Source organism: Melopsittacus undulatus, chromosome 8, assembly GCF_012275295.1.
Source record: "Melopsittacus undulatus isolate bMelUnd1 chromosome 8, bMelUnd1.mat.Z, whole genome shotgun sequence".
NCBI classification, from domain to species: domain Eukaryota; kingdom Metazoa; phylum Chordata; class Aves; order Psittaciformes; family Psittaculidae; genus Melopsittacus; species Melopsittacus undulatus.
Window position 1 is genome coordinate 14919731 of NC_047534.1, and position 71357 is coordinate 14991087.

Here is a 71357-nt window from a genome sequence, read left to right on the forward strand (position 1 = left end):
GGGAGATGTACATGTTAGCCACTTAAACTGCCATAGAAATATTTGCATTTCTTTGCATGTCCAAATTTACATAGTGCTGTTTTGATTACTTAACCATGGAATTTACATAAATGTGCATGAAGGACAGTGCAGCTCCCTCCTCCTGCTGGGTCTTACATGCTTTAGATTTCTGTAACAGGAGAAGGATATGCGCTTTGTAATTCCAGTTAAGGAAAGGATATGCCTGGTTTTCCATGGCTTACAGTATGGAGGCAGGATTTATAAGCTGCTCTTCATCTGTGTTTATTTGGGTTACTGATTGATAACCAACTCTCTGTGGAGTACACTGTACTGATTGATGATTTTGGTGTGCCAGTACTATAATCTCATCATCAAAATTTAATAGTATGAAAACACTTTTTTTCAGAAAAGCCAAAAACTGAAATTAAATGTGGTCATCTGGGGGGCTGGAACTTGTTATACTCTGTATTAGGGAAGAGTCCTATTTTCTGGTATTACAAGATATGCCAGGAATCTGTTGAACTAGGGACTGTGCTCTGTGCTAATGGTTATGCCAGGTATAGTAAGGGGTCAATTTGCAGATGTATAATTTCACCAGCTAAAGGTTTGGGTCCATCTCTGGTCTTGCACCTCTGTCTCACTGACAGCAACAGCAGAAACCTCTGCTTTGACTAGAGTATCTTCAAGGCAGGAATGGCACCTGACCTTCTGAGGCTGCTGAGACTGTACTGTGATTTCATATACTGTGGTTTCAATGGCCATTACAAGTGCTACCATAAGTAAGTTTTCAGCTACATAAACTTCAGTTTTGACTGATGATAGGGAAAAGGGGGAGAACAAGGCTGTGGTTTAATCTCATATGGGATGAATCATGTCCTCGAGGACTTGCATGTGCCTCCCAACCTGCCAGTTCAGTGTCTAGATACAGTGTCTATATTTATGTAGTTTTAATAGAAAAATACGACATTTCATGCTTCTGAAGAGATATCCTGCTTTTGATATTCCCACTTTAGTCTGTGTGAAGATGGATGTGTGGACTCGTTACTTTATATGCTGCTTCCTTGAAAAATCATTGACTACTTTCTATAGTTTGTTTTTCCTTAGGAAAACTATAGAATGATCTTAGTGGATCAAGGGAGAGCCTAGCAAATATGTGCAGAAATAGTATGAACCCATTTCTGCTCCTTTTCTCTAGGTTGAGCTGCAGTTCAGCCCCTTGCATATCTCAAAGACCTGGGAAGTGTGGTGCAAAGTAAAGAATAAGGCAGTAAAATGAGGTTGAGCCAATGGGTATAATTGATCCAGCATAACCAAATAATGAGCACTAAGTCCAGCTGGACTCTAGTAGGTTCCATATGTTGGTGTCTTCTTGCTGTGCTGCTTTGTGGGAGGATGGTCTTGAAAGGTTTATTAGCTTGGGTTTCACGCAGCCTACCAGGGAAGGTGGGTTTTTTTTTTGTGAGCATGGCCAATATTCTGCTGTACGTTTACGTCTTCAAAATGCAGTCATATAAAGGGAATGTACGATTAGTCCATGGAGTGTGTATGCTATCCACTTTCCTTTTTAAGCCTGTGAGGACAGATAAAAGGCTATTCTAAACTATCAATGGATTTGTTTGCCAGATGCTTTCCAGATGAGTACAGTAAGGGTGGAGAAAGAAGGTCTTTTGGCTCAACACAACTCCTTTGATTCCTTTTATATTTTTTTCAAAACAAGTTTTTGTTTGTTTTTTAAGGAACAGGAAAAAAAATCTTGGCAAGTAGAAGGCTTTGTAGAGGACAGATTAGTTTGAGTAGTATTGTATAGAAACATCTTTAGTCCTAGAGAGCTGGGGGAAATTCCTCTGGCTTTTTTAGATTCTCAGAAGGATTTTTTTTTTAATAAATAGGTGTTAGTTTTGCTAATGCTGAGAAATATTCTGTGTGTGAGAAATCTGAAATAATAATATCGGTGGTTCCATTATTTGCACCACTCTTTTTCTCCTGTCCAGTATATGAGAGGCCACTTGTTCAGTGTACTCCAGGAAGCAAAAATGGAAACAAGCTGCTACTTTGTTTTGTGTTTACACCCTGACATTTCTAAACAAGAAAAGAATGCCGTGCATTTGAAGAGAGTATTTTCTCCCAGTTTTTCCAAGAAGTAACAAATGAGAAGTTTGACTCTGGTTTTGATTTGGTAATTATATGGTTTGAGAACTATTGAGAAAGAAACAGTCTGGGATTTATATTGGGTAGAGAGGTTTACAATGTCTGACTCTCTAGGCATTTCCCATTATTCTGAAGAAAGGAATGTCACATTTTCTGTGTGTGACAAACTACTTGAGCGTTTGGGCTACTGATGAAGATAAACCGTAAAGATTACGCATAAATCATATAGATTGAAGGGCCCAGTGGGTAAAGGAGCAATTAAAGAAAGCAATTGACTGTTCATTACTGTCATTACTGAAAGTGGAGCACACTTCAACCAACCAACCAAAACCCCACTTCTTCCTATATAAGCCTGATCAGAGCTTGTTCACAGGTTTGGTGCTGAAGTCTTTTAATAATAGAGTAGGACTTTCCATCACAAAAATGTGCACCCAGAGCTGTGGTACCAGAGCCTGCTGCATCCAAAATCAATATTCAGCACTCAGGAAGACAGACTTCTGTAAGCAATGGCTGGTTGGTTGATAACTAACATCAACAGAACTTGTTTGTGAGTGATTCTCTGTGATGAGCTGTCAGTGTCATTTCCTTCCACTCACAAGGGAAGTGTACATGTTTCTTTTTATCGGTTGTACTTTGTATTATTGGCTGAGTGTAATATCCAGAGCTTCATCTTCAACATGCCTATGGAAGTGTTTTAAAGTTAGCGTTCAGCTGGAATTGCAAACTTGTAAGTTTGATGTAGCCTGATTGCTATTTTTGCAGGCAAAAAGAATTGAAATTTTGGTTCCCCTTCAACATACTTGCTATGAGTCTTTCCAAAGGACAGACTAGATCTTCTACAGTGGCCTGGCCAAGAACTGTAAAGCACCTCAACACAGAGAATCATGAGCTGAAACCATAGTCTGCTTTTCACTGTATGGAAGAAGGCAAGTGAGGGAACAGGGTGGACATAGTAAAGCACAAACGGTTTTGCAATGGGAATGTTTAGTATAGCTCTATACCACAGAATGAACTGCAGGTCTGGGATGTCTCATTGTCAGTGCCTAAGACTGAAAAGTACATATATTTAGCAAATCCTGTTTGCTGCAGTTCTTTCACTTCATTACTGAAACAAGCTGAAAAGCAAAGGTCACAGTTTTCTTAAAACTGTCATTGCTGAATACATCAGGCTGGAAGGAAATGCCTTCTGCAAGAAAGAATTTGGATGGTAACTATTAACCTATCACATTTTCTACTTCACTCATGTATATGATAAAATTATGCTGATTCCTGTAACTCCTACTCTGAACATCTCCCCCTGTCCCTGTATTGCCAGTATGTTTCTCCCCTCCCCTTTTACCACTTGTTCCAAATTACTCTTTCCACTTGGTGAGATCTGATCTTTTCTACCACTTGTCCATCAAAGGCAGCAGTGTACCCCTTTCCTTCTCTCTTAAAAGCCTTCTCACAGTTCAAACTTTGAGTCCACTTCAATGTCAGTAAGAAATCTGTAATTACTGTTCTTTGGAACAGGTGAGTAATTGGAGGCTATGTGGAAAAAAAAATCATGGCATTTCATGTGTCTTCTCTTGTAAGTCATTTGCTGAGCCAAATCGTGTTACCGTTGATTATTTTTCCCAGTCAAGTCAATCTTCCTTCAGGAAAAGTCAAGGTAATGTGGTACCAAACACCTTTTGGATATTTAAGGTCCATACCTAGGTCAGTGGTCATTCTTCGTGTCATTTGAAGCTTTTGGTCATCTGTTTTGAAAGAAAACAGCGTTTCTCTTCAAGCCTGTATTTGATAAGTACTACTTTTGAGTGGAAAAAGGTACTGATTCCAGTGACAGGGATCTTAGAGGAGGAGGGCTGTGTAGTTAAAGTAGGAGCTGTCTTTGGCCAACACTATCAGTCTCCACTGATGTTTGATTAGTACACATCTAATGGTGAACTGTAACAAGAGAGAACTTGACAGTTTAGAGGTATCCAAAGCAAGAAAACGATCAGCAAACAAGGGAGACTGGAGACTTGACCTCTTGTAGAAGCAACATAGCTTGGATCCTGAGCTTCTTGGGAAATACAGTTTCACCTATTTTGGGGTAGGCTTCAGTCCTGCTATAAGCAGTCGTTCTTGTCTTGGGCAGAAATCAATGTCTGGTCTGTTGAAAATGGTTTGTGGCTTAGTGACTCTGCTTTCAGTACAGTCCACAGCTACTTCATCTAGCTCTATGTGAATGTGTCTATTTCATTTAGCTCTGTGTAAATGTGTTCCTGACACTTCCAGCATGTTCGTGTTTTTCAAATGAAATACTAAGATTTCAGTTCTAAGATTAGCATTGAAAAATTGAAGTAATCTGAATTTGGAGAGGAGAAAAGGCAAGCAAAAAAACTTGTTGCAGAGCTCTAACTTCTGACTCATTCTTGGAAAAAAATTTTGTATAAACACAGTGCTGCTGATGCAGGATTTCATTTGTTTCACTTTACTGCATATTTTACATGTTGGGTTGGATTTTCTTCATTATAAATTATTTCAGAGGGTCTTTTTGTGGTTACTTACAAAGCTGAGAGTGTTGTAAAGGAGTTTTCCCAAACACACCCCAAGAGGAATTGTGAGAATAGGTGCTCTTCCTGAAGCCTGATAGGATCATGGCATGCTTGTTAGCTCATGATGGAATTGTAGTCTCTTAGCTTCGCTAGAGTATCTGCAGCTGAGTCAGGGATCACCCTATGGGATAAAGCCTTCTCCTTCACAGGAACAGCTAGCAGTCTTCCTTTGGTGAGCAGATGTACCAAACCAAGAACTAGCTGATGTAAAAGGAGAAACTCTGAAAACCATCACAATCTCCATTTGGGTTTTGTAATGCCTACAATATGGAACTGGAATGCAGAAAAGCAAAAAGTCTAACTCCTCAGAACTGATAAAAACAGACACAAAGGCAAGCTTGGACCTCTCTTGGGCTACTCCAACGCCCATGTTTCTCAGTTGATGAAAAATTGCTGGGAAAACAACTGGTCGTTGCAGTCCTTCCGGATTTTACATTTGCTGGAGTTCTAAATCAACCAGTCTTTGCTCATGCAAAACAAAGCTGTAAGGATGAAATGTAGAGCAGTTCCAACACAGTTCCTGCAGGTCCTGGGGAGGGTGCTGGTGCTGTGAGGAACAAGGCACATAGAATTATTCTGACCAAGTGACTTCTAGGCAGGTACCAAAACCTGAAGGAAATCCTTCATTCCAGAGGATGCACTCAGGTACTTACCCAGATGTTACCACTGTGCGATGAATGGCTGATCACACCCGTTTTTTGTGGATGGGGGAGAAGCCAGATTGGTCCTTGCCTAGCACTTAAGTAGGAACTAGCAGGAGCAGAAAATCAGTGGAGATGAGGGAGGAAGAGTGGCATCAAACTGTAAAACTCTTCATGTTAGTCAGCAACTTAACTTAGTTTTTGTATTATTCAGTATTGCCTTCAACTGAGTTAATTCCTCATGAATTACGAAGTGTTATACCAGAAAATGCAGATATACATGTGCTGCATTTCCCTAATTAAAAAGAAAGAAAGAAACTAAAAAAAAACATTCTTGAGGGAAGAGATCAGATTACTGGATGCTTTCTGCCTGTGGTAAATGTGTATAATTTTTTCCTCTTTTCAGCTGCACTTATCTCTCTAGCTGTCCTTTTCTCTGGAAGCTTGTTCTAAAGCCCTGCATATTGTTCAAATCAGAAAAAATTAGCCTGTCAGTTGTTCCCGTCAGTTGTTCCCCCTTCCCCTTATCTGTGCTTTGAGTACCTCAGAGCCCTGCCTCTGCTCTGCTGAAGGTATTAAACATCATTGCCACTAGGCTTAATGCCATGTGCCAGGGGACTCTGTGAGACTATGACAGGTATAAACACAAACGGATGGCCTTAAGTAAAGCTGGGTGCATAAACTCAGTTATAAATGTTGTCATACCAAGAATAGTTCTGCTGCTGCTCTTGGAAAATGAAAGATAAATGACATTAACATGCTGGATCTATCTTCTAGTAATAAATCACAGTGCTTCAATGTTTATGTATAGAGCTTGTGGAGCTCTCCAGTGCATAGTTATAATTTAACTGCCCCTGAGGAGATCCAGGTAGCAGTTCTTCTGGGTAGCTGCTTTCAGCTGGGGTGCAAAAACTAATGTATCATTTAGGACTGCCTGCTTGGCAGGTCTGTCAGCTTTCCCGTGCAAACTACACATGAGGAAAAACTAATTTTTTTTCAGCCACCCTTGGATGACCTTAGCAGTAAAGCCTTGTAAATCACTAACAGGTTAACAAACAAGCCAAACCTGCCCAGCAGTCCCACCCCGACACTTCTCCTCTAGGCCATATTATTCCCAAGTTTTCCCTTTGTGTAGAGCTGTAACTTCAGTGAAGCACCATTGCTTACTCAGGCACTTGTCTGTTCAGCATTAAGGACACAGGGAACCTCAGCTATGCCAAAACCCTTTAATGAAGTATTCTGAGAACATTTTTAAAAGGCACTCCTCCATCCAGCTGTAAGCCTGTACTCACACTGCTCAAACTAACAAACATGAGGAAAAATGTGTGAACTGATATTTTTATTGGGCAAATCAATCCATTTGTGCTCAATCCAACATACAAAACTGAATCTGCAGTAACTCGTACAGATGAAATGTCCCTTTTTTCTTTTCCAGTAGACTTAAGGAATAATCTCCGCTCGGAGACTCTGGAAGAGGGAGGAATCCTGTGTCATGTGTGGTACAGGGCACCTGTTAATAGTTAGTCATAAATCTCTCTCAGTTTTGAACATCAGTTGTATGTAATTTAATTTCAGTCGCAGCTCTGGGCCCACATAGCTTGGGGTGGCACCTTCTAGTTAAAAACCTCAGCTGGGCAGCCAAGTGTTCTATGAGACTTGCCCTCTTCATAGGACTGAAGGAGTGTTCTTTGCAGACACTGAGGAGGCTGCATTGTGCAGCCAGCGTTTGTGACACTGGCTTCTAACAGCTTTTTCCCTGGCTCTAGTTAGTACATATTTTCTTGCATGGTGGTGCTGTTTCTTTTGTGTCTGGAGGGAGTGGCCTGGCATGGGGTGTACTCTCCTGTATATGAGAAGGGTGAAGTGGGGGCATAGCATCAGCAAGCAGAGAGGAGTTACAATGGGAGGAGAGTGTTCATGTTGTAACACCCAAGGAGAGGGGGCAGGGTAGAGCGCGTGGATAGTGTGCCACAGACTAGAGCTTGCTAGAGGCACATTAGAAGCAACTGCCATTTCAGCAGCTGGTTCAACCAAACTAGAGTGAATGAGCAAGAGCACAATCCCAGTTCTGCAATGACTACATACGTAACTGAAGTTTTTCAGCGTCTTCTCACTGTTCAGGCACTGTTCAGTGAAACTCCAGTGAGACAGTGTGCACAGGGATGTCCATGCCCCCCAAACCCTGCAGAGAAAGTGGTTTCTTGTTCCTCCAAAGGGTCAGAGGTAAGACATCTAGCTGTCATCACCAGTTCTATTCTCATTTGAAAAGCCATTCCCTCAGAGGTGGGTGTTTCAGGTACATTGCTGGTGCTGACAGTTCAGAGGTAAACAACATTCGTAACAAGTCTCAATCACAGGTAGAACTGTTGACCTGCAGGCACTGGCAGGCAGTTGTCATGGTCTCCAAGCAGCTAACCAAGATAGGTGGCTTCCTGATAACAAAAGTTATCCCTTTCAATACTGCCACGGTTCACTCAAGTATGTACTCTGCTACAGGAGGATGGCAAAGTTTCTTGTTGAAGTCAGTGCAGATCTGATACTGAAGTTCATGAGCACACATCCCTAGACACCAGTGATATCAGTTCCTGCTCAGAGCCATCAGCAGTAGTGAAGCAGGAATCCTGTGTTCTTACCAATGAGGTTTTTCTGGTGTCTCTTGTACCTTTGCACAATTCTGTAACAGTGGCTACAGCAGACCTTAACATAGGTGAATGCTAAAAGCTTTTTGACAACCAAAGGGGAACTGTAAACCACTGCAAACCCCTGTTGTATTCTGCAAAATGCTGTGCAATGCTCTGACATGTTAGTGTTGATGGCTACTGAAAACTAGAGGCCTGTAGGTCAGCTTAATATGTGCTTGTAAGACAGACAAGCTTCAAAAGCAGCAAAAACCGTATGCCAAGAAAATTGTGTATGTAAATATGTATTTAGCCAGTTAGCCGGTGTATCTTGCAGTCTGGTGAAATGTGTGTAATGCATAAAAAGGTGGTTATGGGTAGTTCAGTTTGAAATCCACCTGCTGGGTTTGGCCAACCAGCTATTGTTCACCCATTTATAGACCAGCCTTGGAGTTGCTGTCTCTTGTGCTCTCTTGATAAGGGATGTCTAGCTGAGCTCTGCAACTGGTCCTTCCTGTTCCTCAAAGGGGTGAGATTGGGAATGGACCCTGGAATAAGGAACAGCAGGACTGGTAGTGCCACTTATGGGTTTGGATCTTTGCAGTCTAGAAATGCTGATGCTGGAGGAATAGGACAGATAGACTACAACAAATGCATCCAGCACTACTGCAACTGATGGAGGTAATGCACTGATGGAGGTAATGCAGCAACCATAGTAGCATGGAGCTCAGTTTTAGAATCATAGAATAGTTTGCATTGGAAGGGACCTTAAAGCTCATCCAGTTCCAACCCCCTGCCATGGGCAGAGACACCTTCCAGTAGAACAGGTTGCTCCAAGCCCCATCCAACCTGGCCTTGAACACTGCCAGGGATGGAGCAGCCACAGCTTCTCTGGGCAACCTGTGCCAGCGCCTCAGCACCCTCACAGGGAAGAACTTCTGCCTAAGAGCTCATCTCAATCTCCCCTCTGCCAAGTTAAAGCCATTCCCCCTTCTCCTGTCCCCACAGGCTCTTGTCCAAAGCCCCTCCCCAAATTTCTTGTAGGAACCCTTCAGGCACTGGAGCTGCTCTAAGGTCTCCCCTTAAGGAGCCTTCTCCAGGCTGAACAAACCCAGTTCTCTCAGCTTGCCTCCATAGCAGAGGTGCTCCAGCCCTGTATAACATATACAGCATCATGGATGACATTTAATCAGCTCAGTCCAGGGGCTGAAGTCCTAGCAGCATCTGCAGTGTGGAAGTTCACAAACTGATGGTACATGAGGTTGGACTTGAGCTCCCTCAGGCCTGAGCAGCAGCAGTTCTTCCCTGAAAGCTTGTCAGTGTGTTTAGATCACTGTGCTTATCTGTAGTACACGAAGATGAGCACAATAGCTGCAAATACTACTCCTGAGTCCATTTTCATGTTTACCTTGGTTTCCTGTATGGTGTATTTGTAAGTGCTTGCCTGCTAAACACAGCCATCAGGAGGAACATCAAGGGATCACGTCCACAATTCTGGCATGGTGTCAGGTAGAGAGAAAGAGCCAGAGCTGATACAGATATAGGTGGAGCTGTCTGAGATAGCTGCAAGTACAAGTTTCACAGACTTCTCTCAGAACATTGCCTGCAGGGCACAGATGTGATATGAGGGCATGAATACACTCCTCTCTTTGTTGCATGTTTGTAATAACATGACTGTTTTTGTTTTTGAAGCTGAGCTTTTAAAACAATGTTGTTCTTCCTCCTGCAGTGCGTTAACTACACCATAACATCGGAAGAGCCTAGCTGCTTAGCATGAGCCCTATGATATCAAGTGCCTGTTCAATAAAGGCTTTTCCTTCTTTCATGCAAACCAGGTCGCATGGGCCACAAGGAGCATTGTGCAGGGGTAGTTGTAGGATGCCAGTGATCTAGTCAGTGGGCAGCATGTGAGATGGCTCTTGGGACATAACTGAAACATGGTTCAGTGCCTCAGTCTGTGCTCCTCAGTACCCCATGGTATCACTGTCACTCTCTCTTCTTGCTGTGCCAGCTCCACTTGACTGTGAAATAACTGAGATGGGTTTTTAGGCTGTGGAGAGTAGGGACCCACTGACACTCACTGTTCCACCACCTTCCTGATCATGCTTTGTTTGTTGCCCCCTGACCTGGAGATGATTTTCTCTGCTGCCTGATGTTTGTTTAAAGCCTGGGTTTGTGCTGAATTTTCTAACGAACACTTCTTTCACAACATTAAGGAATTTCCCACCCGAAGACAACCTCTGCCTTGTTTATTTAGACATACTTCCCTTCAATTTGTATCACTTTAAAAAATCCATTCAATATTATAAGCTTTGATAGTCATACAACAGTAAGTGCCTTTAGAAACATTAAAATAATAAACCCACCCCCCGCTCAAGCTGACTGGGATTCTTATTTGTATGGGTCTGCTTTACATTAAATACACCAAATCAGCATGGGTATTTCATATAAGCTTGACTTTCTTTGCACTGGCAACCAGTGAAGGACTGCCTTGGTGTTTATGAATACTGAGAGAAAATCCAAACAGAATTTCAAACCCGTGTTGTCTCCTCTATTTATTTGTCTAATATGGATACAGGAATGTTATCTGTGCTTTCAAAATAAAAATGTAGGAGATCAAAGGACATCATAGGAAGACTGAATAAACATTTATGGATTCCAATTGAAAAATAACTAGAGCTATGAAGTCCAAATAATTAGGAGGGTCTTTCCTTCATCAAATAATACTTAGACCAGTCTGACCTGTATCTTCCTTCTCCTCACTAAGTTTTAATAGAAGGTTTGTTTTATTGTATGTCTTTCAGCAGGCCCGAGGGCAGAGAACAGATCTGAACTGGTAGTGCACATATTAAAGAGACAGCGGTTATTTTATGACTTGAGGAAAGCAGGCATGTTCTTACATGATGTGGGATCATCATTCAGTGATACTGAAATTTCTACCATTCTTTAATGCTTCTAAGCAGTTTGCATTGGAAGACAAATTTGCTAGTTTACATCCTCTGTAAATTCAAATTCTTTATTGCACAGTAGAACACTATTTATTTTTTGTTACTGGATACTTATTTTTTTGTTGTTGGAACTTGTTGTACCTTTACTGTAAGAATGTAATCCCTTGGTTTAAAAATAAGTCTGTAGCTTATTTGGGATGGTTTCCTTCTTAAAAGAATTTTTTGGGAAGAAGTGCATCAGTAAGCTGAAACTTTCATGGTAGTTTGTAAACCACTTCTTTGGTTTTGGAATCCAGGTCCAGAGCCATCTGCTTTTTGCTTTTGTTTGTCACTGCTGTATCTACTTCTGTAATGCTGCAGTTCTCCTTGTGAACCTCTTCTACAGAATGTGTTGCCCTGTAATGTTTATGTTACAGTGATGAAAGAAAATGAGACAAAACTGCTTGGTGTATAGGGAACTGGCTGGATGATCATACTCAGAGTTGCAGTCACCAGCTTGATGTCCAGGTGGAGAGCAGCGACGAGTGGCATTACTCAGGGGTTGGTACTGGGACCAGTGCTGTTTGACATCTTTGTGCACCCTCAGGAAGTCTGCTGACAACACCAAGCTGTGCTGTACAGTCAACATGCTGGAGGGAGGGTGGCTTCCTTAGGGAGAAGAGTGGGTGCGCCACGTCAGTATCAACCTACGGTTTTTCTTCTTATCTCCTGATGAACAACAGATGTGTAGTTTTGAAAACAGCAAGTGAAGCAAAACAGACTTGAAAGTCATTGATGCTGAATTGCTGTCTCAAAGGTACAGGGTATTCTCTGAAGAAGAACATGGGGAAGTATTCTGAGGAGCCAGCTCCAGTCACACTGCCCTATCAAATAAAAAGGGAAAAGCTGATCTGAAAAGGATAGTGTGAAAGGGGAGGGTTCCCCAAGTTCTTCTAACTTAGTGATACTTCTGTTCTTGTGGGGGAAAAGGGAGAATTGGTATCTAAGGAATAAACTTTAACAGTATCTGGGTTTTCTCTGTGCTGCCATCAGGAGAGGGTTATGTCTGATTTCAGAAGCTTCACATGAGACAGCCAGGTTGTGGATTTTTTTTTATTACCTTCTTTCCAGGAACATAGTTCTGGAGGTGAGGCTCTGAAAGAAAACAAGACATATGGATCACAACCCTGGGGTTCAGCAGAGCAGACTTTGGCCTGTTTGGGGCTCGTGTGGAATACCATCCTGGAGAGTAGAGGGGTCACAGGTGAGACTGATGTTTTCAAGGATGACCTCCTCTGAACTTGAGAATGGCTTGCTGACATGGGCAGGAAATAAACCAAAACTAGCAGGAGGCCTGCACCAATAAACAAAGAGCTGCTGACAGAGCTTGGGCATGAAAAAGATGCATGCAGGAGGTGGAAGCTGTGTTGGGTCACCCAGGAGATTACAGAGACACTGTCCAAGCATGAGGGGATGGTTAGGAAAGCCAAAATCCCACAAGGGACATGAAGATGTACAAGAAGGGCATCTTATATGTGTATCTGTGTGGAAGATGAAAGAAAATGTGGGCCCACTGGGTGAGTGGGGCAGGGGACTTGGTATGGCAAAGGCTAAGATACTCAATGCCTTCTTCACCCTTGGTCTTTGCTGGTAAGATGCATCCTCAGAAATTCCAGCTCCTTGAGACCAACCTGGAGCAAGGAAGACTAATGCTTGGTAGAGGAGAATCAAGTAAAAATACAGGAAATTCTATTCATACTTGAGAATAAACATTGTTCTCCCATGAGTGTTATCAAACACTGGAACATGCTACTCAGAGGGGTTGTGGAGTCTTTATCCTTAGTAACAAGCAAAACCTGACTAGGCATGGCACTGAGCAATGTGCTCTGATTGACTCCTCCCTGAGCAAGAGGTGTGTGGGCTAGATGATCTCCAGAGGTCCCTTCCAACATCAACTGTTCCATGATTCTGTGAAATCAGTGCTGCTGAAGCAGCTGCAGAGTGAAGACCTGAAGGTTTGACTCTATATCTTCAGACAGAATATTGCAAAGACCTAAATTGGTGCATACTGTTACCAAGAAAGTAGCTACTTACCAAGCTGTTGGCATGTGGATTTGGGATTTCTTGCTATATCAGTAGGCCTGCATGTGCTGTAAACAAATACAGAACTGACTTGTAAAAACGGAAATACTAAAATGCACCACTGGGAAGGTGTTGAGAGGCATCTCCCATGCTATCCACTTTCTAAATTTAAAACAGACATGTTATGAAATCTAAATACAGGTTCCCAGACTCAGCACTCTTGTCTCCATAGTTAATATTCCTTGTCTCCTGTTATTCACACCATAATATCCTGTGCTGAAAGCATATGCCAGGTCTTACCCAGGTGAGTAGCTATTGTGAAAAGACTTGTCATATGAGCACCATCCCATATATTAACTGGGGATTCCATCTGTAAATTCTGTGTGGCAAGGCATCAAATCTGTACATGACCAATCCTGCTTCCTTGTCATGAGTTTAATTTAAAAATAAAAAGGATTAATAAACTACCAATAGATTTGGGGAAAATAAGATACCTTCATTATAATCAGTGCCCTTGTGGCACTGGACTGGGATTATCATTGATGAAGATACTTAGATCCATTGTTTTCTTACTCTCTTTGGAGGTTGAGTCCATAAACTTTTATGAGCTATACTTTAGATAATGTTAGGAAATAGCTTGTCTGGAACTAAAATTATCTCATTGTTTGAAACAGGCAGGGACAGGTTTTGGTCTTTTTTGCATTAGTCTATTTGCTATGAAACAGATCTTATCTTTCAAGTATTGTGAAGCTGCACGTTAAATTTCTGGGTTTATACATGGAAATACAATAGATCTGGCTTCTTGATGTCTGTGGCTGTGTGCGAGTACTGTAATTAATGATCTAGTTTATATGAAGAGAGATCTATGGAAAAAAGCTGGAAGAACGTCTGCATTCTGTTGGCCTGGGTTTTTTTAAGAGATCCTCAGATTTGTCTGGGTGAGTATCTTTGCAATTGTTAAAAACATCTTTCCTTTGACATATTCCCATCACAACTGGGATTGACTGCATTCTGGAGGCTGAGTCTAAATACATTTATACAGTAAATCAGTGGCAAAGCAAGACTAGGATCCAAGTTTTCTGCATTATTCACCTACCTTGACTTCTAAGAAGCAAATGGTGCCCTATTTCTAGCATTTTTGATCTATATAGATTTATAGACTAAGTCTGTGGAAGTTTCCTCCTTTTTGATAGCCTAAAGAAAACTATGCTTTTTAAAAGAAATGTAAACCTTCAGCAAACTGAAGTGTGGAAATGTACGGATACAACTAATGAAACATAAGAGCACTTTCTTCACTGAGGTTTTTTCCACTAGGACAATCTACTTGGCATCTTCTGGTCAGTTATAATTAGGGAAGATGGTTTTTGTAGGTATTGTTATTTTTGTAGTACTCAGTAAAAATTTATTCTTGCTGATGGTAGCTGAATATTAGGGAATTACTGTTCTCATGGAAAATGGTGCTCTCAAAGAACAGTACTGTCACAGATCCATGATTTTAGGCAGTCATTCTCAGTAGGAGTTCACACGGTGTTCAAACAAATTCAGTGTTGTTTGCACTGACAATGTACCAAGTGAGCACTCCACCCAAAAGCAGAGCTGAGGTCTTGGAGAGAGCATTGCTGAACAAAGGCGCAGTCAGGAAGGGGCTGGAAATTGTGATGTTCAGAACTATTGTTCAGTGCCACCATCTCCATCCCAAATCCCCCAAATTTTCACATTCAGGGCTTTGATTTAGGCTGACTTCTCATTGATGTTGATTGTTTTCAGACATTTTTTTTCCTTTTCTTCTGTCAAGATCTGTCAAAAGAATCCAGCTCTCTCAGAAGTGCCTTCCTTCTGCTCTGTATTTCTTTAATTGAGCTCTTGGCACAAAGGAAGAAACTATTTCTAGCTATTAGAGTAGCTGTGTGAACTGGGAAAGCCTCCAACTTCTAGAAAGATATTTAAAGGCTTCAAGAAGATTCAATTTTCCAAATAATTTTTACTCCTTTGCTTGGTTGGCTGTCAGTATTTGATAAACAGGGTGGACTATTGTCAATATTTAACAGCTCAACACAAATATTATTCATACATTGTAAAAATAGCATATGAAATGCAAATCAAGTGCTTTAGATTCAGTAGTAACAGAAGCAAATGATAAAATCTCCCTTGCTTCCATACAAAGGCATAGAGAGAGAAGAAAGTGTTACCAGTGGTAACAGTCTTCCCTGCTGGGAAACAAAACCCTGAGACTCCCCACTCCTCCCACCTTATGTCATGTCCAAAGGCAGGGTTTCATGGTAGAAATTTGCTTTGAAGTGTTTCTGAATAAGAAACAGCAAGGTACGACTATTAGTCCGAACCAGATTACCAGAAGTCTGCAGTAACAGAGCTCTGTCTCCAGCAGCACACCACCAGGACCCCTTGAACTGCTCTGCAGTCCTACATTGCCATACAAAACCAAATTACTTCTCTACCTTTCCCTATATTTGGAAAAATCCTCCCCAAAAGCCACTATTTGGCATTATTATGATTATTATGATTCTATGATTAGCTTGCGGCATGGAGCAGCCTGCCCTCTCCATAGTCATGTGCAACATGACATGGTTTATCCTCATTTAGAAAATCAAGGTGCAGTGTAGTTGGTGTGAGGTGGGTTTAATGAGTGTCAGAAGTAGGCGTAGGTGTCACTTCCCAATCCTGTGTTCCAAAATGTTTTCCCATGATTTTAAATCTTTAGAAGGATGTAATGTGTGGTTCAATAGTATCTGAAGGAAAGAACCTGAGTGTCATGTGGCTCAGATACAGTCAGTCTCAGCACAAACTGAGGTTAGCTCACAGGGCAGTATGGGTGCTGCTCTGCCCAGCCTCCCTCAGCAACATTACTTTTGATGGTAGCTAGATTAAGCCACCACCCACACAAAACAAAGGGCAAGGACCAGAGCCAGTTTATGCAGGAGACTTTCAAACCTAGCATTGTTTCAGATTTGGCTTTGGTCCAGTGTAAAATGCATTTGGCGTGTTCCTAGAGCTGCCCTGTAGAGAGGAGCCTGAGGTAGCAGGAAACAGTTATTAGCGTTGTAGTTTGCTGGTTACTCTGTAAATGAGTATGAGCAACTTCGGGAAGGAACAGAAGTACCAGTGAAACATTTCTTCTCCATTTTGTCCAAAGCAGTCAGACTGCTTTACCATTAGCTAAAACTAGTTCTGTCCCAAATTCTTTGCTAGGATTACTGCACTGTTAATGTTTTTCAACTGTCAGCCACAAAGTCAGATTTTCAAAGCCCATTCCATCCTTTTCTCCACCACACAGAGTAGTGCTCCATTAAGAACTAGAAAGCTGAGCAATCTTGACTTACAGGCTGAAGGACTTTAAGCACATCATGTTGCTGTGTTGTTCCATTCCTGTTTTGTCTTAGGTTTCTCCTTAGCCACAATAGAGCAATGGTACTGTCTTTGCTTATGAAGTCCTTCAAGATTTAATGATAGATACTACAGATTTCTAAGACCCTTCAGAGTTGGGCAAATATCACATCAGTAACAAATAATTCATATAAATAGATAAATACACACTTCATGCTTGATGGTACAAAGAAACAAATTGAAGAGGGAAAAAAAAGAGGTAGAGATGGAAAGATTCACTCTCAGTGAATACAGGTTACATGTGTACCTGATTACACTGGAACTGCCCATCAGCTTCTGTGAATCAAGTTTGTCCAACCTCCTCTAATTCCAAACTCCAAATCTAGCATTACTAGACAGGAGGAGAGTGTAAGGATGGGGTAGCATTTGAACTTTTCCAAACAAGGACTGAAACACAGCACATTACCCTGTATAATTAACTCCTGTATTGTACTAATTTTGTTGAAACACTATATTTCAGTCTAACGTTATCTCTAGCTAGTAACTCATGTACCTTGCCATATCTGTCTGCTTATTTTCATGTGATCTGATTCTGTTAAAATAAGTCTACTAATTCTGTTTGAATAAGTAGCAGCTACAGCTGAGATTATGAGGTTGCTCAAAGGAAAGAGGCCTGATATTAATTTTAATAAGTTTATTTCTATTGGGGTTTATTACTTGAGAAAACAGAATAATAATGATTTTCTTCAGGAAATATTTGCACCTTTGCAACTTTTATGTTATTAAAGGTTACAACTCAAGTGTAACCAATGAGTCGGGGGGTGCTGGGGAAGACATTGCGCATGTTCATGCACTTCTTGTCAATGTAGAGGGAGTTTGCCTTCACAGCAATGTCATGTTCCAGGTTTGATTTGTTGACCATCAGCACGTGCAGAGTATCACGAGCTTCTTGCAGACGTTGCTTTAAGGTCTGTATGGTGTCATCTATAGTATAAACTTCAGTCACAAGCCTGAGAAAAGAGAAAGGGACAGGTTGCTTGCATAACTTTTTTGACAGTGGACAGGTCACACTTTTAGGATGGATTTAAACAGCTGCCTTGTACTGAGTCAATATGAAACTTATTTGCCCTACTAGCTTGCATAGCTCCTGTAAATGATGATTTCTTGCTTGCCTTGCCCTTCAATAGCAGAATAAGCTGCTCTGATTTGATATTCTTTCTAATTGCTATCTATCTATCTTCTTCACTTGCAGCCTCTCATTTGTATAGCCTTTTTAGGGCTAGCACAGCTGTGTTGAGCAATTAGATGTGGTCCTGTAGAAATATATTTGGGATGGATATTACTGCAGAGTAATGATGTAGCTCATGCTAGCTTGAACCTGTGCAGCAGGATGTGCTGAGTGGCCTAGATTTGGCACTGAAGGATGTTAACTGGAACAAGAATCACTTGCCAAAATAACCATTGAATGTAGGGCTCTGAAATCAAGATTTTCTGTGAGATGATAGTAACCACATTTCTTCAAGTGGCTTATCACTGGAGATACGGCAAATTGTCTTGTATAGTTCCTGGACTCTTCAATACTGTCACCTTTGTGTTTTGTCTCATGTTATGTTAAGTGCACTTTAGAAATGAGAAAGATTTAATTTTTCGGAATCCAGTTTAACCTGTCTTAGGACAGTCCCAGTTGTTTCAGCACAGAAAAACTAGGCTTTATTAATTTGTTTTGTGTCTAATCCCTTCAACTACAAAGTTGGCAGCACACGCAGAGAACAAGTGCCAACATCAGCACTTCCTTTTAAATAAACAGCAAACTTAGATAACATTTACATGTTACAAAGAAGTGGTTCATTTGATATTTTCTTTCCCTATTACAGTTGAGCTATTGGACTGAATTCCTTCTTGCTTCAAACCACATAACAGAAATACATATAACATCATTTAAAAGCAAAAAAAAAAAAAAAAAAACCTTAAAAAATGAATTAGGAAATGTTTTTACTTTCTCAGACAGCATTTTGTCTCTGGGAAAATACATTTTAAGATGTGAGCTCACCTGAAAACTGTGGTAGAAAAAAGTGCCCAAATTTCAAATACCCTGTCAGAATTTCTGTTTGTAATTGCAGCTATGATGAATATAATATCCACTGATTTGGATCAGCTAAAGCATCTAGCATAACCTGGTCTGGATCAGGGAGCTGGGTAGAGCAAAATTCATATGCATTGGAGGAAGGAGAGCAGGTTATGCTAATTCTTTGTCAATATAACTGCATCTAGCCGGCAGTGTATTTGTATAAATATTTTGGTTAAAATATCAGAAGTCATATCAGATTGACAGAAAACGTGTGTGTATGTTAAGCCTAAAATACTCCCGAGTAGTACAACAGCTTGTGAAGCTCTTATTCCTACTAGCTTTTAAGTTATGTTAGATTGATTCTGAACCCCTACGTATACTTGGGTTTAAGTATGTCATGTTAATGTCCTCTCACTCTAATTAAAGAAAATATTCAAAGATGTTCCAGTGACTTGAAATAGAGCTTCCAGACTTTTCTAGACAGACCCTTTGGAACATCAACAGCATCCCTCACAATTTTGGGATAAAGAAGGGACAATGTGCATTTTGTGCACTGCATTTTTGACCCTAAATCAAACCAGCTTTATATCTTGGATACATGTGATCCTGCTGACCAGACCAGTATCAATCATAAACCTACAGGCATTTCTCTGGAAGAGATCTTCAGGGAGGAAGGAGAGAACTCAGAGTGAGTATAAAGCTGGGGTTATGTATTAGTATTTAAGGCCATCTTGGGGTTTGTGTGGGTTTGTTTTTTTAATAAAATGCTGATAGTAGTTTATTTGCTTACTTAATTAATGGTGTGATGGTGACTGAAGTAGGAAATTATCTGGTCTGTAGTAAATGTAACTGCTAAGTGAATGCTACTGTGTAATCACTGGTTTTTATGGTTTATAACAGCTGAACTCCTGCATCTAGAACAGACATGATTTATGCGTAATGAAAAGCCACATGAATAAAACTCCTCAAATGGATATAAAAAAATTCAGACCCAAAATTACATTTTCTGACAGAATGCATGTGGAGAGCAGAGCATGAAGTTGAAGAAATCTAATATATGGATATGCCAAAGAAAAGGTCAGGATCCAATTAAAGACGTATAAGGCTGAAAGAAAAAGATATATTGCGTTGTACATTTTATGGTTGAAGGAGTTAGAAAAATTGGAAAAATACCAATGCAATAAACCATGATTGATCGCCACTTCCTTGTTTAAATAGCAGCTTTTTGAGCTGACAAAACATTGTTTAGGAAAAATAATATAAATCCTCAGTTTAAGCATTATGTACTTCATTAATCTCCTTGTAAGTGAAGCTCTTGTATACAGAGGGATTTTTCTAGAGGCAAAAATAAAAAGGGAATAGCTTGCTACTTTTCATAAAAGTATACAGAATTCTTTTCACTGGACTGTGAAACTCCCTCCAGCTATGGGAGGAACAATATTTCTTGAGAAATACCCCTCACAGAGTATTTGGAAGACAGTATTTTAAATAAGATACACTTTTTTGGAACACTGTTGTGTTCCAACTGGATTGGAGAGAGATAAGTGGGATTAAAATTCAGTCCTTCGGGAAGGAAGGTTAGTATCTCAGACACCATCTTCAATATCCAGGAAGACACAGTACATGCTATACAGTGGATCACAACACAGGGGTCACCAAACTGATGCTAACGTGTGCTGGGAAGCTCCCACAGCTACATAATCAAAATGTACGTCAAATGAGCTAACCTGCACCAAGATGATACTGGAGTCACTACAGAGCTAAAGATTAGTTAAGGCAGTAATTGCCTCATGCTTATTCACAATTAACTTTTTAAAGAGCTTGACCATTAGATAGCTTTGGGAGGGTTTTTGCATTTAAAGACATTTGTCTGGGATAATAAGTTTCTAAAATTTGGTATTTCCTAAAGTGAAATATTGTGTTTCATACAGAATGGGATTAAAACCAATTCCTAAATCCCAACTTGGACATGAGACTGAATCCCAAAAGATACTGGTCACCAACAAGCAATTGAGCTTCTCCCAGGACAGTTAAGGCAACTACACACATTGAACATTAGAAGTTTAGACCTACTATTTCAATGTAGCTACTTGAATTTTACTTCTTCCTCCTAGAATTTGTATCATGATTTAATGAATGCAAGTCTAATCTCATCTGATTCATTCATACTGTTGTTAAATTTCCTGTTCTTGAGTGGATGGTGAAGGAAGGGAGAGAGTAGTTTGGCCTTTACTTACTGAAACTGAGGTGCATCACGGCAGAGTTCTATGTTGGGTCGTTTGGTTCGTGCTTCCAGGCGGGTTTGAGCCACTTTCAGTGGATACTCCTTTGCCTTTATGGATCTCTCCAATAACATGATTGTATCTTCAGTCTGAAAGATTTCCTGAAGTACCTGAACAAAGCAGAATGGTTTTAAGCTTCATATGTATACAAAATTAGAACTCACCTACACTTAAACACTCCTGTTGGAAATACTTCCAGTTTAGAATGCCATTTTGCTTAATTTCTCAGAGGAGATGACTATAAATTCACATGAATCAGATTAATTTGTATAGTATTGGTATGATCTTGCCATTTCTTTAAAGGGTAATCAAATCTCATAGGAGAGCCAGAAGGAGGGGGCTTTGTACTCATATATCTTACAGAAACATTTAATGGAGTTATGCCCGATATCAGGCAAACAGCTTCCACTAAGAAATGTGCAGCCTCTTTCCTATAATAAAATGAAAAAATCTGTAAGCAAATTGGAATATAATTTTATTACAAGCAGAAGAGAAGCACTGACTTATTGTGATGGGGAAACGCCAACTGTGTTTTTTTGTGACAAAGCCATTTTCATAGGGTGGTGTTTATTGCTCTACAGGGACTTAATTACATTTTGCTTTATTACCTAATTTTTCTCCTAAATAAAAAAAAAAATCTGATGCTTGATCTATGAACACTTTGCAAAGGTAAAATTCCAGTTAACTGTCGCTTTCATTTAAACCTTCATTCAGTTCTTATTTCCTTTTGCCTCATAAAAATTGAGAAGGAATTAAATACATTCCCTCTGAAATTGTTCCATACTCCATGCATTTTAGGCATGTTTGCTGCAAGAATGTATTAACACATGTCATAGTTTCATACAGAAACTAAATTCTCAAAAGTTTTGAAAACTCCACTGGGAACTGTAGAGGGAAGAGCAACTTCTTTAAAGGCTTATTTTCTGTAAATGTAGAAGATACAGGTGGCAATATCAACACAAAGGAGAGGCCCATGGAAGTGGTAAAGCACAGTGTTTGGTTGCAGTGCATGTCATCACATAACTATATCCTTATAAATCCTGTAGGTGTTGCTCATTTGCTGTAATCTGTATGTAAAAATGAGCAAACTTGCAAGGGAAAAGTTTTGCTCAGCCTTAAAGAATGGAGAAAATTCAGAAAACATTCAGGCAACATTTCCCAGACAATTGATTGTTGTTCCTTTCATTGATCAGGATTCATTACAACCACTGTGGTGAACAGGTTCATCAAGCTTTTTTTTCCTTTAGACAGCTTTAAAATGGAAGTCAACAAATTGAACTACTGCAGTTTCTCAGCCACTCTACTAAAATCAGTGTACTTTGAATTTCAATAACCACAAAAAAAGGCATAATGTGATTTAAATTAAGTTGCTATTTAGATCTTGCCTACACACTAAGCTGTACTGGGTTTGCCAATGTGCTGTGGTTTGAGAATTGCATTAGTTCCTGCTGCTGAAAGGTTATTTATAGACAAAACTCAAAGTTAATGCCAGGAACCCGCACCCCAGTCCAAATACTTAAGGGCTTGTTGATGCTGTATAGTAGAGCAATGTAAACTATATCCTGGCTAGCAGTGTCCAGAGCAGTTCAACCATTACAGCAATGCAGAGTTGCAATAGACAAATTGGGCCCTAGAGCAGCAACTGTACTGATTTGAAGGCAGGTCTCCACACTGTTCTGAGCCCTTTGGGTACAAGGTTGTCTCTCACAGAGCTAGTTTGAGAGCATCTTCACCCAAAAAGCAGCTTTTGTTGCTTACAGACTGCAAGGGAAAAACTCTGTGAAGAGTTCAGACTGTGAAGGGAACACAGTATGGAAGACAGCAAAGCTAATGGTAGTAAATTCCCATCATTCTGCAGTGGTTCCTTTTTAATTCAATACTTGCTGTGGATTAGCTGTGTTTTAGATAATCCAGTGCACTTCAGTAGTTGTCTGTTTGCAGCGGAACTACTTACAAGAATGCATTGTTAGATACAGCATTTTACATATTGTCTATAATTTTACCAGTTACACGTACTTATTTCTATAGATAAAAACCAAGGGAAAGAGACTTAATGAAATCAAATGTCTTCATTATGCATCATCCACATCTTTCTTTTTTCCCTGAAAACATTGAGGATTTGGGTCTTCTGCTGCTCAGAAGTCAAAACTTTGCTGTTTATAACCTCCTTCAGAGGGATAGAGGTGAGGTCCAGCTCCTAGTCAGGCTCCTGGTGAGCAAGAGAATGTTTGTCAGGGAGAGTTTTAAAGCCTGTCAGTCCTATCCCGTTTCTACTGTTCACCTTCATTGTGAACCAACACAGCAACCTGTGGGGACGTACCAGGGCTTTGAGGCAAAGGGTATGCAGTGCTTTTGGAGGTCACCCGCTGCTCAGCAGGGTCCTCCTTTCCTGTGTTTATGTTCCAGCTCTGTCCCTGCAGCCGTGTTTCCCATGCTACGCCTCACTGTGTGCGAGTGAGCCAAAGTCACTGTGTAGTTCTGTTATGTGCAGTGGGCTATGCAAGGATGTCAGCCTTTTACCTTAATTCTACTTAAAGTTTGGAGCAAGTTTTAAGTAGGTGTAATTCAAAGTAAAAACAATGAGACAAAGCAGCAGGTATCAGCTCAGTAAGAACTGGGCAAAGACATATCTCAATTTCAGAAAAGATTGAGTAGGTTATTTGTTTTCCACTCATGGTGGAGCAGAGGACTTCCCCTCTCAGTTCAGATTCTGGGTAACACCTTTGTGGTTCAGACTTTGAGCTGTATTGGTGACAACACTTCCTCTCTTGGGCAGCAGTTGGAAATGGTGATTCACCTTTATGGAGCAAATCAATGAAACAGCACAACTTGAGCAGCCCAGACCACTCAGAAATGAGCCATGACTGAAACCAGCTCTCCAGAGTGATGCTGATCATGTTACAGTAAGTATGCAGTGTAGTCACTGTGCGGATGCTTTCTGTCCTGTTTTGATTCATATTATCATAAATCACTACTCACTACTTCACTACTCAGTGAAGTTAGGTTACAAGCTCTCTTACATTTAGTGCTAATTGCTGAAATCAGGTTAGATAAAAGGATGAAATGAACATTTTCTGCAAGAAACTTTTTTCCTGCCCTCTCTTTATTTGAAAGCAGTGTAGGTACCCTGTGTTTATTCCGCATGTGGAAGGAAAGCAGGAAGCCATCAAAGGGCATGGGCACAGAACTGTACTGCAGCAGATTATGGAAGCATTACACAAATTTCTCAGAGCACCCAGGGAAGAAATTTAGTAGTCTTTAGTATTTTAGATAACAGTGCTGCTACTCTGCCACATAAAATCCTTATTATTTATGGCTTGCCTAGAGCAAACCGGTCCAGTACTATGTGACAATGCTTCTGTAATGGTGAAATGCCCTGTACTCTTTCATTCTGCTTGCATAAAAAAATTATGTATTGGATGAGTTTTCCTTCTGCATCTTCAAATGATTGATTCTAATACAGACCACACTGAGCAGATTGTCCATGTATAAACTGTCTCTTGGAAAGGCTGTTTGCATTAAGCTCAGCTGGCAGAGAAAACTGGAAGAGTGATTTTCTGAACCCCCACTCTTCTCAAATCTTCTTCTGATGCATTTGTATGTGGCTACAGTGCAAATACAGTCCAAGACCAAACCCATGTATTTCAATTCAGTACTAAGTTTTCAAGTGCATGAATGTTGGTAATCATCAGACCTGAAGTTTGTTTCCATTCCTTTACAGGACATACTGTGCTGTGTTGTCAAAGAGCACCTGGCTAGGCCTCCTTGCTCACACAGCAAGCACATAGGTGTTTCCCCAGTGGCACATAAGCAGAAGACTCTCTTGTCCTCTTCAGAACACTGCCGTGTATGCACTGTCCCCATAAATATAACTGACACAGGACAAGAGTAGTCTTGTATCTAGAAATGACTCAAAGTATTTAAATCTTGCACAGCCTGCAAATTTACACAATGCTAGTGTTCGAAAAGGGCAATCTCTGAAGTCTAGATAGAAAATTTTACTCTTTATTGAGAATCCAGTAGTTCATTAGTTATGAAAAGAGAGCTTTCACCCAAAAGTCATTGAAAACTCAGTTTTCTGTCCAATCCTTATACCGCTTTGTGTCAGCACAGCGTGCAGGAACTGCCACACTTCACTGGTGCTCTGGTGTCCTGCTCATAAAGGTCTGAGTAGTCTGCAGGCATATTATGCACAACCAAGGGAATTGATTCATGCTACTGAACAAACTTGTTTATTCATTTGTTAAGGAAAAATATTATTTAAACCTGCCTGTGAACTCACCATCTTTAAGTCTTGTTTGGCTGCACAGAAGTGGATGTGGTTTGGGGTTATTGTGTGTTCTCAAATTACTTTTCTTTTTTAAAGAAAAAGGTGTCATCATTTAAGACATACAAAGACAAATGGCCTCAGGGGAACCACTTCCACTGCTGCAGCAGCTTTGCACAAACAGTTTTCAGTTACTCACTCTGGCCACACATTGGATCAAATGGTTTAGATAACCTGCTCTACATGAACGGATTGGTGGGGAGGATCACCAGACAGCATTGCACCAGTCTGCGTCATTTCTGGATGACCTCCAAAGGCAGGAAACAAAAACAACAAAAGCTCAGCAGCATGTTCCTAGGAGAGTGTGGTGAGGCACTGGCTCCAGCAGCTGCCCATCCGGAAACTTTCCCTTCCAGGACATGAGTAAAGTTTTGTGCTATAGCACAAATTCTTGAAAGCCTGTAGAAAACTCTGCTGTTGCTGTTCTCTCACTTCACTCAGGCCTTGATAGTTACAGGCAGACTGAGAGAAGGAGGTGCTGAAGTTGCACAGTTTCATCATGTAAGCATCATGATCTTATGTACAATATCAGCATTACTAACATGGTTACAGTCTGACGGCTATCCTTGTTGCTTTGCTGTTTCCAGGGCTTGCTCAGCAGCAGCCAGGTAACATGGTGGGAAGAGCATTCCTGAACCTCCTCATTTTGTAAATTATTTTTTTATTTAATATTTCCTTCTCTTTTAAAAAATTTTTTCTTCCGCATTTCCATATTTCATCCAAATTATTCTGTAAAAGTTACATTTGTTTAGTTTATCACATATAATTAAATAAAAGGTGTCATTATGACTGATTTCACAATTAATTTTAGCGGATATGACCCCATTATTTCAAAGTAAAATTAGGGTAACTTTGCAATCCTTGGATTACAAGTACAACCCAGATCTCAAATCTGAAATTAAGTTGGACCTGCCTGACAGGTTTTACTCTTAAATTCTTAATAGAGATTACCATGTCCCTTACTCTTGTCGGGTTTAGGGGTTCTTTGTGTCCTTTGAAGCTTCACTGCAGGTCATTCTCTTATGACTTTGCAAGTTTTGGTTTGTTAATTAATCAGATGGTGGTGGGGAATAGTCCAGGAATCTCCTCAGAAGAAAAGCACATTTAAAAGAAAAAAAACACCACAGATTCCTCAACAGAATGTGCCATCAGCAGGTAATGAGCTCAGATAGCTTAACAGTACTGAAGCAGAGTTAGAATCATTGTGAAGAGTAACTTTAGTGCATTTGGTGTGTATACTGATACGCAATGACTGAGTTGTGTACTGAGGAGAAGTACTGACTTAGTTTGTGCTCAGAGAATGTATCTTCATTGCACAATTCATCAAGCATATCAGAAGAGGAGAGATTGGGTTCAGATTTGGGAATATTGTAAGCTTTTGCATAAAACACTTCATAGCAATGGGAATGGTGCTGGCATAAAAACAGCCAACAGATCTGAAAGCTAAAGCATTCACAAAAAACACACAAGTTCTATTTGTGCTAAACGATACCTCTAAATCCCCAGCATTTGCAACTATCTTAAACATGACATTGACATAGAAAAGAGGAAAATATCAGAATGTCAATACCACACTTTTAAAACAAAGGCTTTAAATATACATCTGGATGTTTAATCAGTGTCCTAACAGAGATTGCTCTGATCTGCACAGATTGAAACAGAAGATGCAGGAACTCTAGGCCTGCCTTACCTAAAAGGCTAAGTATAACAACTTACAATCATATAAAAATCCTCCTAACACTGAATTCCAGTATGCATTTTTTTTACTTTAATCTCTGAAAAGAATCAAATCAATTTCACATTTATACAGAATCACTTTCTATTTAACTTTTCCATGGGTCCTAAAAATGTACAAGATGTTTATTTTATAGAATCATAGATCGTAGAATGGTTTGGACTGGAAAGGACCTTAAGATCATCAAGTTCTAACCCCTCTGCCATGGGCAGGGACATCTCGCAGTAAACCATGTCTCCAAAGACTCCATCCAGCCTGGCCTTGAACACCACCAGGGGTGGAGCATTCACTACTTCCTTGGGAAACCCATTCCATCTAAAGCAGCTTTATGAAAAGTAAAACCATGGGATCATTTAACTTGGCCTGGATTTTCTAAAATCTTTTCAGAATAACAGAGGAACCCATAACTATACACAGGAAGATACTTAACTCGCTGCATACTGTCTTGCTCCACTTTTAACCACTGAGGAACAAGAATAAGCCTCAAGAGTTCTCTTATATTTCTTCCCCAGTTTAAGAGTGCACCGTCATGTAGGAGAATAAAATAAATTACTATGTCATTAATGTGTTTTAGCTAAACCTAGTCAAAATAACAATGAAACAGGCAGTTTGGGCCTTGGGCGTGCTCTGTTTTGTCCAAGTTCTCATCTAAGAGGAGGGTATACAGACCTTGAACAGAGAGATGCCTCTAGAGAGAGCTGGTGCCAGAGCAAAACAGCTATGGCTCATACAGCTGCTCGGCAATTCTGTTTCTTGTCAGGAATGAAATTCTTTCTAGTCACTAATGAAATCTCAACCCAGTCTCGGTAAGCTAAATTTTTGCCCTGGCTTCAGAGTCAATGAAATGTATTTCTCTCATGACTCTTCAGAGCCTGAAAATGCTTCCTTTCTAGAAAAGCTGCTGCAGATGTCCATCTCTGTTTTCTGCAAGACAGTTTTATCTGAGAACAAGGAACAGTTTTATGGATACTTACGAGCACTGCTGCCTTGAACTGAATCGTGTTTGCTCTGCCAAGCCCGTATGAATTGCCTGAGTGCAGAGGGGTTGCAGGGCAAGGAGCAATAAAAGTAGCAACCACCTCAGTTTCTGACACACGAATGTTGTGGCAGAAAGAAGTTATCTTCTCTATCAGTGACAGCACTGTCTCACATCCAAGCTGCCTTTACTTAGCCCTGTGTGTCTCTTTGTGAGAAGACATTAAGGTTATTTTACAAATAAAGATTCTCGGATTCATGACAACCTGAATACATCCTGATGTGCAGTGGCTGTTACTGGGTTATGACAGCTCTAGCCTTCCCCATTTCATGTTCCCCTCAGGGTAATCCAAGAAGTGGAGAGTTGCTGCATGGCATGCTGAGGAGCCAGGATTCTCCTACATGGTTTTGCTACATGACCATAGTGAGTACTCTGATGTAGTTAGTCTACGCAAGTCTTTATGATTTCATGGGCTCAAGCAACAATTCTAGGAGAGAGAAATCTAATTTTGGCTACAATTGAGTGTCTTAGATTTCATCTGTAATTTCTCTTGGTTTCTAGGTGAAAGTCTGTTCCTAGTTTAAGTAACCATTTCCTCCTTCAAACAGGTTTTTCTAGGCAAGTTTGAGCTACCTACACCAACCAGCACACACCTTGCCAACCACTTCTGAGTCAGTCTTCATTAATAATCATCTGAAAACTTAACTCTCAAGCAGGTTCCAATATTGAATTATAAGATTAACTGTATACCCAGCCACCATGAATGGGCATGAAATACTGTAAATAACTGAAATTTTAAGGCATAAGGGAAAAAAGCAATCAAAAAACTGAGTTAAAAAGAGTCATGTGAGGATACACTGCTGTCTGAGATGAAAGCCTTTATGGGGCAAGTGCCAAGGGGAAAGTACTCCTGCTGTTATACACGTAACCTTCCTGCAGCTCACAGCATTGCTGCACCCCTCCTATAGGCTTCTTGCATGGGCACCTCCCATCAGATTTCAGTATCTCTTTGTTTTCTGTTCATAGCAACAGGCTCTTTGCTTTCCAGCAGCTGTAGGAGGTATCTGTTCAGCACTTCTCAGATAGTTTGAAAACTGTTGAAGAGCCTGGTGGGCAGTTTCTGGTTTTATTGTCACAAAAGTTTTCCTGGCTTTTGCTCTACATTTTATGCAAGTTGTGAAATTAAATAGGCTTATCCCTTGAATTTGAAGAAAGCTGTGTAAATAAGATGTATTTAATTATTCTAGCCACTATATAAACATAAGAGTTGCTAAGATATGGAAGTTTTTTTCCCTTAAATTTATAAATAAATTTAAGAAAAATGTGTGAAAGATGGAGACTCTCAGGGAGTAACTTCTTTAAGAGATGGAGTAACTTATTGAAACAAAATATTGTGGGCTCTTCAGGTATTGACTAAAAGTCAATATTCAGGTATAGGTTAAGAGTAGAAATACTCTTAGAATCATAGCAAATCATTTACTGGAGTGCATTGCTATTTTTTAATGGTTTTTACTAAACATGTGCCTGGTTTTTTAGTCTCTTTCTGATCCCTGTGCTCTCAGGTGGTGGAACAGCAAGACCTGCAGGAAGGGTGGTGCTGGGCATTCTGCCTCCGGGCACAGAAACACTTCTGAGCATGGTACAGGTGTTGGAGCTGGCAGGGATAATCTGCTATTGAGGTACGGTATAAATACTGGACTATGCAAACATGTCACTTGCTGTCTGGTCTGACTGATTCCCAGAGCTGATGTACATAAACATCCTGCCCTATTGGTTATTTCCACTAGACTGGAGCCAAGGTAACTATTTACATTAATAGTAACTTCATGGAAAAGAGATGCAAACATATTAATGAGGGGCTGGCACCTTGCTTAAAGGTTTTCCTTCTTTTCCTGAAGATTTGTGTACTTTTACACCAGGTGTAAAATATCTTTACCATAATGTCTCTTGGCATAATTCGAGTGTTTTTGGAGGTATACCGAAGACAACATACCACCCTCTTCTACACTGAACTGCCTACACTGTATTTTCTGTTCAGCTGCCTAAAAATCACAGAATCACAGAATCCCAAGGGTTGGAAGGGACCTCAAAAGATCATCTAGTCCAACCTCCTTGCAAGAGCAGGGTAACCTAGAGTACATCACACAGGAACTTGTCCAGGCGGGCCTTGAATATCTCCAACGTAGGAGATTCCACAACCCCCCTGGGCAACCTGTTGCAGTGCTCTGTCACTCTTACAGTAAAGAAGTTCTTCCTGATGTTAACGTGGAACCTCCTATGCTCCAGTTTACACCTATTGTCCCTTGTCCTACCACTGGATATCAGTGAAAAAAGCCTAGCTCCATCATCCTGACACCCACCCTTTACAAATTTGTAAACACTGATGAGGTCACCCCTCAGTCTCCTCTTCTCCAAGCTAGAGACCCAGCTCACTCAGCCTCTCCTCATAAGGGAGGTGCTCCACTCCTTTAATCATCTTTGTGGCTCTGCACTGGACTCTTTCAAGCAATTCCCTGTCCTTCTTGAACTGGGGGGCCCAGAACTGGATGCAATATTCCAGATGCGGCCTCACCAAGGCAGAGTAGAGGGGGAGGAGAACCTCTCTTGCCCTACTAACCACACCCTTCCTAATGCATCCTAGGATGCCATTTGCCTTCTTGGCCACAAGGGCACATTGCTGGCTCATGGTCATCCTCCAAAAAATCTGGTCCTACAGCAGCTCTGAGCCTGACCAGAGTTGTAACACTGTGATTAGACTCTTGCAGAATATTTGCGTCCCCAATCAACCACATGCTCTGTGAGCCCAGTGATGATGAAGCATAGTGGAGCTGTAATGCTGTCTTTGGTTTGTCATCCTTGCCACACACCTAGCTAGGGCTTCTGGGCTTCTGTCTCCAGCACCTCATATTTCCAGAGTTCTGCTATCCAAATTCTGGATGAATCTCGCACTGTTATAGAATCATAGGTTAGGGTTGGAAAGGACCTTAAGATCATCTAGTTCCAACCCCTCTACCATGGGCAGGGACACCTCACACTATGACCAAGATTAATTCCAGAATCAAGTATAATAAATTAATCACAGACTTGTGCAGTTGTGACAGAAATGGAAATGAGGTATTTTTGATCTTAAGGTCAGACAGAAGTCTTGGTTATGCACTAAGTCTGCACTGCCTGCAGGTCACTAGCCTATCCTGTAAAAATTCTTCTTTGTAAGCCAGTGCCTGTATAGATCAGAGCTTTCACGGAGAACAGTGATCTTCATTTTGAGTTCCTGATGCTAATGAAACCATCTACCTGTGTTAAGCTGATTCTTTTTCCTTCTCTATAGATACTTGCAGATTTAGCAAGTTCTTTGTCCCTTTACCATTTAAGTACAGCAATGCCAGAATGTTCCAGTAGATCATTACCAGAACAATGCCCATGTTCCCTCTGGATTTTTAGTGGATTCCCCTAAACAAGTTTGAAGTAATGACAGTCTTGTACAGCAAGTCAGGACTAAACCTGTGGCCATAAAGCCATTAGACATATAGGCATACGAAATAATATAAAATATATACATATATACACACATATAAAAAAAATTGAAAAAAAAAAGAAAAAGATCAGGCCACAAGAAACATTTTAAGTATATATATGATGAATTCTAACCACAGGACACAGCACAGACACCACCACAGTATCAGTGACAGACACTAGTAGAGCATACTTTTTCAGGGTACTGACTGCAGAAACAAATGGTTGCAGGAGATTCCCCATAGGATTTTAGGGTTTTGGTCGGTCTTCAGGGTTTCGTTTTTTTTTTTTTTTGGTCTGGAAGATATTTTGCTGTTTCACAAATCAGAAAAGTATTTTTCATTGCAAAAAGGGCTCCAGACCTCATTGAAAGGATAGCTTTTCATGGTTCCAAGATAGTAAATCTTTTCTATGCTCATTTTCCTCTCATCTTATAGAGCTAGCCTGCTTAGCTAGGAAAATAATTTGGTAGAAAGAAGGGTATGTCTGAGAGTACCATTCATTGCTTGAGAAGTCAATGAAAAAAAAGTTAAATGAGAACTCCCTCCTTACTTCTGCTCTCATTAGCCTTCTCTTTCTTCTTGTCCTTTTGAGGTATGGTCATAAGCAAGTGAATTAACAGCACTTTGATCATATAATTTCACCCACATCTTAATTAGCAAAGATTTTGCTCAGTAAATGTATCGCATTTTCCTTTCCTTTGACAACATTGGATTACCCCTCAGCAGCATATGCAGTTTTCTCATCCTCTAGAATTTTGTTATTCTGACATAACTACATTACTATGGAGTTTGTGATGAACAAAGTATCTCTGCTTTGTATGTGCTAACTAGTGTCTCAGTAGTAACAGCAGCATTAGTTCTTAAAGTGCAGCCTTATTTGATACTTTTTTTATCCATGTATACAGTACAAACTAATTAGTCTTTATACAAATTACTAACTAAAGTTTCTCCAGATATCTTATTACCTCTATCTAATGGTGTGACAGTACAGGAATATAAATATTGGGTTTCCCATTCTGTACCAATTGTCAAAAGTTAGGTCAGTGTCAGCTGGACTCCATGGCAAAATCCCTGCTCATATGCACTTTGTGATTCCGTATGTGTACCCTGTGCTGCCCTGTGCTACAAGTTCTTTTATAAAAAGAGGCACTTAAAAGCATTAGAAAAGGTCAATGAAAAATGTGAAGCAGATGTTCATAGATTTAAATCCAGGAGAAACTCGGATGGATGGCCAATTCAGGGATAAAATTCTGTAGCTGGCTAGATCATATACAGTGTAAAACACACAAAAACCTGCATTCAACATCTTTCATGCTTTACAAGCCGGAGGGAAGGGGGAGAGAGAAAATGTGAATTTATGTGCTGTGGCTTAATGCATATTTAGCTGGTTACTTTACACTTTCCTAAGAGTCCCTAAAAATAACCTGAAAACATCTTAAACTACTTATGGCAAATAGAATGGCAGGAAAACTCTATTGTTTCCACATGCACATTGAAAAAAATGAGTGAACGTGAGGCTACTCTATAAGAGAAAGAATCTTAATGGAAGAACTTACTGAACTCTGACTGAAGTCATATGAAACTAGCACAGTGAGTCAGAATCATAGAATCATAGAACAGTTAGGGTTGGAAAGGACCTTAAGATCATCTAGTTCCAACCCTGCTAGCTTAAGAATTTATCTGTCAGTACAAAGGCTGTACCTCCTGTTAACTTCAAAAAATGTATTTCAAAATTCAACTACCTCTTCCTAACTTCAAAATATATATTTCAAAATTCAACTAATACACTTCCAACACATCATTTATTTCAGTGAAAATTTACTAAAAAGGCAAAATGGACAGAGACAGGTTTGCCTCTGTGCCATTTCTGCTTTGTAGAATGTGAAGACAAAGGCAGAACAAATACTGAAAAAGTTCACTGTCTGACCTGCTCTGAAATATCAGGGTTTTTCAGGCCAAAATTCAGGCTAAAGATGTGGAAATGTACCAAAAGGGAAGGAAAACTTGGAACTTCAGTGTCAAAGGTAGACTAATGACATTCTGCATGTAAATATTTTTAAATTTTAGCTAGTTTAGGACTTTTCCCTTGCTGCTGCAAATGAAAGCGTAAAATCATAAAGTCTTCTTCCTCTAAATCTGAAAAACATGCTGCTGTTTGTGGAGCTTTTCATTTGCACACTTCCCAAAGTTAGTTCATTGTTGAGGCAAAAAGAAAAAAAAGCAAGCAATTAATGCACAATTTCCGTGTCAGGAAATGGCCGGGGAGTATCATCAATAAATGTAAAATAGGACCAAATACCATCCAAGGTTCCCTACTTAAAACATGTAAATCGAGAATGAACATAACCAGTGTGTGATTATGGACAGTTGTTGCATGGTTCTTCATTGTGAATCTTACCCTGGCCAGTTGTGTTTGGAGTTTGTTCTTTGCATCAGCCACTTGAGCAATCCGCTTATTAAAGGCCAGATTGGTACTGTTGAACTGATTCCACATCTCTTCAGAGGTGCTCTCCAGTGTAACCTCCGCATCCTCCCGCAGCTTGATAGAGTTGGCCCTGGCATGCTGAGAGTACCTGATATTGTCTTCACTGAATTTAGCCCATGTTGCAGGAACTGAAACACTAGTAAGGAATTGAAAACAATTTTTCTATTTTACAAATAGAAGCTTAGATGAACTGTTTTCTTTCAGTGATAACTACATCACCATTACACTACATCACTACATTAACACCAAGCGTTAATCCATTGCAACCCCTGCAATCAGATGCATCAGGTGATTCTGTGGGTTTCATACTCACTTTTTTTTTCTATTTTTCCTCTATAAACCAAAGATTTAGCAACACTGAGCAAATATTTTTGGAGAGCTGTTGCTTCAATAGTGTTTCTGTGGCTTGCTTAAAGATTGTAACTGCTAACTGAAGGCCTTAGTGGCCCTGGCATCGACTCCAAAATAAGTAGTTTTATTTTCTGTTGCATAAAGAATAGGCTTTTCTTGTGTACCTTTTGTTTATTGAGACTTAAAAATAGTTTTTCAGTCTTTAATAGGCTAGGTGGCAGTCTGAGTTCATACCTGCTGTATCTCAGCCTGAAATTTGCCTCCTTTCTCTGTGTCAAGTTTCAAAGTGCTTGTGGCTTTGATGATTAGTAATTCAGCATGATCTCCTGTACATTACACACCATCAGATTAGACTCAAATACCATCTACTTTTGTGAACTCAAATACTTATCTTGGGGAGGCAGAGTTGTGTGTCACCAGCCATGAGAGAACATGAGAGCCCAGCCTAGCTTAGAGAAAATGAGCAAGAAGCATTCCACAGCTCTTCAGCCAGCTCTGGTCTGCTATCAGAGCAGCCCTACCTCATGTATGACTTGCATAATAAAGCATGTGGCTCCAACCTCGTAGAAACCTTCATCAGGATGAACAATAGCAGGAAAATGGATAAAGCACTGACTTACAAGTAAGGAGAACAAGTTTCTCCCAGCCCCAGCACTCTCCTGCTCTGTCATTTGGATAACTATCTCCACCCTCGTATTTCTCCATGCATTCAAATGAACACCTCTACTTTAACTTTCAGGGGTCTTACAGTTAAATTTAGTAATATTTATGAGACAAACAGAAATGGCTCTACTATAGCAAAGCCTATAAATCTAAATTGAAAGACTGAAAACAGGGCTCATGCACTGCAAAATAGCACCTATGAACACTCTTGCTGCAATGTCCTGCACGTGAACAAACTTTGGGATACTTGGCTTCATGTCCAAGCCTCAAAAATGTCCATTATTTTCATGATCAGTTGAACATAACTCCCAGACTCAGATCTTTCCAAACCAGGAGTCTGCATGGCTCTGAACTTGTAGTCTGAGCCCCTGGCTTGAAAACTGCTGATGCAGCAGAAGCTACTGTGTTTGGTGTCAAATTCACCACTTTTCTGATGCATTGCTCAGCCTACTATATCACTGCTCTCTTCACCCAGATATATTTAGGGTATTTTATAAAAAGGTACCAAATAGAAAAGCTGAAGCAAACTTCAGTCTGTGTTGAGACTTCTGTCTGCTCACAGACCTGTCTTCTAAGAATTATGCTAGTATGTTAACCTCTGCAGGGATAGGTCACTAGTTTGTGAGTTTCACATTTACTCAGATTTTAATTGAACACTGTGAGTAAATATTAAGGGAAGCAAAAAGAAGTTAATTTTGTCAGTACTTGTTTTCTCACTGGTCTTTTTTTATTCTTTTGTTTTTCAGAGGGTGTTCTTTGCTCTCCAAACTGAAATACTTTTTCCTAAAATATCTGGAATTCTAGAGCTACACATTTTAGTCAGTTGCCTACCTGATATTGTAGTAAAGTACATAAATCAGTGTAGTAAACTTGAGCTGACAGTGCTTACAGCTGCTGATCCAGACAATCTCAGTGTACTTTCTGCAGGGTATTTGGTTTTGTGCGATTTTTTTCCCCCTCCCTGGCCTGATGAATTATATTCATTTTCTCAGCAAAGAATTAAATTTCCAAGTAGGTTTCAATGTTGCCTTTCTGAATTATTTAGTACTTAATCTGTTCTCCAACATTGCTTTTTCAGACTGTAATTTATCCAGCCGGCTCTGCTGAGGCAGAAAACACCTGCTCTGCTCTGGAGTGCTGCAGGTAGGGCTCAGGCTGCCAAGTGGTTTCAGGAAAATGTTAATGAAAAATGGCATTTCTTTGGATAATGGTTGGTGAGAAAGGAGGAGGCTGTGAAACTTATCCACATGAATCTGCTTTTTACTAGAGCTGACAAGAATAATTTTATTCATGGCTAATCCTAAAAGTAGGTGGTGTTACTAGAGTCAGCAGAACGCCTGCCAAGTTTCCTTCGGATATGCCCTAATTTCAGGAGTGCATGAAGTGTGCTTTTAATGAAAAGCAGAACATAAGTAAACAAATAATACTGGGGTAGGTTTTTTTCTCCATCCAACAAGACAGAATCATTATAATTTGAGATTGTGAATCACACCTTTCAGATACTGCCATGTTAGAGAGTGAGAAGGGAACTAACAAGTCATTAGCACAAAAACACTGCCCTCTATTGCAAGCTGCTTGATTTCTGCTGTTGCTTTTGGATTGGATGCAGGTTTTGATGAAGCCACTCCTACTAAACACTTCTAAAACTGTATATAACTGGGACACTTTAATTCACTAATTTTAATTCACTCTGTGCTGCGAAAGCTGTATCAAATCTTTTGATCATCCTGTTTAATACATATCTCAGTGTAGCTTGATGGACTCATTTCCAAATAACCCAAGCTACTTTTGTAGAAAGCGTATATGGTCCTTTGTGTGTGCTTGCATGCTGTTTACTGCATTGCACACAACTGCACACCTTAGCTGAATTTTTATTTGATATTGTTTTGAAACCTGAAGGCCACCAAACAGCTTAAATCAAAACCGGAGGGAGCCCCCTGCACAAAGGAGTTTGAGGGCAAGGAGTCTGCAATGGTTGCGAACAGTGGTCCTTGCTGAAAACTACAGTTCACTCACATCAGTGCTTGTAGGTGCTGCAGGCTGCCATCTTCTGCCTGGCCTCCACAATAGCAGCCATTAGCAGGCAGGGAATAATTGAAGATGATGGAGTATTTCACACCCAGATAAAATAGGGCCATACAGAGAGAGAAGCCACTTCTTTCTAAATCACTTCTCAGAGATAAAGCTTATACTTGTGCTGCAATCAGGCTCCTATTTAAAGCATGGAACGTGGAAAGAGAATAGTAGAATACCAGAATACCAAGGGACATTAAAGCTCATCCAGTTCCAATCCCGTGCCGTGGGAAGGGACACCTTCCAGTAAAGCAGGTTGCTCCAACACCCATCCAACCTGGCCTTGAACACTGCCAGGGATGGGGCAGACACACCTTCTCTGGGCAACCTGTGCCAGCATCTCAGCACCCTCACAGGGAAAACTTCTTCATAATGTCTAATCTAAATCTGCTCTTTTTCAGTTTAAAGCCATTCCTCTTGTGCTGTCATTACAGGCCCTTGTGAAATGTCCCTCTCCAGCACTGATGACGAGGAAGGGTACAACAGCCACTGATACTCACGTCTTATCTGCTTTTTCCACTCCATAGTAAAAGCTGATGCTGTCTGATGTTTTCCTCAGGTTAAAACATTTCTCATCAATAAAATGGGCTGAGTTCTTGTCAGAAAGATCCTGCTCCAGGGCATGCTGTGCATCTCTGTTGATGCTGTGAAAGGGGAAAAGCTTAACTTAATCTGAACCACCTTTAATGCTGTTGTTCTGAACAGTTAACTGCTTTCATTAGCTTCCTACAATGCTTCAATTTATAGCTTGTTGCCGTTTACAGTGCCTGAAAAACGCCTGGTGCTGTATTGTAGCTAGAGGGAGCTGCTGTACCACTCACCTCTTCCAGCCCCTATCGAGTATTCCTCAAAGAATTGTATTTAACACATCAGATTTAATAACGTTTGTCATTTTGCTGACAGACAACCACAAGGATGAAAAACAACATGCAGTTGCTGTGTGCCAGGAAGGAAAGCCTCAGAGAGCAAAAGGGAGGAAGTTTTCAGTGATAACCTTCATACCAGCACAGCTGTAAGGCAGAAAGAAAAGGGCAGTCCAAAGTTACGGTTTTCCATCTCTCCTGGTCTGGAGAGACATTCACTTAGCATAATTCAAATTGTGTGACACTGGAAGATCTGTTTAAATATTTCTGCTCCTCTTGATCACAAGGAAGGAAATACATTGCTCCATCTCTGCCTTCTTACCCACAAGAATTTTTTGAGCAACTTAATCCTCCTTAACTCTTCCAAAAAGGGGGAAGGCCTGGCAGACCCAGGGTAGAATGAGAGTACTGTGGATAAAGACAGGCTCAAAGTCCTGCTTTCCAGGCCATCAGGAAGACAGCAGACACAGTGACATTCTTCTAAACATTGCTGTTTCCATGCTGCACTTGTCAATTGGCATTGCTATCAGTCTGCTGATGTGGTGACAGAACTGAATCAAGAGGAATCAGAAATGCCAGCCTGGAGAGATAGACACAGTTCATGCCACCAAATGCATAATTAGCTTTCATCTGATCATACAGCAAATATGTTACTATAGTGGGATGAACTGCAGAAATGCATCTATCGTGACCCATGAAAGTCCCCAATGCCATTAATAAGAGCAATTGTTTATAAAATCTACTTGTGCCTTCCTCTCCTCTAATGTACTAACCAAGAACTGTACAATTTGATCTTCCTTGTCTGTGCATACTTGAACTGTTTCTTTTGAGAATCATGTCACATAAGCATGACTTAAGATTTGTGTCAGTTGTGTGTAGTTAACAGAACACTTTATCGTAATAGTTGTACCTAATTAAATGAAAAGACTTAAATATAATTTGCATTTGCTAGAATATTTGTGTACTCTCAAAGAAATAAAATACATTCCAAAGCCTCCATAATAATATCCTATATGATTATATATAAAAATAATGTAACTCCATTCCATGACTCCTCTCATATCTTAGGATGTGCTTAGATTCTTGTTTCTGTTGTCAATAATAAATTTGCTTTGAATTTAGCTTTATAATAAAAACAAAATTACATTTGAATTTCACTCCAGTGTGCAACATAGCAACAGTGGCACAATGAAGTTATAATTTTGTAGTCCCTAATTTTAATGAAGGATTTCAGATTAAATGTGGCTTGAAAAATTGAGTCCTAGTCATCTTTAAATAGTATTACTCTTCTGCATTTCAACATATAAATTTTGTCACTGGTAAGGTTTAAAAGTGGAGGGCAATGAGCATCTAACAGGTCAACTTTCTGCTTTGCCTTTGCTGTTTCCAGTCTCTCATTAGGTACTAGCCCACAATGATTTCAGCTTTCCTATCTTTAAAACAGGAATTCAATGTAAAGCCTTACCCCAGCTGTTGACTGATTTTCTCTGCAAATTTTTTCAGTATTTCTTGGGATTCCTTGAATACATCAGTTTCCTACAGTGGAAAATACAGTATCAGTGCTTTCATCAAACTTCATTTGTCTTGGGGAATGTACCCTTTCTATTCTGCATTCTAGATGTTGCAACCGTCTCGCATACCTCACACATAGTGTAAGTCAAGAAAGGATGTGTTTTGGTCCTTCTCTTCCTTAGTGGTACAAAATTGTATCTTTTGACTTGGTTTTGTATGGCTTTTTATAGTCTATCAAACATGTTAGTAGATTTTATTGCATGGAGTCATTCTAACAAAGCCAAATTTTCCTTGGTTTGAGTATAATGAAGATACTTGAAACATGAACCTTGATCCATTAAACTACCCCCTCTAACTGCTTCTGCATTTTCCTAGAACAACACGAACCTTTTGCTAATAGTGGAGTAGGTTGAAAATCTATTTCAGGCTCCCTGAGGAAGTATATTGTAATATTCTTCGAAACTATTAGTTAAAGAAACTCAAAGCCCGGTTCCACTCAGCTTAAAAAGAATATAAAGTATTCAATATGAAAACTGCAAACATGGTAATTATGGTCCCTCAAATGACATTATGGTGTTCCAGCCTCTTTCCTTTTAAAAAACTCTGCTTTAGCCCAACATATCCTTTCACTAAGTGTGTACAGTTTTGTGAGTTTTGAAATGGGGAATAAAGTGGGTTTTTTTATTTGGAAATCATTAAGACAGCAGAGATTTAAGACTGCAGGCTCTGTCTCTATACTTGCACAGTATGTGTAGGAGTGACAGTAACTTTAGGAACTGGCTTTCCTGTTATTACAAAATGAGCCTCTGTTGGCCTTTCTTGTCACTGTCTAGCTCATTCCACTGGTCACAGGAGCATCTGGGGAGATCTGGCAAACAGCCTTTATTTTTCATTTTGAAACAAAAGGGTTTTCATCTGTTCATGAGAAACATTTAGCAGTATTTTATCCTACCTTGAATTCCCAGGCTAAATTAAGTGCTGAACTACTTAAGCTAATGTATATTAACCCTTGATTCTTCGTTAAAACTAAAAGTTCAAGTTGCAGGTTGTAGACTCAGCAGATGCATCTCGGTTATCCCAGTGGTCTGCACATTCTTCTGTATCCAGAAAAGTGCTTGAAGAAATGCCACTGTCCCATAATGTTCTTTTCTATTATTTTTGCTCTCACACACATCCAGTATAGCTTCTTTGAAATATGCTAGCAAAATGCTATGTGATTTATTTTTTCTTATTTAAAAGTAATCACTACTATCCATCTCATTATCTTTGCATATCTCAAGGCAGTAAAACAGCATTTTATATTGTAAGACCAAAGAACTTCTGTGATTTTACAGACCATGGCCCAGAAAACAATCTTGAGTAATATTTCTACCTTGTTTTTTATAGGATCAGGAAAGACAGAACTGGACAAGACCTCATAGAATGCTGGGCTGTTCCTTTTGCTCCCGGAAGGATGAACAGAATATTGACCATCCCCAGTAGGTACAGTTTTACCCAATTTCTTCCTCTTCCCCCTCCCCAGTTTTCCAAATGAATTAAAGGAAAAATTATCAGAATGCTTTTACCCTGATAAATATTTGGTTGGTTTTTAGTTGCTTCCACAGTTGGAAAAATAAATTAGTAAGTTTGATCTTACCTTTATGAGGTTCTTTTCCACATCATCATGAACTAAGTCGATACCCTTTCTCTTCTCACGGTGGTACAAGCATTCTAGGGCTATCTGCAAGCAAAGAACATTTGCAGTAGGTTCAATATTGCATTATGGAGTGAAACCTTGAACCTTGCTAGCAGGGGCCACTGAGCTCACAAGTCAAGTAAAGACCATGTCTTAAGGGTGGAACAGAATAGGAGGTGGCTCAAATGACCCATGTTAGTGGCTCTTTCCTACTTAAGCTGTCAATACATGCTTTTAAGGATTAGCTGCCATCATAGCTGCCATTTGATAAGCTGCTGATTAATGTGCAGCAAGGCCTACACCTCAACATTACTGAGCTCTGTTGTGAGTGCTGTCAAAACCACCACTTCCGGTTGATGTCAAAAATCCTTTCATCTCATCTCCCCTCATCCCACCTTTGCCAATGCCAAGCTTCAGAAGTTGCATACCTGTACAAGAGAATGACTGCATAACCAGGCAATAGAGAATTCAGTTAACCTGCCGCAGGTCCCATGCACTTGTTTAGAACCATACTAATAAATGAAACAGCATTAGCTGGCACAAAGCATTTTAGCAGAAAATGTTCCCTGCATAGAAAGCATCCTCAGCCCAACACTGAGTCAGTACAGATACAGACAACTGAACAAGTCATTGTTGAATACCAAGTTTTGGTTTTCTATTTGTACTTGCCTAGAAACACAATAGACATGTCTCCATCAGCAGTATTTCAGATGTTTATGAAAGAACTTTAACTCTAGTTATTGGTAGCATCATTCACTAACTCTTACATTACTGTGGTTTTTTTTCTGTTGCAATTAATTTGCCTTTAAGATTCTGGAGAACTGTAAAATGTAACACAAATTATATGCTCTCTAGGGTGAAAATACTATTTTTACCAAGTAAGAACAGAAAATTCAGAGCTACTTAAGAATACTGGGATATTGCAGCTTACAGGGCCATTTTCTACTCTGTGTACTGAGCTGACTGGCCAGTGTCTGAAGGAGACTCACCCTCTAGGAGCCTCAAGCAGAAAGGAAGGCAAAGAGAGCATAGAACTGCCCTGGTAAGGTTCCTGTGTTGACTTTTATATATAAAGCCCATGGTGGCCAAGTTCTTTCTTGCTGAGCATGTTTCACCAAATCTGTCTTGATGCTAACAGTGAAAGTCACACTAATACTCAACAGAGATAAAGCAGTTTTCATTCTGCAGTCAGGCAGTAACTAGGAATGTCAAACCTACCTTCAGTGGTCCTTGCAATTCATCCACAGCACATTCCAGACGCTTCTTCATTGTTTCCAAGGCTTGGTTCTCTTTCAGCAGACACTCTAGCTCATACGTGAGCTCAGATTGCCAGTAATCAATGTTGGAGATTCTCTCCCCCAGATTTCTTTGGCTGTCTTCTTGCATCTGGTAAGTCAGTTGATCCTTGTCTTTCATCAGTCTCACTGAATCCACATTCATTCTACTAGCACAGCACCTGGAGACTTCGGAGCCTTTTAACTGGACCATGTTAGCATGGTGCCAGTCACGAGTGCTGTAGCGGGCATGCAGGCTGGAGCACAATTCAGGCAGGACGGTGGGTGGCCGTCTGCTGGGGTTAAATTGCCCTCTGTCATCACTGGGAGGTGCAGAAACCACCTTGCGGAACAGACCAGGCCGCCAGGTGCTCAGATGGCGGTAGCCTGGAAGGTAGTAGGCCTGGTAGGCGTCCTTGGTGGTGGTGGTGGTGGGAGCTATATCTGGGAGCAGGCAGCTCTTCTTGGGGCCACAGTAACTGGCTAGCTGTGTAGTCCCCAGGAACTCCATGCTGTCCTGGGCTCAGGCAGCCACTGCAGACTGTCCAGCACCCCGGGTTGCTCTGGGCACCCCTGGGGCTTCCAGAACTGCATGGGCTTTGTGACACAACACAGGCACCACTGGGCCCCCAGGGCTGTTCCATGGGTTCTGGCACTCCAGCAGGGCTCCAGTTGTCCCTCCTGTCCCAGGGCACCTTGCTTTGCCCCGAGAGCAGCAGTGCTCTCCCCCCAGTGCAGCTCTGTGTGTGGTGCGACCCAGAGTCAGGCATGATGTGAGCGAGACTGATTACAGTGCAGAGAGATTTGCTGGAGGCTCACTGCAAGTGGGTCAGTGGGTTTGCCTTCAGTGAGCTCACCCTGAGCAAAATGAAATCAAAAGTTTGCTGCAGAGTGGCTCCTGTCTGTCAGTTTGAGGCTGCAGGGGAGGCAGGAGTGGAGGCAAAACACAGCCTCTGCAAGTCATCTCTAAGGATTGTCCAGTGATCTCAACAAATTATTTGGTCCAGATCATCCAAAAAACAAAAGTGTACTTCTCTTGGGCTCTGTTTATCCCCTCTGCTAGATTCACCTTTTATAAAAAGTATAACAGATGGACAAGACCTTCCTCTGATGATGACATTTTTCCAGTTTAGAATGTTGAGGAACTTCTCAGATAACTTTTCTAATTTTTCCTTTCATCTTCCTGGCCTTTCTGGCCAAAAAAAAAAACCCAACAAAACAACCAAACCTCTCCCTGAAATCCAGTGCTCTAAATTGCACTGTGACTGTCTTCTGGACCAAGAAATTTGAACCTAAGTATTTATTTGTAAATAAGCACCATACTAAGAGTCCTTAAATAAGCACAGATTTCTTCTGAGTTTAACACAAAACAACTGCAATTTTTTCTTCTTCTCCAGATATATAACTGTGAAGCAGCTTGTGCACCTTTATTTCAACCTGGGTAAATAAAGTATATATTTACCTGGAATCACAGATGTCTGCCCCTCTACCAAAGAGCAGACAGTGGTTTTGTGAGCAGGGAGCATACTGGTTCACTGACAGTCCCACACCCAGCCCCACAACCTGCCCTTCTCTCCAGCTTGAGCTCCCATCCACGGGTTTTAAACTGGAATTCACCAGGCTCCTACCTATCATACACACCCATAGGAGGAAAACAGACAGCTCCTCTCATGGAGTGTGTTGTGTGCATTGTTCTACACAGAGTGGTGACACTACTGAGCACCATGTGCTGGACACTGGAGCTTTACTCCTGTAAGAACCATTCAGATGGCTGCTGCTGCTGCTGCACCTGTGGCAGCTAGGTCTCTGCACTGGTTCAACCCTAACAGTGTTGCAAGAACTTCACACAGTGGGGAACTGAAGGGCAGGTAAAAAGATTGTCAAAGATCATGGAAACACATTCTCCTCCTCATAAGGCTAAATATGGTTCTGTGATATAGTGCTCATTTCTCCATAGGCTGGAAGCATTCTGAGGCAGGAACTGCCTTTTTCTTCGTGTCAGCGAGGTGTTCATTTTCAGTGGGGGTTCTTAGCTGGTCTCTCCAGGTGATCCAGTTCTGCAGCTGCAGTTTCCACACGCAGGTTTTAGTGAGGAGAACAGTCAGTTTGTGCTGGGTGATGAACACTGCGAGGAATAACTGTGCAGGTTCAGGATCTGGAGTTTGGTTTTTAGGCTACAGTGTTAGGAATGGAGAAGAGGGCTGTGGGAGAGGCGGAACGGGACAGGCGGCCAGTGACCAGGTCCAGGTGACAGCACAAGCTGCTGCACACTCCCTTGGTTTGGAAAATTAATTTGTTAGCAATTTATTTCATTTTTATGTACCAAATACAGTGACTGATTGCTCAGAGGGTGCATGGCCAAGCTAAGATAGGTGTCTTCCGAATGGATGTGCCCCTGTGGTGAACAGGAGCTGCCTGCCAGCAGGGTGTACAGACAGGGCCGTTCAGAACCTCGGGTGCAAGGCTCCGGGAGCACAGGACCTCGGAGTGTCGGGCTGTAACCGCGCCCCAGCCGTTGGGGGTGGTGTCCCGGGTGCGGGGGCGGCAGCGGGGCCGTGCCGCTGCCGTTACGCTTCTGCCCGTTACGGTGCCAGGGGGGAGACGCTAGCGTCGCTTCACAGACCCGCTACTACCGGTCGCGACTCAGCGGACACCGTCACGGTGCGCGCAGCCGCGCCCCAGGACCGCAGCAGGGGCGGGTACAGCGAGAGGGCGTTGGTGAAGCGGCTCCCCCGTTGCGGCGCTGCCGGTACCTGCCGCGGCTGAGCGGCGGCCCCGAGTCCGGCCTCTCACAGGATATATGGAAGAAGTTCTTTACTGTGAGGGTGCTGAGGCACTGGCACAGGCTGCCCAAAGAAGTTGTGAATGCTCCATCCCTGGCAGTGTTCAAGGCCAGGTTGGACAGAACCGTGGGTGACATGGTTTAGTGTGAGGTGTCCCTGCCCATAGCAAGGGAGTTGGAACTAGATGATCTTAAGGTCCTTTCCAACCCTAACTATTCTATGATGATTCTGATTCCCACCACTGTAAATGAAGGAATAAGGTAGATCAGAAAGTTCCATTCAGCTGAGAGCAAGGAATTGTGACAAGAGAGGTAGCTCTGGAACGATCCTGCAGGAAAATAGTGTGTATCCAAGCCTTGATCATTGTTCAGTAATAGTGCTGAACTTCTTTCAAAAGGAGAAATGAATGAATGGCACTTACATTGCTGCTCTCACTTTCCAGGCAGAAAAGAAACAGACAACCTTGTCAGGCATTGAAACAAAGATGAAAAAAAGCTCTTTCTCATTTGGGGTTTTTATCAAGATAGAGGTTGCTGTCAAGAAACCCTAAGGGCTTTTGGTATTGATTTTACATGGAAGGTTTGAGGAGTTTTGTGAAAGATGGTGGCAAGTAAAATACATTTAATGATACATGGGGTCAGAGCTCAGAAGTCTCCCTGGAGTCCTGTATGTCTTCCTTCCCAACTGGGCCAGTATCCCTGCCTGGGAGTGTAAAGCGGACAGCTAATGTCTTCTGAGCAAATGCCGAAATATGTTTTGTCAACCCAGTGGATGTAATAACTGGTATTTCAGACATCAGTTCATGCATTGTGTGGGTGCACACTGTGTTCATCCTTAAGTGTAGAAAAGACCAATTGAATATGTGTAGTATTAAGACTTCCAGATTCTGTCCTCAACAACTTCCCAACATGGGCAGCTAGATGTTTCCCACTGAACTCACTGGCTGATGATGCCACTATCTGCAATGCACAAACACATCTTTCACTCAGTATTTTCCTATGCTAGCTTTGATTTCTGCTTTAGTATCATGGAGAGCATGACACTGTAACTCACTTTCTCAACTCAGTCAATACATGAAGAGAAATACTACTCAGAGGTCATAACATGCTGTTCCATCTTCTCTATCCTGCCCTATATCATCAGCTGGATTTGCACGGACATAAATGTTACATGGGGGCCAGAACGAAGGAATTACAGCACCAGTTCAGAACAGTTGTCTGCTTCATCTAGGATTATGTCTGGCAGAGTTGGCACCATGAGCCTCAGGAAAAGGAGTTGTTGTGGTTTAAACCCAAAGACAGAGCTCGTGCACTCACTCCCCCCCTCACTCCCCCAACTGCCAGAGAGTTGGGGAGGAGAATCCAAAGAATGTAGCTTCTATGGGCTGAGATAAGAACAGTTTAATAACTAAGGTATAACACAAATCACTACTGCTACTACCAATAATAATAATAATGATAAAAGAAATAACAAGTGAATACAGCTCACCACCCGCCGACTGATAACTCACTCCACCCTGCCCAACAAAGCACTGACCAACACCTCTACCAACCCCCAGAGCGCCTAGCTCTTCTGGGTAACTCTCAGTTACCTCCTGGGCATGACGTGCTATGGTATGGAATACCTCTTTGGCTGGCCTGGGTCAGGTGTCCTGTCTCTACTTTCTCCCAGCCCCCCCTCCTCCCTGGCAGAGCATGAGGCTCAGAAAGTCCTTGGCCAGAGTAAATATTTGAGCAGTAACTACAAACATAGGTGCTATCAGCACCGTTCCCAGGCTGAAAGTCAAAACACAGTGCTGAACCAGCTACTAAGAAGGAGAAAACATGACTGCTACTGCTGAACCCAGGACAGAAGTGTACTGGAGAGCAAAGTGAATGGTGATTTTGTGCCTTCATATCACTGTGTTAAGGACATACTGAAAAGGACTAGAATTCACACATGGACTAGCCTGTGGCAGTCTGCCCTGTAGCATAACTTTGTGGGAGCAAAACAAAAAAGAAAGTGTGTGACCTTTCCTCTCTGGAAAGAAAGAGAGAGTAAATGTGCTTGCATTTTTGTCTTTCCATCTCTTTCTTCCCTCTGTCTCCCCCAAGGTCTTGTTGAATTTGTTCACTAATTTTGCACGTAATTTGGTAAAGAGGTAGAGAGCTCAGTGACAATGAAATTCCTGCAAATCCATGAAATTTAGGGAGAGGAGAAAGATTTCATAGGCACTAACAAGCAGACTGCAAGTCTGGGCAAAATCCTTGCAGGCACCACCAAGCCCATGTGAAGGTAAAGATGTCCTTTGGAAGGCGCTACTGGAGGTCTCTAGTCCTATCTCTACTCAAAGCTTTGCCTGGGCTGAGTCTCAGCTACAGCTAAGGCTGGAGATTTGACAGCTGCCCCAGATGAGCACTCTTCTGCAAGTGAAGAATCTTATCTTGACATCCAAGCTGAACCTCCATTCTGGGGGCATTTGCCCACGATTGAGAAGCATTTGTCTTTACAACTTTACCATCATTTTTACAGCTCCCATTGGGGTAGTGTTAGCCCAGAATTTGAGGCGCCTCAGCCTCCTCTTCACAAAACAAGCTGATATTGAGTCAGTCAACAAGAAAAAGAAGCTGTAGGCAACCAGTATCCTCAGAATTACTTTTCCTTTTTATAAATGGAAAGACAGAGGGATGAGAATTAGATATTTCTGCACTTCCTACAAAAATGTATAAATACAGCACTGCAATGAACTGATCTCTACTTTCTTCTTGAAGAGTAACAACTATTGCTACAAGAACAACTACAACTGCTTTCTTTCCAAACAAATGATGAAGTATCTTACCTTATGTCAGCATTAAAGAACAGAAATCGGTCATCTCTCTGCCAGCATTATGTTTTATGAGAAGCTCAGATACTCTCCTCTCTAGTGCAACTTCAAATGAGTACCTCATTTGCAAAGTTCATGTAATACCTTGTTGATCCACCATAGTCCTCCCTTAATGTTTGCCAGTTGAGTTTGCTTTCCAGACCTGGGGGCAGCCACAGCTTCTCTGGGCACACTCTGCCAGTGCCTCAGCACCCTTACAGGAAAGTACTTCTGCCTAACATCTAATCTAAATCTACCCTCTTTCATCTTAAAGCTATTCCCCTTGTCCTGTCACTACATGCTGTTGTAAACCTCATGTAAACTCAATTACTCAAAAAGAGACACATAACTATTAGAGGGGAAACCTTGGCCTCATCTTTTGGTGTTGAGAATTCCAGTCCCCTCCTCATCACCCACCTTGCTGGCAGTGTCAGTCACTCCACACAAAGAGCCAACAGTCCCTGTGCTCTGCAGATTTCGTCCTGGAGCCTAAGAGTTTCTGTATGACACCACAACAGCACTCACTCTGCCTGGGTTGCAAAAGCAAGTCAGTGCTGTTGCCTTCCAGAGTACATAAACAGGATCTGTTCACGTATATGCAGGACTTTCAGCACCTCCAGAAAGAGTGTTTTGTTTTCTTTTCAAATAAATGGAAATGCTGACAAAGTTCAGGAAATTTAGAAGAATTAGGGAACATACTGTGCAGTATTTACTACTGTTCCTCAGCCAAGCATCTCAGCAGCCTGTTGAGAAAGTCTAGCCAGAGCTGTATGGTTAGGCTTGTCTACAAACAAGGATTCATAGCAAAGGGATGGCAGGAGGCAGGGAGGGAGAGAGGCAAACCCCCATTCTCATCTAGCTGAAAGCTGGACATAACAGCAGGAAGAGTTGTTTGGGATTAGAAAACTCCACAGACCTGTTTAGTGAAGAGATTTGGTGTTGTGATAGTTACATTTACACAAGAACAGCAGCTTTTACCCTAATTAGTACTTTGCACAGACATGACACTGAACTAAACTCTTTAAAGAACACCAGCTTTGCCCCTCTGCCACCATTCTCACTAGCCTAGGCAATGAGGATAGAATATTGCTTATAGCCTTATCCAGAGGGAAATAGAGCTGAAGCGTCAGAAGTCACTGGCACAGGGGTGCATGATTTTGGGGGGTGAGCCATGAGGGCCAGGCCAGCTGGATGGGTGGTGGGTGCAGGAGGTCGGTCTGCAGGAGGTGCTGCTGACCTCTAGGGAAAGGACAATGCTCTGGACTCTGTCCCTCATGCTGCCCCTTGAGAAAAGCAGAGGAAGAGGAAGCCAATCAAGGAGCCTGGAATCTCACAGTCCAGAGATGAAGGGCCACCATTATTGTGCCAGTAGAGGGGGATCACAGTGGTCGCTCAGAGATGAAATACGGTCAGTCCCACTGAGGTGTCCAGGCTATGTGTTGGGAGTTTGGGCCTGATGTTGCAAGTGGGAGCTGTCTCGCACCCACACAGGCCTAGTGGGGATGAAGCTGCTGCTGCTTTCCAGTGCTGTGGAGTCAGAGGATGCTGCCAATGGCTGATTCTGGGGCTCCTGGTCTCAGGTACTGGAGAGCACTGGGACAGCCAGTCACTGCCTGGCTGTGGGTGCTCCTTTCACCACGTGGTGCTGGCAGTTGGCTTCTCTCCTGCTGTCTTCTGGGCTGCGTGTAGGCAGTTTGGGTGTGACGGTTCAACTGAGAGCACGTGGCGAGCCATGGCATGGCCCCACTGTTGCAGTGTCAGTGTCTGGTGCCAGGGAACTGTGGCATGGCTATAAAGCCTCCTGACTGTCAGTGCTGGAGCTGCTGCTCCCTGATGACTCCTGACTGTCACTGCTACAGCAGATGCTAGCACATGCTGGGGAGCGCTGGGATAGGCCCAACATAGCCTGTCTGTGTGTGCTCCTCTTTGCACATGGTGCTGGCGTGTGGCTGCTCTAACAGTGTCTTTTGCACCGAGTGCTGGGAGTTTGGGCCCAGCATTGCAAGTGGGAGCGGTCTCACACCCGCACGGGCCCGGTGGATCTTGAGGCGCTGCCTCTTTGACGTGCTCTGGAGCCATGGGATGATGGTGATGGACGCTGTCTTGTGGTGCTGTGGCTGTGGCTCGCACGTGCTGGTGAGCGCTGGGCCAGCCTGGGCACAACCTGTCTGCGGGGGCTCCTCCCAGCTCGAGTTGCTGCTGTGTGGCTGCCCTGGGAGCATCTTCTGGGCCGTGCATAGGGAGCTTGGGCTCGACGCTGCATGCGGGAGCGGTCTCGTACCCACATGGGCCCACCGGGTCTGTTGCTCCTGCTTCTTTGCAGTGGTGCAGAGCCACGGGATGCCACCGATGGCTGCTGCCTGGTGGTGCTGCACCTGCGGGTATCACATGATGGGGAGCATTGTGACAGCCTTGGCACTGCCTGGCTGCAGGTATTGCTCGCAGTGTGTGTGGCTGGCTGTCAGCTTCTCTCCTGCAGCCTTCTAGGCCACGTGTAGGTTGTCTGGGTCTGATGGGTGCACCAGGTTTGGTGCCATCGCCAGTCAGGCCCAGGGTGGCTGGAGTGGCTCCTTCCCTCACACACTGGGCAACAGTGGCATGGTGCTGATGGCATCTGTCTGCTGCTGCTCGGGCTGCTGGACTCCTGTGTCTGAGGTTCCAGAGTCTGCCCCGACGCTGCTGGGCTGGCAGTGCTGGGGCTGCTGGTCTCCTGTGCTGCATGTCTAAGAGTCTGCCTCGATGCTACCTGGCTGGTGGTGCTGAGGCTGCTGGTCTCCTGTGCCTGAGGTTCCAGAGTCCTCCCCAGTGCTGCCTGGCTGCTGGTGCTGGGGCTGCTGAACTCCAGTTCCAGAGATCCAGGAGACTGCTCCGATGCTGTTGGGCCAGCAGTGCTGGGACCAGCAAGCTCTGTGCTGGCACTTGAGACTACAAGATAAAGCAGGAACATTAAGGGCTTGGCTCCCAGGCCTGGAGCAGTGTAGGCCAGAGTGGTGCCCCAGCCCTGCTGGAGCAGACAGGCTCTGCCAAGCCCACACCAGGCACCCGCTGCCAGGCCTTCGCTGGCCCCAGCCCAGGAGCACCCAGGTGCTTTGACACTTACAGGTGCCTAGGCCAGCAGAGCTGTCACACTCCCATGTGGCCTCATGGCTGTTCCCCAGGTTGGAGCAGCATTTGTGAGTGCCCACAGCAGCACAGGAGTGGCACAGGAACAGCTGCCAGGGCCTGGGGAAAGAAATGGGTTCATATCTCTAAGGATAAAGTGCCCACAGAATGGGATTGTCCAGCAGAGCTCTTGTTCTCAGCCCTTCTGCTTTGAGCCCTTGCTGAGACAGAGATCCCGTGCCGAGTCCTGAGGTGCATCTTTGGCAACTTACCCATGTGGCTCCTCCTCCTTCCTTCCTCCTGGGCAAAGGCACTCCCTGGCATCATAGCTCCTGGGCCTCTGGTACAGTTCTACGTATGCATTGTTGTCTTCCCATGACGCTTGTCTGATACAGAAAGGAAAATTGATGATCCCCTGATGCCACAGCATAAGGCATATGCAGGGCCTCCCCACTCTTCCCCCCACATCCTGTTTCCAACTCCTGCATTGAGCTAAAGTCTAGACTTGGGGGTCAGTGGAGGGCCACAACTGCAAGGGCAGGTCCAGGCATAGCACAGTGCTGGCCAGGAGGACACCAACCTTATAAGGATTCAGATCCCCATGAAGAGCATTTCTGTTAGAAACAGTTTCGTATTTTGACACAGAGGGCACCGCAAGGAAAAAGTGCCAGCACGCATAGTCTGTCCCTGCAGGAGAAACAGAAAGAGCGTGAGTGAGGCTCTGGTGCTGCTGGAAGCCTGCCGTGCCTGGAGCAAGGGGACAGCTCCTATCTGGATGCACGCCCTGTGGAAACAGGCAGGTTTCCATGCTGGGCACACCATGTCCCATAGGTCATTCTGCCTTCAACAGGGTCCATGCAGATGAGGTAGTTGGTGTCCTCTAGAGCCACCAGCTCTTGCTGCTGTGGGTGATGCTCCCAGCAGAAGGAACTATGGGAAGAGAGAAGGGTTGGGTGAGATGAGAAGCGCTGGGTCCTTACATGGTGATGGGGAGAAGGGTAGAGGGAGGGTAGAGGGGGTACCTGAATGGCAGGAGGTAACGGATGATGCATCCAACCCTCCACAGCACAGGGAAGATGGAACCTGTGGTCGCAGCCCATCTCCTGCCAGGCGATGGTGGCCGCCCTCTCGCCACACACAAAGCAGACCTGAAAAGAGCAGAGCAGCCCCCATCAGCGGCAGCCTCAGGGTCTCCATAGCCAGACCCACACCTCGGAGCAAGGTGCAGGATGTGACCCAAGCTGAATCACAGGACACAGATCCACCTGGCAGAGCAGGCTCCTGTGCTGGAGCTATTTGTTGCTTTGCTGTTTCCAAGGCAACACTTGTTGAGTTTATCACATGTAATTAAATAAAATTTAAATTAAATAAAAGGTGTCATTATGACTGATTTCACAATTAATTTTAGCAGATATGACCCCATTATTTCAAAGTAAAATTAGGGTACCTTGCAATCCTTGGATTACAAGTACAACCCAGATCTCAAATCTGAAATTAAGTTGGACCTGCCTGACAGGTTTTACTCTTAAATTCTTAATAGAGATTACCATGTCCCTTACTCTTGTCGGGTTTAGGGGTTCTTTGTGTCCTTTGAAGCTTCACTGCAGGTCATTCTCTTATGACTTTGCAAGTTTTGGTTTGTTAATTAATCAGATGGTGGTGGGGAATAGTCCAGGAATCTCCTCAGAAGAAAAGCACATTTAAAAGAAAAAAACCACCACAGATTCCTCAACAGAATGTGCCATTAGCAGGTAATGAGCTCAGATAGCTTAACAGTACTGAAGCAGAGTTAGAATCATTGCAAAGAGTAACTTTAGTATATTTGGTGTGTATACTGATACGCAATGACTGAGTTGTGTACTGAGGAGAAGTACTGATTTAGTTTGTGCTCAGAGAATGTATCTTCATTGTACAATTCATCAAGCATATCAGAAGAGGAGAGATTGGGTTCAGATTTGGGAATATTGTAAGCTTTCACATAAAACACTTCATAGCAATGGGAATGGTGCTGGCACAAAAACAGCCAACAGATCTGAAAGCTAAAGCATTCACAAAAAACACACAAGTTCTATTTGTGCTAAACAATACCTCTAAATCCCCAGCATTTTCAACTATCTTAAACATGACATTGACGTAGAAAAGAGGAAAATATCAGAATGTCAATACCATACTTTTAAAACAAAGGCTTTAAATATACATCTGGATGTTTAATCGGTGTCCTAACAGAGATTGCTCTGATCTGCACAGATTGAAACAGAAGATGCAGGAACTCTGGGCCTGCCTTACCTAAAAGGCTAAGTATAACAATTTACAATCATATAAAAATCCTCCTAACACTGAATTCCAGTATGCATTTTTTTTACTTTAATCTCTGAAAAGAATCAAATCAATTTCACATTTATACAGAATCACTTTCTGTTTAACTTTTCCATGGGTCCTAAAAATGTACAAGATGTTTATTTTATAGAATCATAGATCGTAGAATGGTTTGGACTGGAAAGGACCTTAAGATCATCAAGTTCTAACCCCTCTGCCATGGGCAGGGACACTCGCAGTAAACCATGTCTCCAAAGACTCCATCCAGCCTGGCCTTGAACACCACCAGGGGTGGAGCATTCACTACTTCCTTGGGAAACCCATTCCATCTAAAGCAGCTTTATGAAAAGTAAAACCATGGGATCATTTAACATGGCCTGGATTTTCTAAAATCTTTTCAGAATAACAGAGGAACCCATAACTATACACAGGAAGATGCTTAACTCGCTGCATACTGTCTTGCTCCACTTCTAACCACTGAGGAACAAGAATAAGCCTCAAGAGTTCTCTTATATTTCTTCCCCAGTTTACACTGTATCACACTTTCAAGTGCTGCAGAACCAGCAATTTTAAGAGTGCACCATCATGTAGGAGAACAAAATAAATTACTATGTCATTAATGTGTTTTAGCTAAACCTAGTCAAAATAACAATGAAACAGGCAGTTTGGGCCTTGGGCGTGCTCTGTTTTGTCCAAGTTCTCGTCTAAGAGGAGGGTATACAGACCTTGAACAGAGAGATGCCTCTAGAGAGAGCTGGTACCAGAGCAAAACAGCTATGGCTCATACAGCTGCTCGGCAATTCTGTTTCTTGTCAGGAATGAAATTCTTTCTAGTCACTAATGAAATCTCAACCCAGTCTCGGTAAGCTAAATTTGCCCTGGCTTCAGAGTCAATGAAATGTATTTCTCTCATGACTCTTCAGAGCCTGAAAATGCTTGCTTTCTAGAAAAGCTGCTGCAGATGTCCATCTCTGTTTTCTGCAAGACAGTCTTATCTGAGAACAAGGAACAGCTTTATGGATACTTATGAGCACTGCTGCCTTGAACTGAATCTTGTTTGCGCGCCCCAGGAAAGGGGCGTTGGAGAAGCGGCTCCCCCATTGCCGGCGCTGCCGGTACCTGCCCCGACGAGCAGCGACCCCGACTCTGCCGTCTCACAGAGTATACACCCGGCCACTGAGCGCCCCCTGGCGGCAGCGCGTACCTCCGGCGCATGCGTACGGGTACAAGGCGCTCTCTTAGAGCTCCGCCTCTTTGGCGCTTGGTGGAAGTGACGCGTTGTGGGCACCATGGCGGAGGCGGCGGGTGGGCCGCAGCCGGAGGGTGAGGGGAGCGCTCGGTCGGTCGGTCGGTCTGTCGGTCGGACCTGCCGCACTCATACTTTAACCTCCTTGTCCGTTGCAGATTGCCCAGGGAGCAGCAGCGCCCAGGCGGGCAGGGCAGCCGCCTGCCAGGGCTGCCCCAATCAGGGGCTCTGCGCCGCCGGCGCCGCCCCGGACCCGGGTGAGCGGGGCCTGGGCTGGGGGGACGGGCCTCGTGTGTAGAGGGGCTTGCGTAAGGGGCGGGGCTTGTGTAGTAAGCGGAGTCTATGGGAGCTTGTGGGAGTGGGGGCGGGGCTTGGGTAAGGGGCGGTGTTTGTGGTGGTGGAGTGTATGGGGGCTTGGCCAGGGGCGGGGTTTGAGCTCGTGCCTGCTGCAGCGGAGCTGTCGGAGCTGCGGTCGCGGCTGCGGGCGGTGAAGCACACGGTGCTGGTGCTCTCGGGGAAGGGCGGCGTGGGCAAGAGCACCTTCAGCGCACTCCTGGCTCACGGGTTGGCGGCGGACGAGGCCAAGCAGGTGCGCGGGGCGGGGGAGGGGCACGGGGTGGGGCTGCAGCGGCAGCCCTGCGCTCGGACATGCGGACCCTCCGTGGGTGCGCCCGAGTGTTCCAGGCGGCTGTGTTCCAGGTTGCTCTGCTGGACATCGATATCTGCGGGCCATCCATCCCTAAAATGATGGGTCTGGAAGGAGAACAGGTAAGCAAACTCTCAAACGCGTTGATTAACGATTGTCTCTGCCCAATTTTTCATTAACGTTTTAGGATCCTGTAAGGCTTGTTAGAACTTCTAAAATGACAGTTTATTGGGAAATGGATGTGGCAGTGGGCAAGGAAGTACAAACAAGATGGGCAAGTTGAACGTGATGTAGTCTGTAAAAGAGTTGTTTCCTTTCAGCATGACCAGCTCTGCAAGCCAACTTTTCCTATATATTGGCCATATGTTCATGGCTACATAGAACTTAAGCGATGTCAGTATGATCAGCCCTAAAATATTTTATATCAATCTAGAAGGTCATTGGTAAACTTCTTTCAGGTGGGTTGAACAATTGTTATTCACTTGCTAATGGATATCTGGCTCTCCTGCAGCTCTTAGTTCAGCTGCTGCAGCGCAAGCATCACTGCACCTATTGGCAGGGCAGCGCTGTATGTGTTTTATGTGACATCTGTATTCATTTGCAACATCACTTGATGGCTCTTGTCCGTTTTCAGGTTCATCAGAGTGGATCTGGCTGGTCTCCAGTGGTGAGTTGGGGCAACCCTTGCAGAGAGGCCATTGGGTTTGTTTGGGTTGGGCACTGCCTACTAGGGGGAAACTAATGAGTTGGGGTTACATGGGATGCTGCTGTTGGTTCTTTTTCTAATGACATAAATTCCCAGACCCTATAGAACTTATAGGCTATATATGTAAATCAATATTTAATTTCTTAATAATACTGTATTTCTTTAATATTTTATGATTTTAAGTATGTCTTGTTTACTGAATTTCTTACTATACCATGACTACTGTGAGTATGCTGTTAAATACCACTGTAAGTCTTACTACGACTGGATTTTTTCAGTCTGTGAATGTAGCTGGTCAGCATTTTGCAAAAGGTGTAGTTTCTAGTGCCCTTTCATCAGACATGTGTAGGTTCTCTGCCTTTATTTTCTTCATGGCTCCCCTCCCCAGCTACTTTTTCTACAAGGTCTGGTTTCAGAGTTCGTTTCCCTAGTCTGTCTTTAGTATTCTGTATATTCTAACTGAGTGTCTCTACTTCTCCTAAGTACGTTGAAGAAAACTTAGGTGTCATGTCCGTGGGGTTCTTGCTAAGTAGTCCTGATGATGCTGTCATTTGGAGAGGACCCAAAAAGAATGGTATGTGTCAAGTGTTTTTAACAGTGTAATTTATGTACTTGAAAGATTTCATGTCATAAGCACTTTTAATTAGGAACATAAATAGTGTGGAAAGCTGTAGGAACAATGAGTGAATGGTTAGTTATTTTCTTTAGTTTAACATTCATTTGATGAGAGTCAAGCGCTGTATTTTTGTAAATTATAGAATCACCAATCAGTTTGGGTTGGAAAAGACCTTAAAGCTCATCCAATTACAACTGGATCCATCCTGTCCACAGACAGGCACACCTACTAGACCAAGTTGCTCCAAACCCCATCCAACCTGGCCTTGAACACTGCCAGGCATGGGGCAGCCACAGCTTCTCTGGGCACCCTGTGCCAGCGCCTCAGCACCCTCACAGGGAAGAACTTCTGCCTAAGAGCTCATCTCAGTCTCCCCTCTGTCAGGTTAAAGCCATTCCCCTTTTTCTGTCAATACAGGCTTGTCAGAAACCTTAGCAAAATAAGCATTCCTGTAGTTAAGCTGATAAGTCAGCAGAATCTGCAGACCTCGACTGTAGAAGTTGAAAAAGACTAAAATTTTAACTACGGGGAGACATTTTTTTTCTCTTCTGCATTTTTCCCTTTCTTTTAGGGTTGATCAAACAATTTCTTCGTGATGTGGACTGGGGTGAAGTTGACTACCTGATTGTAGATACACCTCCAGGAACATCAGATGAACATCTGTCTGTTGTGCAGTACCTCAGTGCAACACACGTCGATGGGGCTGTTATAATCACTACCCCTCAGGTAGGAGAACTTGGTTTCTGTTGGTGGAAGCCTCATGGCAGTTACAGATGATTCTTGGGTTAGAAATGGACTGCAAAGAAATGACAGTCCAGAACCAAAGGGAGTTGTCATTCCTGGTTTGTCCTACAGCTGTCTGGTTTGTGAGATATGAGTGTCTTTGGGGAGAGGGGGATCTGAGCAGGTCACTAAATCACTAGGCAGCTCACAATCAAAAGCTGTTGGGTTGTGCATGAAGGAAAGGCAGGATTTTTCTTCGTTCTTTGAGCAGGATCAGAGTTTACATCGTCAGTCTGTAAGCTGCTCATCAATGGCCTAGTGCTCAGGAATCAGGGAGAAGTATAGTTTTTAAGTGGTAAGATGTGCACTGTTTGACACCACATGAAGTAGCCTGTTGCCTCCTGTAGGCAACATTATGATGTGCATTTTTAAAAAAGAAAAGTGAGCCTCTGGAGAGCTGAAAGTCAGCAAACATGTTAGTGCTTGGTTTGGCAAGGAAGAGGAGATCAAAGTAGCAAAAGACATGTAGCATTTCCAGAACAGCTGAAAGGAGTAAAACGTGAAGGAAGTGAAGTGATGAAGGCAATACTGGATAGGTGGTGAGGAAAGGACTGGGGAGTAGGAGAACCGAAAGAGGTCATATGTATATCTGAAAAGTCTGAGGGGATGATGAACTGTTTCCAATTGTATTTGGTGGTTCTTGTCCTTGCCTGCTCTACTGAGAATCCCAGGGGTCTTCCTGTAAACTGAAAATGTGAGAAAGTTACCTTTTAAGAATTAAAAATACGAGATTAATACAGGAGATGAACATGGCTGAATCTCTGCTAGAGTCCAGTCAGATTTCAAAACAGAACCACATTCAGTGGGCTAGAACTGCTGAACCTGTTCTACTGCTACGTTTAGAGTTGTTGCTAGTCACATAACAGAGGTTCATGGTCTTCAGAATACAAAGAGAACCATAATAATTCATCACAAACTTCCCTTAAAAATGCTGTAAGTGGGTTCATCATCCGAATGTTACAGTCACAATAGCAGTGTTTCCGAATGGTTGCAGGAAGTAGCGCTTCAGGATGTTCGAAAGGAGATCAACTTCTGCCATAAAGTGAAACTGCCAGTCATAGGTGTTGTGGAAAATATGAGTGGCTTTGTATGTCCGAAGTGTAAGGTAAGGCTGCTTTCATGTTACAGTGGGTTTTACCATGGCCCCAAACCCACCTTGCTCTCAAAAATAGCAGTATTTAACTCTGATTTTCATGTTGTCCCAGAAAGAATCTCAGATTTTTCCGCCGACTACTGGAGGTGCAGAGAAGATGTGTCAGAATTTAAATGTTTCCCTCCTGGGTAAAGTGCCTCTAGATCCTCGAATAGGTAAAGCTACTGTAGTGCACTATGCTTAAAATAAGATTTTTCTCTTATACCAACATTGTTACTGGAAAACCCTGACTTGGACACTGATAAATTAGAATATAAAATATTTTTTCTTAGGTAAATATTCCCTTTTAGCTAGGCCATTTATTTGTTTTTCGGTCAAGTTCCTGGAACTGCAGCAGAGTGTGGTGTGAAAGGGGAAAGTGCTCAGATAACTTCCTTAGCCTGAAACATAATCTTGTTTAAAATTAGATTATGCATCTTTTCAGCTGCATAATCATATCTAGAGAACATGTCTTTTTCTTCGGTCTCATCACTTGGAAGTGCAGATTGAATAAAATTGACACCACTACAAAGAATAGTATCTTGTGGGTGTTAAGTGTAAAAACTAGTGCTTTAACGTCAGAGTTCCTGTAACCACCCAAGTTCCCTTGTGGAGAGTAGGAAGGCTTGGTTCCTTTCCCACTAGCTGTTACCAATTAATACTTGATTTAATGACATCGAGGAACATGTCAGTACTTCCAAACTAATGAGTGAAGGTTCCTGGTGATAGTATTTCTTCATAGAACTGTAAGCTGTAGTTCTCAGTTATAATACTGACATAAGGAAGAGATGCAGGTGGCTCTTTGGAGAGAGATAACTAGTAGTGGAATAAAAGATAAAATAAACTTCATCTTTTCCTATTGCTTTGCTTTTGTGTTTTTCCCTGTCCTTCAAGGAAAATGTTGTGACAAAGGCCAGTCCTTCTTGTCTGAAGCACCTGAGTCTCCAGCTACATCATCATACAGGAACATCATTCAGAGTAAGTCTGAAAAATCACTGCGTTGAATGAGTCCTCCCAGCTTTGAGCACTTCTGCAATAAATATCTGTGTTAAGTGGAACTATGTCGGTTTGCCCAGAATATTAACAACAGTAGACATGTTTAGTAGTTATGAAAGTAACAGATGTAACTGATGACCAGAAATGTGAATTAGTATTTGCAGCAGGTTTCTCAAGCAGAAACAAAACTGTATTTAATAACTGATTTCAACATTTGGCTTCAGTCATTAGTTTAGTTTTCAGAAAAGGTGTGTGTGTACTTGCCCTCACAGAAATGTCCGAGGATTCTTGATCAGGCCTGTTGCAGCTGAGTGTGACACAGCTGGCAAAATATTGCCTCCACTTCTAACTGTAATGGCACAAAAACCCTGTACAAAAGCTACCTGAAGAGCTAGGGATGGACAGTTTGAAAAAATACAATGGCTGGGAAATTTGTAAAGCCATTTTCACTGTGATAAAGGCCCAGCTAGTGGTGTTTGTATTAACAGGGGACAGAGTAAGGCAGCAGTAATTAACTTGTGAAGAGTCACTGAAATATTATTTATATTACTTTATCCCTGTCTGTGCAGGAATTCAAGAGTACTGTGATCAACACCATCTTCCAGAAGAAAAGATTGTTTAATCTAGGAATGGAATAAAAATGTAGTTCCTGTTTAATTATAGAAAAATAATTTATGCCTTGATATAATAGAAGGAATGTATTCTTTTTGTATACTGCAAATAAATTCTTAATATAAATGTTCTTGCCTTAGGTTCTTTCCATAGTTGAAGAATCCTGTAGTTCATACGTGGTCTCAAACCTTGCTACAGTGCTGTAAAACTGAGTCTCCAGCTGGGTTGCATAGGTGCAGTCTGCATCTTGTATTGTCGTATTAACAGCCTGAACGTGCAGTTGGCATTTGAAGATGTATGCAGGAGATTTTATTTAGAAAATTGAATATAAAATACACTTCATTGGTATGGGGGTGTTATATCTAATGTATCTGCTACATACATGGTAGCATGAGCTGTGACACCTGCTCGCTTGTGCTTTCACTGGACAACACCATTTCAGGGGAAAAGATATTTTGAGTGAGATTCAGTGCAGTAGTGTCTCTTCTTTTTACAATTGCCATTGGTTTTAAAGTAAAAACCTACTGTAATTTAGGTAAGTTAATTATAGTACAGTATTTTATTTATTACAGGTATCAGAATAGGGTTAACGTACCATAACTACACATAACTGGCTGCTCCACACAAGTACTCTGTGAACTTGCTGAGTGGTTTTTGTTCTTCTACATGACTGTAAGCCCGAACACTTAAAAATAAGCATTTAGTATCTTTGAGAGGCCATTTGTGATTATAATTCCTCTCTGTTTTTATTGAGGAATCAAAGGTTTGAGAAACCAGCATTGTGTTCCAGAGGGAAAGGCAGTTTGGTTTTGTTTATTGTAGTTCTAAAATAAAACAAACAAGAATCGTTTTCTGATTCCATGCTAATTCTTCGTTAAGATAATCCAACAGTTTGGGGTTAATTGACAGATGTGTTAGTGTGCTCTGTATGAACTGTAAGCATTGGGTTTGTGACTATATAAACCACTGTTTGATGAAACTTGTAAGTAGCAAAGGCTCTAAACCTTTCAGAATCTAAAGACTTGAACACAAATGACAAAATCATGATTGCATGCAGGTATAATTCCAGAAGAGCTTTACTTAAATACTTCCCTATGCAGAACAGTTTTCACAAATGAGTGATTTTACTATTCATCCTCCTTGTTCTTCCTTATTTGATTATTTAGTGCCTGTCTTCCCATGTTCCTCAGTGCGGTCTCCTGATATTCTCCTTGTCTGTCCTGTAGGATGAACACAGGACATGAGTATGTCAGCACCCCTAGTATGTAGGAATCTTATATAAGAACCAAGGAAGAGCCAGGTGGAAGCCTGAGGGTTGAAGTTGGTCCCCCAGCTGTACCTAGCCAGAGGCACTAGGAGACCTCAGGAGACACCTCTCCAAATGCTTAACTTGGAGGACATTCTTCATGGGGTTTGGAAACAGCTCAGGTGGGAAGCTTCAGCAGGCCTCCAAACACAGAGCAGAGTGAAATGGGGTAAGGCTTAGTGGAGGGTCAGGACATCCCTGCCAGGGTTATTGCAGGAACTAAGACCTGGGAAGAGCCAAACCCAACAGTGTGGGGCAGGTTGGTATGTGGTACTTCATGGTTTGTAGTTGACAGACCAACTTGGTACTTACTCTTGGGAACATCTGCTGTGACAAAAAACCTTGAGGTTACTCTGCTGATGCTTTTTTGTCCCCCTAATTTGCAGTGGATGTAGCCATATAAATTAGCAGTCTGAAGGGAGATCCCAGCTATCACAAGAGCCTGTGGACAAACAAAAGTTGAGCTGGGATAAATATACCACTATATACAGACTGTATGTATTGAATATATATATACAGCTGTGTACATATGTATGCATACTATTTAGATCTACATAAATGCTACAAGAGGGGGATAGTCCTTCCAATAAATAAAAGATCTTCAAACAGATCCAATCATGTCAAACACAATAGTTCCTTTCTACAAAATGTCTCTTTATCAAAACACTGATACATATTTGTCACTCTGTATCTTGAAAGATCTCATTACTTTCCTAAAAGCACTTAATCAAAAAGCACTTATTGAACAGATTCCATAATCATTCCACTTTAGTTAAGCCTGATTTGTATCTGCAAGTTTCACATCCAGATACATAGCAAACCTGCAGTCTTGTTTAGCTGACAAATGCCTTATTAAACACAAATAAGATCCTGTAACTTGCAGATTTCCAAAGAGGATCGATAGGAATCAATATCTAGCATTATCAGGCAGTGAAAATAATCTGATCCTTTTGTGGTACTGTAGGTTTAGCAGTAGGCAGAATCCATTTGATTGACTGTCTAATGAAATAACTTACTTATTTTTCTTAGCCTCAGCAACAGTTTCTTTAGAGCTATCATATTTTCATCTGTGTAACTTGCCTTTTGCAACCACCTGAACAATCTGCATCCAGTGCCAGTTAGGGTTCCACCTCCAACCAGCTCCTAATTTAGCAAACAAACTGGTCCTAAAGATAAAGCTGGAGTCGTGGAGAAAGACTGCAATTTAATTCAACTATTGCTTGTGTGACTGTACCGTTCAGGGCAGCAGAAAGTGGTTCATGATTTGCAATTGATTCATACACATGGCTAAATTTCCTGTTTCATTTAATCAAATGCAATCTGTTACTGGTTATGTAGCTGCACATCTCCAAGGTGCTTTTTATCTTTTCAAATTGAATGAAGAAATGTACTGAGCAAGGCTAGGATCTTGGCAAAATGAGTTCTATGGGGATTACCCAGGCACTTCATGTCTACAGGGGAAAATACGAAGATTTCATAGAAAAAGATATCTTAATGCAGTTTATGGAGCAAATTTCCTTTTGTAGTTATGTACTTTTTTTTTGGTAGGGTAGTTTGCTTATAAATACAGGAATTATAAAATACACACTGACAGCTCAATTTATCAAGGTTTTAAGCACTATGGTATTGATTCTTTCAAAAAGGAATGGTATCAGAGACTTATTTTTAAGAGCAAGTAACATTCCAGTCCTGAGGATATTTAAAAACCTGAACATTTGGTTTGCTTATTGCCCTATCCTATTCGCTTTCTTTGACTGAATTAAGTTGGGGAAAGTAGGTTGCTACACTTAAAAAGAAGTCCATAATTTCACCAGCCACTTCAGGTTCTACAGTTGATGAAGGAGCTGACGTCTGACAACCTGGCAGAAGTGGGGCTAAAAATTAATCTGTTCCAGAGTGCAGGGCTTGACTGCAGAAAACTTCTTGTGATCTCAGGAAGCTGTTGTTACTAGAATTTTTGTACTGTTACAAGTTCTGTACTGATTCAAAGACTTTTGTAAAACTTAACAGATCTGGGGTTTTCTCTCTATCAACACTTTGTGTCAGCCACAGGTCTGTCAGTACCCCCAGACTTACCAGCCACTTCAGCTTCAAGGAGAACAACGTGCTAAAGAAAAACATGGTCCAAATAACTGGACAGATAATGAGACCAAGCCAAAAGATTCGAGCTTCAGCTTCAGTTGAGGCAGCTATTGAAGGCACCTAGAAGGAAAATTTTTGAAACCACTAGTCACAAAGACAAAAGCCACAATAAATAAAAAATCAGCAGAGGAGGAGAAACAGGTAAGATTACATCTTTACCTAAATTTCACTTATTACATGCATAGAAGAAAGACTGAATAAGCAGAGAAGTAGCTAGTGTCAGGTTTTCTGCCTGCTGCCCTACCATATGTTGACAGCTTTTTCTTTTCAAAATGTTCTGGTCTTTGTTCACATCTGAATGAGAGAATTATTCCTTTTGTCACTGACAGCTCCCACTAACACTGCAGATCAGTAGTATTTTAAGGTCAAAGCTCTGTTACCCTGACAATTCCTTTTTAAACTTCAAAAATACTAAGTTAACTGTGGCATTAGATTCAAACTTTACCAAGGCCTTAGAGAAGTGTGAAACAGAAGATAATGTTACAAGCAGAAGAACTTCAGTGCAAGTACTTCACTGTCTGTAGTGTAAATTCATGACAGGTGCCCTGTTCACAAATCAAAAGCATGAGGGTGAAGAGCAGAAAGTCTGCAAAAAAAAACTCAAAGCAGACTGTAAAAAGCCCTGGTTGCAGGTATCTTCAGGTCAACACAACTCCTATGTCTTTATATACACTGAAAGACTCACTGTTAACTTCTATTACCTAAAAGATACTAAAGAAATTGTACAGAAGGTTCTGAACTTTTCTAGGACACCAGAATTCAAAATTTCACTCCAAACCTCAGACCACTCAACCACCACTTGTGCCAGCTTCTGAAATACAAGCTTCACAATTGGATAAGAAAACCCTGGGGACTCTTCCACTCTGAAAACTAAAAAGCTTTTTAGTTCATTTTCAGTATCTTGAAAAAAATAAAACTCATCCATCCATCTTGAGGCAGACAGTGGCATCCAACTTGTAAATATGATTAAGTTACTCTATCTCACCTAAGAAAACCCTGAAAGACATAAAAATTACAAGGTGACTTTAATTTTCTCATGTACTCTCCCAACCAGTGATGTTGCAGAGGTCCAGAGAATAATGTTCTATGACTTCATAGTTGCAGAAGAAGACAGATGATCTGGATCAATAAAACAGTTTAATCACTTGTGTCCCAAACTACTGACAAATTACCCAACAGGACACTGCACTAGCACTGACTATTTAGAAGGAAAAAAGTCAGTACACCTGAGGACTCTGCACCTAAAAGACCTAATTAACTTGATTGAGCAAGATTACAAAAGGCTGCAATCATGCTAAAAGAAAGGAGAGAGGAACTGTGGTAGCTGGAATGTAAGTGTAAGAATTACTTTTCTAAATCCCAGCAGAAGGTAGGATTTCAAGGGTGAGCCCCTGTTGTACCAACATCACCCCAGGAATTAGCTACCTGTTGTTGCTAAGTGATTTTGAATATTTCCAAACAAATATACCTGGAAAGCAAGAGAACTTAAAGTTGCTAGAGGACTAGCAAAGAAGGTGGGTTATGCCTGACTCTGAAGATTAAGGGAATTGCACATAGTCTAGGACCTTGCCAAGACAATGTATTTCCTACCAATAAGCCATGACAAAAATACAATCCACTCTAATGATATGTCCCTTCTGGGTGCTGATTTTACATTAATCAAGCTACCATTTGCCAGAAGGCTTTAGCTCATATAGCTGAGTCAACTTTGTACTTCTAGGCTAGAACCAACAAACAGTAGGAGGTGAATTAGGCTGGCTCATCTCAGTAATTCTGAGGTCAGGAATTTTTATGGATGCTGTTGCTTTTAACTGCTAAGAAAGTTCTTGTCTTGACAGAACTAAGAAACTCTGAAGGTGCTCTACTTTCTATGCTTCCATGCAGGCCAGCCTATGTTTTGGGGTTTCAGTTGCAGTATGTTGGCATCTCCACACCCTCAAAGGTCTGCAGCCTAACTGTGAGTTGCAGTTTTGCTCAGCCAGAGGGCTACTAGAGGGCACTCCAGGCCTGCACACGGAGGGTACCTACTCCACACTGTGCTGCTACACAGGCTCTGTGTGCAGCTGGACTGGCTGCATAGAATTCTCCTAATGAGTAGCACCTGAAGTGGTGTTCTACCAGACTTGCCTGAATGGGGTTGTGGGGAGCAAGACAGCAAGTGAAAGCAAAAGCCTGCAGTCTTGATTGTGGCAGCGATGCCATGCCATTTCAGAGCATCTTTGCTCAGGGTGTTTGCAGGAGTACTGGCAGTATCAGTCCTCTGCAATCCAGGTTCTATTCCCCAGTATATTCCATGAGCATGAATAAAATACGAATTTTACCAACCTGGATACAAACTATTCAGCATTGCTTTCAACATAAATCTTTCCTAAAGAGGCTTCTGCATTGGGATTGACTATGGGAAGATATGTTTATTACAAGATATTCTCACTGAAAAACAGAACTACCAAAGCCATTTCATACCAGCAGTACCATGCTCTGAATATTTATTCTGCTGATGCAAATGGTGACAATGTTGTAAGTCTGGTTCCGTCCTAAATGTTTCCAGGATGTGACAATCCAGGGGCTTCCAACTGAATACTTACAGTATCTTCTATAGAGGCTGGATAAACATAACTATTACAAAGGTGCTCCTTGGTTACTTTATTTGACTTGGTATCAGCTTTACAAGCTTTCCTATGGATTCTCTTTGTCCTGTGCCTACTTTTGTTATCAGACTTACCCTTTTTGCTTCAAACACCCAGTGGCTTTTTCCATCTTCATCAATCTGGTTCCACCAGCGTAAACCAACCAAGAGTCTTCCTGTCACATTCTAGTGACAGAAACAATTATTTACATTAATCAGTAGCATAATTCACTTTTCAGACTAACAAAAAAGAAAGGCATGTCTGAAAATCATATTATTTTGGAGGTAATTTTAGTATTTTATAAAAGCTGTGTCAGCTTGAGCACAACAGTCAGTAAGGATGGATGAGTTCCCACAAATTTAGAGGCCTGTTCTTTTCTAACAAGATAATTAGTACAATAATACTGATTTAGGTAAGAAATTATACGGTGTATCTTTTCTAAGTCAGTTAGTTGGAGAAACCCCCAGTAAAAAAATTTCCTCAGTAGGAGAGAACTGCAAACAAAACCACAGTGGAAAAATAGATGATTAAGCTGTGAAGTATCAAGCAAACAAATTAAGAAAAATGTTTCTGCACCTGGTTGAATACTAGGTTTCAGTATACTGAATATACATCAATGCTTCAGTCCCATACAACTTGTTCACATGTGTCCCTCACGGATTGGTGTTGGGACCGGTCTTGTTCAACATCTTTGTTGCTGACATGGACAATGGGATTGAGTGTGCCCTCAGCAAGTTTGCCAATGACACCAAGCTGTGTGGTTTGGTTGACAGCTGGAGGGTAGGGATGGGATCCAGAGGGACCTTGACACGCTTGTGAGGTGGCCTATGCCAACCTCATGGAGTTCAACCAAGCTAAGTGCAAAGTTCTGCACCTGGGTCAGGGCAATCCCAGGCACAGCTACAGGTTGAGCAGAGAAGACTCAGAGCAGTCCTGCGGGGAAGGACTTAGGGGTGTTGATTGATGAGAAACTTAACATGAGTCAACTTCAGTGTGTGCTCACAGCCCAGAAAGCCAACCGTATCCTGGGCTGCATCAAAAGGAGCGTGGCCAGCAGGTCGAAGGAGGTGATCCTGCCCCTCTACTCTGCTCTCATGAGACCTTACTTGGAGTATTGTATACAGTTCTGGTGTACTTAACATAAGAAGGACATGGAACTGTTGGAGCAAGCCCAGAGGAAGCCACGAGGATGATCAGGGGGCTGGAGCATCTCCTGTATGAAGACAGGCTGAGGAAGTTGGAGCTGTTCAGCCTGGAGAAGAGAAGGCTGCATGGGAACATCAGAGCAGCCTTCCAGTATCTGAAGGGGGCCTACAAGGATGCTGGAGAGGGACTCTTCACTTGGGACTATAGTGATAGGACAAGGAGTAATGGGTTTAAATTTAAACAGGGGAAATTTAGATTCAATATAAGGAGCAAGTTCTTTACTGTGAGGGTAGTGAGACACTGGAACAGGCCCCCCAAAGAAGTGGTAAATTCTCTGTCCCTGTGAGTGTTCAAGGCCAGGTTGGACAGAGCCTTGGGTGGCATGATCTAGGGTAAGGCATCCCTGCCCATGGCAGGGAGGTTGGAACTGGATGATCTTAAGGTCTTTTCCAACCCAAACCATTCTATGATTCTATGTGGAGCCCCTGGGATTTTGGGCTGGCCTGAGCTACCTGCCTACATGTGCTTACGGCACTGATGCCATAGCTGGGCTCCCAGGATTCTTCTGCAGCTCCTGTATGCTGCATCTGGGCACAGTATTGTGGCTTTGGACGTTCTTTGGCATCCACTACTGAAAACCACTACTGCTTTATTTCTGTTTTTTTAGAGGGGAAAGCATACAAACAGGTCTACTGCAAGTAAGGTGATTTTCTCACCATATTAGTAGCTCCCATCCAGCATTGAGAACATGGTGATACATACTAGCCAAGATATGTAAATGCCTTAATGAAAATGGACTAGACATTTAATGAATTAGCAGATCACAATATCTTTGTCACTTCTGACAGTATACGCTTTTCCTTTTTTGCTTTATTTAATAGTACACAGAATCCTGCAAAGGTAGTTACTATTCAGGGACATCTTACCTTAACTGACCAAAAGTCAAAGGATAGAAGGAGGAGAATAGTGACAAAACAGGCAACGAAGCTGTTGCTGAACCAGTCACACAACAAGTAGGTGACAATGGCACTCACTCGGAAAAACAGGTGGAAAAAGGTAGCCAGTGGGTGCCTAGAAAAAAAACCCAAACACAGAGCACTTAGGAAGTTATGGGACAAGAAGGAATGTTACAGTATTTGCTAACAATGTAGTATAACACAACTATTTTTAGTTGTGGTTCTTTTTCTGTAGTAGTATTTTGGTGCATAGCTGGTATTACTTCATATGTTAATGTCTATCTTCATTATCAAAGCAATAGTATTTCCAATAGGCAGCCTTCAATCTAAAGCTAGAAGTTGGAATGTGTTGTTCAAGTCAAAATTTTCTCAAAGACAGAACAAAATAGTCTTTCACCAGTTTCTTTAGTAACGCATGAAGGAATTTAGTGATTGTGTTCAACACTGTACCCTAAAATCCTCACTGCTTCATTAAATAAATCAGAATTTCAAAGCACAGAAGAATTAAAATGTATCTTATGACTTTCAGAACTGTTTTGGAAACAAGAACAGGAACTCTGAAACAAAAAAAAATTTAAAAAATAGCTGCTGGTTGTAAGGCAAAATTAATCTTCATATGTAATGTCTGAAACCAAACACTTCCTTATGCAGAGGGAGTACAAGCTGAGAATCTAACAGTTCCTATTAATGAATGTTCATTAATTTCACTAGATATTTGTGCTTTGCTCATTAAACAATAATTTTGTGTGTAACAAAGGGGAATTTAAGTGGAAGCAGCAGCTATATAGCATGGAATATTGGCCTGTACAGTGAGACAGGGGGTTTGCAGAATGCTGTAATGAGCACAGGACAATTTTCAGGGTAAAACACAATTTGCCGTGTGCAAAAATTTAGCTTGTACATCTGAGTTTGTGTTAGTTTGAAGTGACTATTAGCTAGAGGCTGTTGCATTTAAGTAACTTCTTCCCTTGAAACTGGGTGACTAAAACTTGTCTTCTGGATAGGATTTATTTTTAAAGTCAGCAATTCTCTCATCTAGCTCCTCTACCTCTATAAACAATAACAGTAGTATGGCCTAGATCATAATTAACTATTCAACTATTAAGTTTGTTCTTCTATTATCGTGTATAATAAAGTGATACATATATATGTAATTATAATTACTTATTACAATATATTAGAATGAGAAATAAGTTATAATAGTTATATATTTATATCTAGGTTGTAATATTATTATTCTATAGCTGTTTAACTGTCCTAGTAATCATCTTTTCTATCATGGCAATACTGTGTTTGTAGTATTGCACATGCATCACTAGAGAAGCAAGCATGAGGCTCAGCTGTACTTTATATTTACTCTTGGTCATGTCCATGCTAACCTCAAACTTTCAAAAAAATTTTTTCTGACTTAAAACTAAACATGTGGAGTTTTAAGTAAAAGGAGCTTTTTCTGCCATAAGCTGGTAGGTGGGTGGGTGGAGCAGAGGGAATATTTTAACTGTCAAAAAAAGAGTGTCTTGCTACTTCAGGTCTTGATTTCAGCCAAGAAGATATGAGAGTTCACTGAGTCAGTGGTATCATGTGTCAGTACAAGCTATTCAGAGATCACAGCTCTAAAGCTTATCAGGGTGGACTGAGCTTGTATAACTATATCAGTGCTTCAGATGTGAAAATAATTTTATAGTGCTTCATTTTGAAAGCCAGATGATAAATGACTGAGTGGATGCTAAATCAATACCAATCCAATATCAAACTTAGAAGGGTGTTTACTAAAAATAAGCAGTACATGAGCAAAAGGCTCACATTTTTTACAGCACTAAATTCTTTATTGAGACTACAGAGTATCAGTCCCCTCAAAAGTATATGGCTAGCCAAGCCACAGACAGACTTGCAGGTTCTTGTCCTAGGGAAAGAATATGGAGGTATATTAAAACTTGCAGCTCATTCTTTGGACAACTCTCTTGATCTCAGAAAATGTCCACCTATTTACACTTAAAAAAAAATAAATCCTGAAAATAACAGAATCCAGTAAATAAACTGTTCACTTCCTCAGTTACTAGAACAAATGTTTTCTTAATTCACAGCCATCAGATGAAACTTATAGCTCCTATCACACATGAACAGAATTTTTGATAAGGAGATAATCCCAGACAGATAAAAAATTGCCTTTAAAACCTGAAGCTAAACCATCTGCATCCTTTTTGAAATAATAAGTTTTATAGCTTTTCTTATGCATTTATATAGAATTTAATTGTACTTTATAAAATCTTTAAAAGCTAATTTCCAGAAGTATGATGACATTAAGAAATCATTGTATAAACTAACATGAGTTCTTGTACTAATGGAAGTCAGTATAGGCTTTAAAACATGGTAACTTTGGTTTTTGCCTTCAAATCCAGTAATGAATAAAGGTAGCTAAAATTCTGCACTGACTCTGTTTGACATATTCACTCCTGGAAGAACAGAAACCCACTTGCTTGGACTTCTAGTAATCCTGCTGCATTTAAATCCATGTAGTGTAGACCTGGAGTCCTGAGGCTAAACAATTATCATTTATCTTGTTACAGTAAACTCCATTTAGTTGGCAAGCATGATGCCTATCAGGATAGGAGTAAGTTGTTATGAATTTAATTGCATCCTATATTAAGAAATCAAATCGGATTAACCCTAATGTATACCACTGAACTACAAGAGAATCATTCCCAGTACCTGCTCAGAAGTGCATAGGCAGCATTTATATGCTGCTTTTCATACCTCTGTCTGGTACTTGAGATATATCTAGTCAAATTTTGAACAAACAGGTTTTCTAGCTTGATCATGTTGTGTTATCTGAGTGATCTGAAAATGAAGCGATCATATGCTCCTAACTGTTCCAGATCAAATGTTGTGGTACTGAAATGAACTGCAAAGATGATGTAAGTTAGCTTTTTCCTGATCTTCTTATGAAAGTAGCCACTAACTAAAACACTAGCCACACATCTTTTGCTTTTGCTTTTTACTTGTATATGCCTTGGAGAATCACAAAAGCACAACTTGTCATGCAAATTCTATCAGAGTTCAAGACAGATAAAATTGGGATAAAGTTAAAGACAAACGATTGTAATATGTTGTTATGCCCTTTAATAAGACAATGAAATTCAACAGCATGTTGGGTGTGTTCCACACTTGTTAGCACAAGATTCTTCAGAAACATAAAAACAAACTTCTGTGTGAACAATGTAAGGAGTTTCATTTCTGTATTCTATAGCAGAAGCTTTTTCA

At 41.8% G+C, this 71357-nt stretch overlaps 3 protein-coding genes and 1 long non-coding RNA gene across 4 annotated transcripts in view; 2 read left to right on the forward strand and 2 right to left on the reverse strand.

Annotated features, from left to right (window-relative positions):
* Positions 1–17093: 17093 nt before the first annotated feature.
* TEKT5 (tektin 5) lies at positions 17094–42650 on the reverse strand. Its single transcript, XM_005150699.3, has 7 exons — positions 42080–42650; positions 40827–40906; positions 39144–39214; positions 37316–37459; positions 33642–33864; positions 20646–20800; positions 17094–17350 (listed from the first exon to the last, which is right to left on the reverse strand). Exons 1-7 carry the CDS (start codon positions 42648–42650, stop codon positions 17137–17139), a joined length of 1458 nt encoding a protein of 485 aa, XP_005150756.2. The 3' UTR covers positions 17094–17136.
* On the forward strand, positions 23472–40664 carry LOC115946758 (uncharacterized). The gene is made up of 5 exons (XR_004080794.2): positions 23472–23593; positions 28071–28151; positions 29291–29407; positions 35821–35885; positions 40577–40664. It is a non-coding gene; the product is annotated as an uncharacterized lncRNA (long non-coding RNA).
* Positions 42651–54440: 11790 nt separating the features above from the next.
* NUBP1 (NUBP iron-sulfur cluster assembly factor 1, cytosolic) lies at positions 54441–60045 on the forward strand. The gene is made up of 11 exons (XM_005150698.3): positions 54441–54505; positions 54587–54685; positions 54881–55017; positions 55128–55196; positions 55709–55741; positions 56264–56354; positions 56968–57122; positions 58174–58284; positions 58385–58487; positions 59206–59289; positions 59877–60045. Exons 1-11 carry the CDS (start codon positions 54472–54474, stop codon positions 59927–59929), a joined length of 969 nt encoding a protein of 322 aa, XP_005150755.2. The 5' UTR covers positions 54441–54471; the 3' UTR covers positions 59930–60045.
* Positions 60046–60426: 381 nt separating this feature from the next.
* The window catches only part of TVP23A (trans-golgi network vesicle protein 23 homolog A), a 12521-nt gene continuing 1590 nt past the window's right edge, over positions 60427–71357 (reverse strand). The window contains 5 exon segments of the mRNA XM_034065134.1: positions 60427–61139; positions 61538–61667; positions 63302–63427; positions 66090–66179; positions 68067–68211. Coding sequence (XP_033921025.1) covers positions 61078–61139; positions 61538–61667; positions 63302–63427; positions 66090–66179; positions 68067–68211 — 553 coding nt within the window. The 3' untranslated portion in view covers positions 60427–61077.

Bases quoted from the DNA above. Each gene is read 5' to 3' on its own strand.
- TEKT5 (XM_005150699.3), bottom strand. From the start codon at position 42,650: ATGGAGTTCCTGGGGACTACACAGCTAGCCAGTTACTGTGGCCCCAAG. The intron at 37,460-39,143 runs GTAAGGCTTTAC...CCCCTTTCACAG, and splicing joins AAAATCAGTCAACAGCTGGG to CATCAACAGAGATGCACAGC. The intron at 33,865-37,315 runs GTGAGTATCAGT...ATTCCTTACTAG, and splicing joins GTGGAAAAAGCAGATAAGAC to TGTTTCAGTTCCTGCAACAT.
- NUBP1 (XM_005150698.3), top strand. From the start codon at position 54,472: ATGGCGGAGGCGGCGGGTGGGCCGCAGCCGGAGG. The intron at 54,506-54,586 runs GTGAGGGGAGCG...TGTCCGTTGCAG, and splicing joins GGGTGGGCCGCAGCCGGAGG to ATTGCCCAGGGAGCAGCAGC. The intron at 54,686-54,880 runs GTGAGCGGGGCC...TGCCTGCTGCAG, and splicing joins CGGCGCCGCCCCGGACCCGG to CGGAGCTGTCGGAGCTGCGG.